This window comes from Lycium barbarum, chromosome 11 (assembly GCF_019175385.1).
Source record: "Lycium barbarum isolate Lr01 chromosome 11, ASM1917538v2, whole genome shotgun sequence".
NCBI classification, from domain to species: Eukaryota; Viridiplantae; Streptophyta; class Magnoliopsida; order Solanales; family Solanaceae; genus Lycium; species Lycium barbarum.
In genome coordinates, this window is record NC_083347.1 from 29462774 (window position 1) to 29534862 (window position 72089).

The 72089-nt window shown below is 36.1% G+C and overlaps 2 protein-coding genes and 3 long non-coding RNA genes across 8 annotated transcripts; 2 read left to right on the forward strand and 3 right to left on the reverse strand.

The window, feature by feature from the left end:
- Window positions 1-19234: 19234 nt before the first annotated feature.
- Window positions 19235-27349, reverse strand: LOC132618982 (uncharacterized). Its single transcript, XR_009574415.1, has 4 exons — window positions 27207-27349; window positions 26969-27081; window positions 19525-25565; window positions 19235-19417 (listed from the first exon to the last, which is right to left on the reverse strand). It is a non-coding gene; the product is annotated as an uncharacterized LOC132618982 (long non-coding RNA).
- LOC132618981 (uncharacterized) lies at window positions 26354-27703 on the forward strand. The gene is made up of 2 exons (XR_009574413.1): window positions 26354-27263; window positions 27343-27703. It is a non-coding gene; the product is annotated as an uncharacterized LOC132618981 (long non-coding RNA).
- Window positions 27704-30539: 2836 nt separating this feature from the next.
- On the reverse strand, window positions 30540-34056 carry LOC132618487 (UDP-glycosyltransferase 71K3-like). Its single transcript, XM_060333525.1, has 2 exons — window positions 32306-34056; window positions 30540-30939 (listed from the first exon to the last, which is right to left on the reverse strand). The coding sequence occupies exons 1-2, from the start codon at window positions 33738-33740 to the stop codon at window positions 30824-30826; spliced, it is 1551 nt and encodes a 516-aa protein (XP_060189508.1). The 5' UTR covers window positions 33741-34056; the 3' UTR covers window positions 30540-30823.
- Window positions 34057-35574: 1518 nt separating this feature from the next.
- On the reverse strand, window positions 35575-37731 carry LOC132617674 (uncharacterized). Of its 4 annotated transcripts, none has more exons than XM_060332734.1 (3): window positions 37209-37731; window positions 36729-36795; window positions 35575-35702 (listed from the first exon to the last, which is right to left on the reverse strand). In XM_060332734.1, the coding sequence occupies exons 1-3, from the start codon at window positions 37590-37592 to the stop codon at window positions 35677-35679; spliced, it is 477 nt and encodes a 158-aa protein (XP_060188717.1). In that variant the 5' UTR covers window positions 37593-37731; the 3' UTR covers window positions 35575-35676. The 4 variants fall into 4 exon arrangements, with proteins under 4 accessions (XP_060188717.1, XP_060188716.1, XP_060188715.1 ...); XM_060332733.1 differs by having other exon boundaries at window positions 35578-35702; window positions 36729-36798; window positions 37209-37729; XM_060332732.1 differs by lacking the exon at window positions 35575-35702 and having other exon boundaries at window positions 36343-36795; window positions 37209-37730.
- Window positions 37732-47920: 10189 nt separating this feature from the next.
- LOC132618058 (uncharacterized) lies at window positions 47921-53626 on the forward strand. Its single transcript, XR_009573934.1, has 3 exons — window positions 47921-49002; window positions 52796-52874; window positions 53375-53626. It is a non-coding gene; the product is annotated as an uncharacterized LOC132618058 (long non-coding RNA).
- The last annotated feature ends 18463 nt before the right edge of the window (window positions 53627-72089 follow it).

The following is a 72089-nucleotide window of genomic DNA, read 5'->3' on the forward strand; positions in this document are numbered from 1 at the left end:
GGCCCACGTGGCCGACAAAATGATATACAAAACATAGGCCAACAAGGCCAAACACATCTACCCACATACACATACATATCTACGAGCCTCTAAGAGTATAACATATCACATTAGCGGGACAGGACCCCGCTATGCCCATAATTATATACACAAAATAATGAGTACCCAAAAGATGTGGCTCCAAAGGAAATGGAGCTCTCTATGTAATCTCCAAATAGGCAGTTATGGATCAAGTCTGTCTCCCTGTGCACCTGCGGGCATGACGCAGCGTCCACAAAAAAAGGACGTCAGTACGAAGAATGTACTGAGTATGTAAAGTGTGATTAACATCAATATAGAAGCATCATAGACAATATATGAAGTGGCACAGGAGGGAAGACAATAATATCATCATCATGGCACTTACCTGCCTTTCATAGGAACTTTCCATTTCTCATGCGTATTTCATAATAGTGCTCGTACCCTACTTGGGCTCATATTCGCATACATGTCCTTATTCGTATTCGTATACATAGTTTTTTCACATTCATATTCATATTATATACATAGCCATACACTTATATACATACATAGCGTGCCCGACCATAAGGTTCGGTGTTTCATACGTACTTAGCCAACCAAGGCTCAATGTTATTTCTACCTGGCCCTACCAAAGCTTTAGGGTTATCCGTACCATCTGCAGAGGTGTGCGTGTGTTACGTAATCGTATACATACTTTATACATAATCATATACATATATCCTACCCGGCGTTATAAGCTCGGGGTATCATTATAGCCCTTCATAGGCACATATAAGTATAATAGCCCGTAGGCACCTTTGGCATCATTATTATTATTATCGTCATCACAATCTTCGTCATTATTAGTACATCCATATCTTAGGCTTACTCGTCATATGAGGGGCGTAGTACAATCGTAGTACATGTTAAGGATCATGAGCTTATGAGCTCGGAGTGTCAATCACTTGAATACAACATACTCATATAGAGGAATTAGAAATTTGTCCAAGAACCATGCCTTATGAAAGAAGGGTTAGCCTTACATATCTTTTCGTCGGACTATTCTACAATTGCACGTTCCCTTCCAATGCTAGCGTCTATACCTTCATTAATATCATAACAATGGCCATTAGTCATTCACATTATCTAGATTTCTCAATTTGCTTCTAATTCTCCCATATTTATGGTCATGACCTCCAACTTCGTCCATTCGTCTAAAGTGTCGAGTTCATGATCTTAGTACCATTTATAATACATTCATATCGTAACACAACAACATTCATAATTCAATTCAAACTATTCCTCAAAATGTCACTATTCACCATTCATGACCTAGTTGACCACATTTCCTACAATCCATGTATTTTAATTCTCCAATACCTTAAACATCATGTAAAAATCATGAATCTTACCTTAGAAGTTGTAGGAACAAGATTTGGTTGATAATACTCCTCTTTGAGCAAAACCCTAGTTTTTCTCCATTTGGATTTCTTGACTTGGATGATCCTTGATGATTCCCTTATCCTTGATTCACTTGTCTTAATGTTATTGATGGCTTATAATCCTTGAAAACTCATATAATAAATGTAGAGAGAAGTTTTAGAGAGAAGTGGTGTAATGTTGTAATGAAATAAAACAAGTGTTGGTTCCTTTATTTAATGAATTGAAAAATCTGTGCTGGGTGAACAGTGGTCGTTCATGGAGGTTTACGGCCCATATTCCACTATACGGCTCGTCCTTCATGGGCGTATTTAACCATTTCCAGAACCAGAAGCTGGGTTGCCTTCATGGTGGTTTACGACCATGGTTTACGGGTCGTAAATCACTTTACGGTCGGTCCACCTGGTCGTGTTTTACCATTTCTTGACTAGGCAGAAAGTTGAAACCTTGCATAGCAGTTTACGACTGCCAGTTTATGGACCGTATTGCAATTTACGGTCCGTATTTTGCGATTTACGACCACTAGGCAGTTGCAATTCTGCAACTGCCCATATTTCTTAGACTTCTCATTTTAATCACCCCCATCCATGCACATGCATTGCTCACCTTGTATCTCATCTTAACTTAGCCAACTTCCTCGTCTCACATCGGATACTTTAGAAATCTCGCCTAAGGTCATCAAACGTCGTTTCTTGCTCATAGACATCGTGCACTCACATTCGTCACTAGTTCATCCACTTGCGTACCAAAGTAAAATTTTCCAAGGTGTAACACCTAGTTTATTTGGAAAGATGAACTAAGGTGTGATTTGAAATAATATAACAAGGACACGGGGCGCTAACCCTCGTTTAATGAACTCGCTTAGGGATAAGATGAGTTCTACTTAACATATTTAATCAATCTTACTTACAACTTTTCTCCATTTGGGAAAATCATGAAAAGAAATACTCTCTAACTATTGGAAAATATTAGAAAGTGCATTAGAGATTAAGTGCATACATAACCCCGACCCATTAGAAATATATCATATTGACACCCATAGCATAACATCTAATCATCGCAGGGACACAACTTTGGTTCTACAAATCTAAACAAATTCCAAACACTTCAAAATAGCGAATACAAACTAAATCTCTTTTCAAAATACTCGGAATAGGATTAAAGCCTTTAAAGACTAGTATCGCATATAATTAGTACCCTTTTCTTTCCATATTCCCTGTGGGATTCGACCCCAACCTTGTTTGGGTTACTATATTTGACAACGTCCGCTTTACGCCATTAATAGGTGTAATTTGAGCATATCAAATTTTGGCGCCGTTGCCGGGGAATACGGTTTAGAAATTACTGATTGTTGTGTACTCTTCTTCAAAACTATTTCTATTCCATCACACCTTGTTTGCTGTTATGGTCAACCAGGTGAGCATGGCAGGAAGACAGAATCGGAATCAAGAAAACCAAGGTGGACTCCTAGTGAACCCACCGGCACCAGAAGAGGATGAGGATGAGAATATATTTGCGGAATTTATCAATGAAGCTGATTATGCTTCTGCTGTGATTCCTCCTAGAACTGGAAATGCTACTTTCAAAATTGATAGTTCTATCTATCAGCTGCTGAAACTTGAAGGTTATTTCCAAAATTCTTCGAAGGATTGTCCACTCCTCCATTTGAAGAACTTCTTGCATGTGTGTGCTCAACAATCCCAAGGTGTTGTTTCTGCTGATGCACTTCGGTTACGGGTCTTTAAATATTCCTTGGCTGGCCAAGCAAGGGAATGGTATGAAAAGCTCCCCAGCAATTCTATTCATACCTGGAGCGAGTTAGCCAATACATTTTTGAAGAAGTGGTTCTCACCAAGCAAAAAGGCTGAGCTTCGGGATAAGATCTTTGAGTTCAAACAACTTTCGGGGGAATAATTATATTCGGCATGGGAGCGTTTAAATTACTATCTAGCTTAATCTCCAACTCATGGGTTTCCGGATGCTATTCTCACCGAGAAGTTCTACAAGGGGTTAGATACAATGAATCAAATTGCTTTCAACACTGCAGCTAGGGGATGCTTCATGGACAAATCATTTGTCAGCATCACCAGGTTGCTCGATAAGCTCACCACCCACAATCAAGCTTGGCACTGAAGTGATAGTGAAATCCTGTCATATGGTAGTCCCTATGCTGCCGCGGTGGCCAAAGAAAATCATGAGCGAGATCATGTTTTTGGTCAATTGCAAACCATCGTGGATTTGTTGTCAAAGAGGCTTACGGATAAAGAAGCTAAAAGTGCAAATGTTGTCGAAGAGATGCCATCTCATGCTCCCGGAATGTACCAAGTCTCGGAAGAAGCTTATCTAGAGAGGCAGCCACAACGTGAGGAGGCTAATTATATCGATCACACACCAGGGGGTTATCAAAAGAAATGGAGACCCCAACAGCAAAGCAATCAATATGGCCGAAATGAATATGGTGGTTCTGACAAGAGGGATTATAACAACAATAATTATGGTAATCGAAACTCCAATTCCTATGTTCCACCAAAGGGCCATACTTCTAACTCTCAAAATTGGCGAGAAGGTCCTTCCAATGATCAAGGGACCTCTCGAATGGAATCTATGCTTGAAAAGATATTGGACAACCAGCATAAGAGTGACAAGAAAATGGAAAATTTAACCGAAGTGGTAGGCTCTCACACCGCTTCGATTCATAAACTTGAGTCACAAATGCGAGATCTTTCTCGTGACCAACATCCACCACAAAGAGGGGGTCTTCCTAGCGACACAATTCCGAACCCAATGGGTAGTGGAGGTGATCACATTGCCTCATGCAAAGCTATTTCTACTAAAAGTGGAAAGATCCTTAATGCGGTAAATCAGAGAGTGGTTGAACCTATCATTGTCAAGCCGATTGTTGATGAGGTTATTGAAGAAGAAGTTGAAAAAGAAATAGAGGCACCAATTGAAGTGCCTATTATTGTTAAGAAAGAGAATGAAGCACGCCCTAGTGTTCTAAAGGGTGACGAGGAGCCAAGTGTTGAAAAAGCTACCGGTGGTAGCACCCAAAAGAGCAAGGTCACGGGGGCAATTGAACCCTTGACTCGAACATATAAATCTCCTCCCCCATTCCCACAAAGATTGATGAAAAGAACGGAGGATGACAAGTGCCAACGCTTCTACGACCAATTGAAAGGGCTGTCAATGAATATCCCATTTCTTGATGCATTCCAAGAAATTCTAGGATTTGCTAAATACTTAAAGATTTTTTGATGAAGAAAAGACCAATAAATAATGATACGGTAGGAGTCACCCACCGTGTGAGCGCTATTATTTCGTCATCAAATGTTGAGAAGAAGGGAGATCCCGGGGCTTTCACTATCCCTTGCACCATCGGTCATCATGATTTTGCTCGTGCTTTATGTGACAATGGGGCTAGTATTAATTTGATGCCACTAGCCATATATAAGCAAGACGGTTTGGGAACACCTAGACCAACGAGCATGCGTCTCTAAATGGCCGATAGAACCATCAAAAGACCTGTAAGGGTTGTTGATGACATCCTTGTTAAAGTTGGGGAATTCTTATTACCGGCAGATTTTGTCATCCTTGATTGTGCGGTTGACAAAGAAGTCCCAATTATCTCGGGAAGGCCATTTCTTGCCACCGGGAGAACTCTAATAGACTCTAAAAAGAATGAAATAAAATTCTGGGTCAATGATGAAGAGGTAACTTTCCAAGCTAGCAAGGGGTTAAAATTGCCTAGTGCTTATAAGAGCATTTAGGTCATTGATTTTTTTGATGTGGTAGACGAAGCGGTGGATCATAAGTTAGAGGAGGAGCACTTTGACGAAACACTTTCGGCTATTTTGCTGAACTTCAAGGCGGATGACATGAAGGGGTATATTGAAACAGTCAATTCTCTCATTGGCCGGAGTTCATACTCTTATGAGCCGAAGAAATTATCTCTTGATCTTGATAAAAGAACCACTCCTCCGGCTAAGACTTCGATTATTGAGCCTCCAAAACTTGAGCTCAAGCTACTTCCCTCTCATTTGAAGTATGCTTTTCTTGACCCAGATAATGTTTTACCGGTTATTCTCTCATCTTTGTTAAATGAGGAACAAACTCAAAAGGTGCTCGAAGTGTTGCGGGCTTATCGAAGATCTATTAGATGGACTATTGCGAATATTAGGGGAATTTCCTCCGGTATTTATGAACATAGAATCGAACTTGAGGAGGATAGTTCATTAAGTGTAGAGCATCAAAGGAGGCTAAACCCTCCTATCCAAGAAGTGATCAAGAAAGAGATAATCAAATGGTTGGATGCGGGTATTGTATACCCAATTGCAAATATTCCATGGGTTAGTCCGGTGCAATCTGTGCCAAAGAAAGGGGGCATCACTGTTGTCCCTAACTCCAAGAATGAGTTGATTCCTACAAGGACAGTCACCAGATGCAGAGTGTGTATGGACTATCGAAAGCTAAACACCGCGACTTGTAAAGACCACTTCCCTATGCCTTTTATTGATCAAATGCTTGATCGGCTAGCCGAAAGAGCTTATTATTGCTTTTTTGATGGGTACTCGGGGTACAACCAAATTAACATTGCATTAGAGGACCAGGAGAAAACCACTCTCACTTATCCTCATGGCACTTTTGGTTTCAGCCGCAAGCCTTTTGGCTTGTGCAATGCCCCGACTACTTTCCAACGGTATATGATGTCTATTTTCTCGGATATGGTGGAAGATTTCTTGGAAGTCTTCATGGATGATTTTTCTGTTGTTGGTGACTCTTTTGACGAAGGTCTAGCCAATCTCGGTAAGGTATTGAAGTGGTGTGAAGAAACCAACCTTGTACTTAATTGGAAGAAATGTCATTTCATGGTGAAAGAAGGGATTGTCCTTGGCCATAGGATTTTCGAGAAGAATATAAAGGTAGACCGAGCAAAAGTTGATGTTATAGCCATGCTCCCTCCACCAATCTCTGTCAAAGGGGTTCGTAGCTTCTTGGGACATGCCGGTTTCTATCAGCGGTTCATCAAATATTTCTCCAAGATCGCCAACTCGATGTGTAAGCTTTTTGAAAAAAAAGCTAAGTTTGCATTTGATGAGAAGTTCCTTAAGGCATTTAATGAGTTGAAGGAAATGCTCACCTCTACTCCAATTATTGTATCTCCGGATTGGTCAATGCCATTTGAGCTCATGTGTGATGCAAGCGAATTTGCTATTGGTGCGGTGCTTGGGCAAAGGCACAACAAAATCATGCACCCAATTTATTATGCTAGCAAGACCCTCAATGGAGCTCAAATGAATTATACCGTCACCGAGCAAGAGCTTCTAGCCATTGTCTACGCGTTTGAGAAGTTCCGAGCCTATATACTTGGATCCAAAGTGGTTGTTCATACGGATCATGCAGCCTTGAGATATTTGATGACAAAGAAAGATACAAAGTCGCGGTTGATTCGTTGGGTATTGTTGTTGCAAGAGTTTGACTTTGAGGTCAAAGATCGAAAAGGTTGTGAAAACCAAGTTGTGGATCATCTATCTAGACTTAAGGAAGCTGCGAGACTGAGTGGAAATCTTGAGTTAAATGATGTTTTCCCCGATGGGAGGCTCTTGGTTGTATCTTGTGAGGTTGCCCCTTGGTATGCAGATATCGCCAACTTCTTGGTGACGGGTCTTATCCCCGACGACATCAAGGCTTATCAAAAGAAGAAATTCTTGAGAGATAGTCGCCAATACTATTGGGATGAGCCCTATTTATTCCGAACTTGTGCCGACAATATCATTCGGAGATGTGTGACCGAATCCGAGGCCATGGAAATCTTGAAAGCTTGTCATGACTCTCCTGTAGGGGGTCATCACAGTGGGAACCGCACTGCAGCTAAAGTGCTTGAATGTGGCTATTATTGGCCCGCCCTTTATCATGATGCAAATTTGATGGTAAAATCTTGTAACCAATGTCAACGCCAAGGGTCAATTGGGAGGAAGCACGAAATGCCAATGAATTTTGTCATGGAGGTTGAGCTATTTGATGTGTGAGGCATCGACTTTATGGGCCCATTTGTGAGTTCTCGTGGTATGCGATACATCCTTGTTGCGGTTGACTATGGGTCCAAGTGGGTTGAAGCCGTAGAATTGCCCAACAATGATGGCAAGAGTGTCACCAAATTTCTCAAAAGAAACATATTCACAAGGTTTGGCACTCCAAGGGCAATCATTAGTGATGGTGGTACTCACTTTTGCAATAAACAATTCGCTAATCTCTTGGAGAAATATGGAGTGCAGCACAGGGTGGCCACTCCCTACCACCCCCAAACTAGTAGGCAAGTCGAAGTCTCCAATCGGGAGATAAAGAGCATCTTAGCCAAGACGGTTAATGCAAACAGAACTGATTGGTCATCTAAGCTTGATGATGCTCTTTGGGCTTATAGAACAGCATTCAAGACACCCATTGGTACTTCTCCTTATCGGTTGTTGTTCGGTAAAGCTTGTTATCTACCTGTTGAACTTGAACACAAAGCTTTGTGGGCATTAAAAAAATTGAATATGAATTGGAACGAAGCAACCAAGCTACGGTTGTTTCAAATTAATAAAATGGATGAGTTTCGATATCATTCCTATGAGAGTGCGAGTTTGTACAAAGAAAGGATGAAGCACTATCATGATGTCAAACTTCTAAAACGAGATTTTCAACCGGGTGATTCAGTGTTGCTGTTCAATTCAAGGTTGAAGCTCTTTCCGAGCAAGTTGAAATCCAAGTGGTCCGGCCCTTTTACTTTGGTAAGTGTGTCACCCAATGGGTCAATGGAGTTAAATTCCGACGATGGGACGCGTACTTTCAGGGTGAATGGCCATATGGTAAAGTACTACCATTGGATGGTTGATGGAGACAAGATTGTTGATGCTCACCGGTTAAAACATGGCACCGGACCTTAGCATCAAAAGTGGTATTACTGTTACACCTCGGAACTTTGGGTTGCTAAGCGATGAAGGGACTAACGTAAATTTTCAGAGAAGTTAAAGGCAAGGGAGAAAAGTCCGTTAAATCAAACTTCACCGCAGTCCTGCGAAAAGGGTGCTCGACGGTCGTCCTTTGTACCGTCGAACAAGTCGACGCCCCGTCGATGGCATCGTAAAACTGAGCTGGAGCGAAGACCACTCGACAAACAGGTCGACGCTCCGTCGATCAGTTCGACGGACCGTCCTTTTCACCGTCGAATGAGAAGAAATGACAGATTGCTCACTGGAAATTTGACAACTTCGACGCCTGGATCGACGCTCCGTCGATCGCACCATACATCTCGGACGGGACTGATTTCATGAATTAATATAAGACCCCTCCTCCATTTTTATTTCATTTCATCTTCCACTCTCTTCTCTCCAAGAACTCTCTAGAACCTTCTCCACCATTCATCCACAAGAAATCAAAGGGAAACCATGGTCAACTACACCAAATCAATGAAATCAAGCTTATGAAACCCATTAAAAGTTCATCTAAGCCAAGGAAACTCAAGAAGAGTGAGTTAGAGTTTTGGTGCAAGAAAAGACGTTCCACTCAAGGTTGTTCATCCATCATCTAAGGTGAGTTTTATGACCCTTTTATATGGTTTGAATGGTTGAAAGTTGAAACACTTGAATTGTGGAAAGACATAGAAATTGGGTCATGAATGTGTGAATAGTGATTGGTGTGAATTATGAATGTTGGTATGATGTGATTGTGAATATGTTATAAGTGACATTTAGATCATGAAATAAGTATTATATATGAGAAAACGCGATAACGAGTTATAATCATAATTGTGGAGAAATCTAAGAGAAATGGTGAATTGTGGTAAATGTAGAGCAACGATGATTGTTGTTGCTATATTGTGGATGTTGTTATTAACGTTGGGAGTTGATATAGAATGTGGGAAAAGTAGTATAAACAAAGGAAGTGCTGCCCGATTCTCCCTAGAAATAGTGAACTGTTCTTATAGACGATTAACTAACGTTAGTGCGAATTCTCTCTTGAAGGAAGAAACGTGATATTGAAGGAGGACAAGCAAGCGATAGCTTAATTAAACGACAAAGGTATGTGAGGCTAGTCCTTTCCTTCTATGGCATGAATCCTATAATATGACCTTCTTTCTTCTCCATGAATCTCTTAAGTTCCGAAATGATACGAGCTGATATCCCTAATTTGCTACACAAGGTAATGAGTTAGAGTATATGAGTTCTATATGTTCATGATATGATGTCATTATTGCTTACACTCACCTCATATGTTATTTCCTTCAAGGTGAGGCAGGATTAATGAGTGCTCCATAATGGAATCGGGGGTCACGACCTTACGTCACCCCGACAAAGCATAATTAACCTTGAGCCTTTATGTATGCATTATGGTGAGTATATTATGATGATGATATAACACCGCGCCTACTTGGCCGGGCAGTCACCGCTAAGGCGAGCAGCTATACACCATGGCCAAAAGGCATGGGCAGACACCAATAGTGGGCGGTAGGAGATGATACCCCGGACGCGGGAGGCCTGGACGCAGGCTAATTATTATCACACCGATCTGATATGGACGGGCAGTTTATATATATTTATGCATATACGATATGATGATGATTATGGGTAAGCCAACATGCATCACTCCTTTTCTATTTGACAGTCAGATACAGATGTCCCTTATTGATGCTTCCATTACTTCTTTCATGTGGTATTATTGTTTATGCCTCTCATGCTCAGTACAATGTTCATACTGACGACCGTTTTCTTTGGACATTGTGTTCATGCCCACAGGTAGACAGGGAGGTGATCCTGCGCCAGACTCGTAGGAGTTGTTAGCTGTTGAGAGCACTCCATTGTTTCGGAGGTGCTTATGGTTATCCTTTTTCTGTACATGTATGTTTTGGGCACGACGGGGTCCTGTCCCGTCCATATGTCTAGTACTCTAATAGAGGCTCGTAGATACGTAGTGTGGGTGGTATGATCTCACGAGGTTGCTACTGCGTGTATATCTATATATATATATATATATATATATATATATATATATATGTATGTATGTATTATTTCAATCACCAAAAGGCTTGTGCATATAAAAATATTTATATCTTCGCAGGAAAGATGATTTTCTTGTAACTTGAGCGTAATATTGATAAAAGCATTAAATGGTAGTGATAAGCAGTAAAACGGAGGGTGCTCGGTGATTAGCCCCGAGTACCCGTCGCGGCCCTGGTCGGGTCGTGACAATTACGTCGTGCCACAACATTAAATTGTGCGCTTCTTGCGAGGCAACCCATATGCATTTTCGAAATATATTTTTTCATTCCGTTGATTTTTGTTGTTGTGTTGTTTTAATGTTTGTTGATGTATTGAGGAACCTAAGTGTTGAGCCCAGAAATTGCCAGGAAAGCAGTTACACGACACATTCGACGGAACGTCGATCTGATCGACGAGACATCGAATGCACCATCGAGTGGATCGCATGAAAGATTGGTCACTGGATATAATGGCAAATCGACGACAGGTTTGACGCTCCGTCGAACTGATCGACGGGCGTTCGTCTCTTTTTTTCATATAAAAAAAAAACTCGACGGAGGGGGGTGTTCACTCTACAGAGCGTCGAATTAATCGACGCTCCGTCCTTTTACCGCTACGGTTCAAAAACGTGGGTTTATAACCCACGTCTTTTGCACTGATTCTTTTTTTTTATAACGTCTCTCTCCCTCCCTCCCTCTCTCTCTCTCTCTCTCTCCACCTCTCCCCCTTTCCATAACTGTTACCCCACCCACTTCCCCCTTTCTTCACCACCCCACAATCGCCACTCCCCCTCTGCCCTACTACTCTGTCCCTCTGTGTGTGTGATACTTCAGGTTTTTTTTTCCTTCCATAAGGGCTGAAATCAAATTTTTTCCATTTTAAGGTATGTGAATTAGTGAATTGTGTGCTCCCTTGTGTTGATTGTTTTTGCATTCCATGGCTTGTTTTGATTATTTTTGCTTGTTTTGATTGTTTTTGCATTATTTTATTATTTCGCCTGGGATGCTCATTTTTTTTGTTGGGGGTGGTTTGTTGGTTTGTTTGTGGTTGTTGGGTCATTGATATTTATCCGAGTCAGAGAGCATTACAACAAACACACCTCATTCATGAGATTGTTGTTATTTTGCCCACTAACTGTTCGATGAAATGCCAAAGTATGGCATTGTGTGGCACGATGGCTTTGAGGGCATTACGACCATCGAGTTGTTTTGCCCGCCAAGTGTTCTCCCTAGTCTAACCCAAGCCAACATGGGGTGAAGTCTTAGTAACCCCAAAATACGTGACGATTGACACCTTGGCCAAAGAAGTGTGTGGGATCTATAGTTTTAACATGCGAAAGCATTCGACGCCCAGTTCGACGGCCTGTCGATTCAATCGACGGACCGTCCTAATCAACGTCGAATGAGCCTTCTCAGAATTTTTAGACAAAACAACATCGACGGTGGATTCGACGGCCCGTCGAATCGATCGACGGGGCGTCTTCCCAATCGTCTTTCAGTTGAAATTTTCAGTGGCTAGCGTGAGATCGACGACGAGATCGACGGGGCATCTTTCCAACCGTCTTTCAGTCAAAATTTCCAATAGCTAACAAGAGATCGACGATGAGATTGACTGCTCATCGATCAATTTGACGACCACTTCGACGCTCCATCGATCTTTTCGATGACTCTTGTAGCACATCGATGGACCGCTGGCAGCTTTAACATTATCGCATGTCTTGCACTTTTGTCTGATTCAGTTATATTTCTATCGTTGTCTTAACAACGAAGGGTGCTCTTTTCTCAGGTATGCCTCCAAAGAATCCAGTCAAGCGGGGTGGTGGTCCCAGAAAAGGTCGAGGTCGGGGTCAAACAACCCTTACTCTTAGGGATGAACCCTCTGACTCTGAACGTCAAGCGGTAGTCCCAACGACTAGATCGAGGACACAGACCACCACTTCCCAAGAAGAATCACCCACTTTACTCTTCTCTCAGTCTGCAGAAGAGACTTTATCCTCCATATCCGCTGATTCTAGCGATACAGCAACAGAACAACCAGCCGCTCCTGCGAAATCCAGATGAGGAGCAAGAGCGGCTGCGGCTGCAAAAGATGGAGATAGCTGCAATTCGCTTCCCTTATGAAGGGTGCCAAAAGTACTATGTAAAAGGGGCCACTACAGTCAGCGGGGGTAATCCGAGGAGAAATATTCAAGAAGAAGAACAAATCAGTATGAGCGGCTTAGAGAGCTACCCTCGGATTACTGATCTCATCCAGCACTATCATCTTGAGGCATTCACACAGCCTCCAGGGGATTATTGCCCGATCATGGTTCAGGAATTCTATGCTACCTACAGAGTAATGCTCGAGCAGCGGCACAAGAACAAGAAAGCTTTGAAAGCCGCCCCTCCATTAGACACGGTGTATGTTCGGGGTGTCCATGTTGACATCTCAGCCCGCACAATCAACAGATTTAATTTTGGTGATGACTTCGTGGCACCGACCACAGTGGAATATGATGATAAGTTTGAAAGAAGGGCTGAGCAATCTGTACGGGAATGGTTTGCGACGGTGATGGCTAGAGGGTCGGCTGACCAGGCCTCATAGGTGAGACACTTGGCTGCCAAAATCCATAAGGAGGATATCAGCTTGGAAGCTAAATTTTGGTGGAATTTCATCATATATCGGGTTCTGCCCACGGGAGCAGATAACATAGTCACGCCAGACAGAGCAGTGGTTGTGGCTGCCATGCTATCCAGGTACCCAATGAACTTGGGTGATATGATCAGAAGAGCCATTCGGGCAAGCGTACCACAGGAGGTGACAGCCTTGATATTCCCGTGCCTTATCACGCAGTTGTGTAGGTTGGCCCAGGTAAGGCACATTGATACATTTGTAGCTACTCTCCCCACAACAAAGGTGTGTGACATCACACAGAGTAGGGGTGAGACCCTCCGTACATCTCAAGCAACAAGTACTTCATTTCTAGATCTCATGGGTGAGCAGGACGAGCATGTCATGGATTCAGTACCTCAGGGCACAGTTGATATAGGCACGGAAGGACTGTCCACAACAGAGGCCTCCACACCATCTGTAGCTGATGCTTCCCCTTCGTCAGAGGCACCACCTCGGCCTGTTGTTCCATCTGTATCTCTTATTCCTCAGTCAGCCGCAACATCAGCTTCCGACGATCTCTTTGTCCTCAACAGAGCCAACTTCAGAGAGTTTGCAATCAAGGCAGAGCGTGCTGATCAGCAGGTGACCCGGATATTACAGTAGTTGGGTAGGTTTGTCCAGAAATAGATTGCACCGAAGTTGGAGCCTCTTCAGGAGGCTATGGAGAGGCATCATGCTAGGGTCAATGCACGACTTGACAGTTTAGATATGCGGATACTCACTATTGAGAAGAAGAGCGAGTCTAGTACTTCGGGAGATTTGAAGACCGAGCTTCACCAGCTCTGAGCTGAGATTGCGGCCCTGCGGACAAGAGAGTAGGTTATTGTGGATGACCCGACACCACTTGCACCAGTTGTCAGCATTTCCGATTTGATCCGAGTAGTTGACTTGGTGACTGAGGATGAGCCTAGGGAAAGTCGCAAAAGAAAGAGGCCTGTCACATTGGCTAATGATGAGGATGAGGAGGAGGATAATGAGGATGAAGACCCCGAGCTTCAGGAGGGTATTCGGCGGTTACGCCTGGACACGAGGTTCACCGGCGCATCTTCCAGCACTAGTGCTATCCCAGCACCCGTCAGGCCGATTACGATAGCTCCTCAGGACCTGCAGCCATAGAGCCAGTCAGCACCACCACCTCAGTCCACTGAGCCAACAGTAGAGAGGGCTCCCATTCACACTGCTGCGGAGGAGACACCTCAGCAGCAACAGCAAGATTAGAGCATTTCAGGTCGGCCCCTCTACCATGGGGTAATGATATGATTTTGTTTATGCATTGGGGACAATACAACCTCTTTTTGCTGGGGGTGGGGTAACCTGATGTACCTTGTAGTATATATTTGTTAAATTTTATTTAAATTAATTGTGACTTTCATGGTTGTTGCATTTTGAACTTTTGGCATGAATTTTGAATGAAAAAGGATATTTGTGAACTTGAAAATGGATTGATTTGAAATTGACCCCTCCGAAAGTAAATTTGAGTATCTCAGGTTGTAATGAATTGACATGTATGGTTCTTTTTGTGACATCATAGATATTAGAGTGTATATGAATTGAGTGCTCAAATCCTTATGCCATTGTGAGTGTGAGAACTTCTTGTGTTCATTGTTAGCATATGTGGATCAGAACTTGCCTGGTAGGTCGTGCTATATCGCTTAGGCTAGTTGGTTGTGAATTGATCATAGGCTTTCCTTCTAAATAGTCACGTCAGCCTTAAAAAGCCCAAAACCTGTTCTATATGAATATCACTAGTTCCCACGTTGAGCCTTTGACTTTTTCTCTTGATTAGCCGTAACAAACCTTGTCCACACTTCATGAATTTATTCCATCTTCGCACCCGTTCCCTCCTTGACACTACTAGACAAAAGAGGCAAATCGCCTAAAGCTGGGGGTGGTATAGGTGTGAAGTAAAGGCCATGAGCCTAAAGCTGGGGGTGTGTGAGTTGCATAGTCGAGAACTGGATGTGATAGCGGATTAAATTTGAGAAAAGTTAAAAAAAATGTGTGTGTGTGTGTGTATATATATATATATATATATATATATATAATAATGTCTCATAAAAAGATTGTAAATTCTAGTAAGAGTAAAATCACATCTTAGTCATGAGTTGAAGAATGAATAGATTGGGCATGAGAAGAAAGGTCAAAATTTGTAGTGTCGAGGAGGATGAGTCACTAATTCCCAAATGAGTATCCTACCCGTCCCCGAGCCTACATTACAACCCAAGAACAAGTCCTATAGTGATCACAACTGAACTATCCGAAAGTGTTAGCCATTGAAATTAAAGGCAAGCATATGGTATCTGCACTTCTAAATCATGAACTTCTTTGTGAGCGCGAGTGCTTTCTATTCTCATCCATCCTTGTCCCGATTCTTATTGTAAAATTGTGTGTGGGACATTCTCTAATCTAAGTGAGGGCGTAATGGGGAATACTCGCACGCATAAATGCTTCTAATAATGTGATGTCATCAATTGAAGCGTCATGGTCAATTCTAATAAGTTTGTTTTGAAAGAACCCTGTTTGGGAATGAGGAAAGAGGGAGTTGATTTGAAAAATGCACATGCCGGTAGCGATGAGCAAGCACCATTGTAGTCACTTTTACTTTATTTTTAACATAGTTGTAATTTTATTTTGTGGTTGTTTTATCTAGCTTGCTTGAGGACAAGCTAAGATCCTAAGTTGAGGGTGTTGATGTGCCGCGGATTTGTGGCACATTCGACGCCTTTTTACTGTGAATTTTGATTGTTTTCAAGTAAGTCAGGTTCTCGTTAATATGTTTTGCTGTGTTTTAGGAAAATAATGGCCCAAAAGCAAAAAGCAAAGAACAAAGGAAAAATTGGCCAGAAATGAAGAATCGACGTTCCGTCGATCAGCCGACGAACCATCCTTTGAAGCGACGATAAGCTCGATTTTCCAGTGATGACAAAGTTGAAGACGACAAAGGACGGAGGCATCGACGAAGCGTCGAACTGATCGACGCTTCGTCGTTTGTATCGTCAAGCAGGATCTCTCAACAAGAAGAGAGAAAGACGGAATACTCGACGGACCGTCAAACTGGACGACGGCACTGTCGAATGGTATACATTGCTGAAGGTACAAAGGACGGAGAAATCGACGGTCCGTCGATCTTGCTATCGGGGGCAATTTTGTCAGTCGCTGCTGTGCATTTTTTGGATCCTACTTAAAGAACATTTTAGGTTTTTTTTTTAGGAGTGAGATATTGTTGGAACCACGTGAACAAAGTTCCATTGGTGGGTGAGCATTGAATACTCCCCTTTTGGAGCTTAGACAAGACAACAAGATTCCATTTTCCATCATCTTTATTACACTTTGTAAGCTTTATGTCTCATTTATTGCTTACTACTTTTGAGACCATAATGTGTGAGTAGTTTCTTTAATCAAAGTTGTGGACGCAAATGATGAGTGCTATGTAATGGGTGTCTAACATTGTATATATAATGGGTTGTGATGTGTTTTATTATTTATCGTATTCATTGTTCATTAGTGGTTGCAAACACTTGTTCATGCACAAACCCTAGTTTATTTGGAAAGATGAACTAGGGTGTGATTTGGAATAATATAACAAGGACTCGGGGCGCTAACCCTCGTTTAATGAACTCGCTTAGGGATAAGATGAGTTCTACTTGGCATATTTAATCAATCTTATTTACAACTTTTCTGCGTTTGGGAAAATCATGAAAAGAAATATTCTCTAACTATTGGAAAATATTAGAAAGTGCATTAGAGATTAAGTGCATACATAACCCCGACCCATTAGAAATATATCATATTGACACTCATAGCATAACATCTAATCATTGCAGGGACACAACTTTGGTTCTCCAAATCCAAACAAATTCCAAACACTTCAAAATAGCGAATACAAACCAAATCTCTTTTCAAAATATTCGGAACAGGATTAAAGCCTTTAAAGACTAGTATCGCATACAATTAATACCTTTTTCTTTCCATATTCCCTGTGGGATTCGACCCCAACCTTGTTTGGGTTACTATATTTGACAACGTCCGCTTACGTCATTAACAGGTATAATTTGAGCGTATCAATTACCAACCAAAGATCCACACAACTAATCACTAAGATAATCTCTAATTAACTAACTAAACAAACTATCACTCATAAGAGGTTTTTCTTTAATAATCAAGCTAAAAACTAATGAAATGACCAAGGAAACTATATATAGTCTTGACTTTTACAACTAAGGCCCAAAAGTGAACTTTTGCAAAATTAGCCACAAGTTGGCCGAAAATAGCCAACATTGACTCTTCTTTGGCAGATTGCACTTTTGGCCACTTTTATGGCTTCCCTTCTTACGCCTTCATCTTCATGGTCCTCTCAAGAAATCAGCCACACATTATACACTCTTGAGAGGTGTTCTTCAAGCGCCTTCAATGCCCCTCTCTTCATGAACATCACTTGCAAGTCTTGGAGCTCCTTGGCTTGGCTACGAGTGAAAGGCCTTGAAGGAGTGGTGCCCATCGGTATCATATCACTAGGCTAAACACATGATTAAAATAATCAACTAAACATATACAAACTACTACAAACAGGCTAATGACTAATTAACACATAGTTATGCTAAATTAAACTATCAAGCACAAAAAATGAACTAGAATTTAAAGAAAATAACTAGAAGGAAGAGTATTTACCTTTTTTGTATGCAGCCTAGGTCGAGATTGGAATTTGGAGATCTTTTTGCTCTTTAGCTCCAAAGCTCAGCCAAAAACAAAAGAAAAAATTATTTTTTTCAACTAAAGAACTCAATTGAGGTTCCAGCAAATTGCTAGATCCCTAGGTATATTGAGTATATTTTTGCTCAGAATGTGAGACTTGTGTATTTTTGTGAATTTTTGTGTGTGTCTAAAATGTGAAGAGTGGGGTTCTTTATTTAAAACCCCAAACCTACAGATTGAAATCCTAATTTTTGATGTGGGATAGTGAAATTGACAACAGCCAATCAAAAACGAGTATTCAAATTCATATACAACAAAACCCATCAAGGATTTCAGTCTTTAGACAGTGAATTGCAAAAAAGATAACAAAAATGCAAAGCTAATACCTTGTTTGGGTTGTGATATGGTGGAAATGGACGAGAAGCATTAAATTCTTGCCCGAATGAGTTGTACAGACACTACAAAAGCAACGTACACCTCTAATTTTGCGTGAAATGGAACGATGATGAGGAGAGAGAAGCGGCAGCGCCTAGGGATTTCACGTAGAAACCCTTGTTCCTACGTTGAGTTTGGTACGTCTGTTTGGCGTATTTGTTTAGGGATAGGGGATTGGGCCGGGTCTCGATCCAATTGGGCTGGACTCGGCCAAATTTCCAAACGGAAAAGGGATGGCCCATCATATGTACATGTATACACGCGTATACATGTATATGTGTGCATATATACATGTATATTTGTGTATATATGTATATATTTGCAAAGGGAGGACATGCGAATTTTAACAAACAGCCAAATTTTAAAACATGACAATTAATTAATCTTTGATTATAGCCAAATTAAAGGTGGAAGCTAGTTAACTCTTCCAATATGACTAAAGGTGTAAAATGACTAATTATTGAAATTACAACCCTAATCGACTTTTAATCATGCGATTGGCTATTTCTAAATTAGCCACAATTAACACAAAAAAAATAATTTACTATTTCAAATATAACCACAATTAATCACATGGCTAATTGTAGTTAATTTGAGCATGCAAATAAAATTATGCAACTTTAAAATTGAGAGGCAAATTGATCATATATTTATTTAATCAATTTTCTTGAATTAATTGAGCAAAATATTTGTCAATATTTCATTTAGTAATTTAAACAATTAATTGAATGATTGTTTTGAGTTATTTTCTGATTAGTCTTGACTAATATTTTGATATTAATAGTAAAATATGTAAATTATTTTTAAATGATTTACAATATATATATATATATATATTTGAATTTATTTTGCCAAATGAAATGGAAAAATATTATCGGAATAATTTTGTAAAATCACTTTGACGTATAAAAATACATATTTAACTTCGTTTGAGATCCAAGAATCTCGGGTAACTAAATAAACTTATTGGAGGGCAAAAATTAGGTATCAACAGGTACAAGTCTTGAAACTTTAATTAAATTCCCAAAAAATTTAGGTACATAAAAAGACTTTTCTAACTCTAAAATGAAACCATTGCTAAGAACTAAAGTGCATGTCCCAATAGCTTCCACACGTGACTGCATCTTGTGTCCAGAATAGATGCTTCGCTCAGCTCCCACTAGCTTCCGCAGGTTTTTTAATCCCTGCAATGAATTCGCAATATGGATTGTAGAAGCACAATCAATCCACCACGTGTTATGATTAACATTAGACATATTAGCTTCATAACATACAAGAGAGATTGAAGTACCTTTCTTGTCAAGCCATTTCTGATACTTGATACAATTATTCTTTATGTGCCCCTTCTTTCTACAGAAGCGACACTTGGATTCTTTCTTGATATCAGGTTCAGGTTCAAGTGGGGCTTTTCCTTTCTACTTCTTATTGGCTTGATAGGTCTTCTTTCCATGAGTAGAAATGAATGCAGTTTCTCCTATTTCCATCAGCAATCAACCCTCCTCTTGAACACTCATGGCCATAAGTTCATTAATAGACCATTTATCTTTATGTTTGTTATAGGATATCTTAAAGGGGCCATACTGTAGAGGAATAGAGTTCAAAATATAGTGCACAAGGAAATTCTTAGACATTTCAACCTCAAGAGTCTTTAGCTGAGCCGCTAAGTCTCGCATTTTCATAATGTGCTCTCGCACACCTCTCACACTGGTAAGCCTCATTGATGAGAATTTCATTATCAGAGTGTTGGCAAGTGCCTTATCTGAAGTCTCAAATTGTTCATCAATAGCCTTCAGTAATGCCTTGACATTATTATACTGTTCGACAGAACCATGAATACCAGCGGAGATTTTGGTCTTAATGAACATAACACTCAAACGGTTCGAGCGCACCAATTGTTCATGAAGAGCAATGTTACACCCCGCACTTTCAGAGCATGAGCATGCCACGTACTTCTCCATAGTAATGGAGTATCGGAGACATCCCATGAAGTTTTGGAAGGTACAAGCCATGGAAAGTATGTAAGAACGTAGTAAAGGACGAATTACGACCTTGTAACTCATAACCGGGAAGGACAATCTTGAAAACACAAATCTTTTGTTATATCCCATAATTTTGCATATTCGGAAAAATCTGAAATAATTGCGACTTGTAAGAGATAAGGCCATATTTTGATTTTATTTAATATATATATATATATATATATATATATATAAATGTTGATGTGGAAATATGGTGGAAGGCCAAGGGCAAAATTGGGAATTTTGGAAATTAGCTTCAGGAATTACAAAATAATTAGCCACAAATAATTGGGCTAAAAAAAATATAGGAAAAGAGGCCCAAAGAGCATAGCGTGGCCGGCCATGGTCAAGACAAAATTGGCCCAAGCCCATATGAATTAAATCATGTGATAAATGAATAAAAAGAGGGGCTTATTATGGTCATCCATTAGAACATTCAAGAAAAACAAAGAAAGAAAACAAGAAGAAGGAGAAAAACATAAGGAGGCCATTCGGCCAAGGCATGGAAGAACAAGGCCATTGAAATCTTGTTCCAAAAATTATTTTCTTCTAGTATTTCTACTAATTCAAGGGCCCTCTTCAACGTGGTATAGTTGTTTGGGTCGATAAGTCACTCGTTTCGTCGTTAGCACACCTTGGTCAAGTGAAGAAGTTAGGGAGAAAAGGTAAGATTTAATCCCTTTTTATATGTTATGAAGGGTTTGTTTATGTTGTAGTATGTAGAAATGGATAGAATTCATGAAAATATGGAAGTTTACATGGTATAGCCGTGTGTATGCATGTGTTGTGTAGGCAAGATTAGTTAATTTTTATGTAGCATTCTAGTTATGGTTGTTGTGGACTCTATATTGGAAATGGAAGTTTGATGATTTTGGTTGAAGTTGTGAATGTTTGGAGGTGGCCGTGTATGTGTGTATATGGTGTGAGAAGTATGAACCAAGTTCTATGTAACAAATTTAGTTGTTATTGATATGTATTCTATGATACAAATGAAAATATGATGATTTTAATGAAGTTGTAATTGTTGGGAAATTGTTGTAGAAGTTAATGTGAATTGAATGTAGCCTTCTTGCATTGATGGAAAATAATGTTACTAGTGTATGGATTGTTGAGGTAATTCGCGAATTTGGAAGATAAAAATATGTTGGTAATGTTTTGTTGGAAATTGAGGAATTTTGGTGGAGATAGTTTTGGGGTGAAGTCGTTTGAATATTGTGTAGGTTGTTCAAAATGTTCTTGAATTATGTTTGGATGATCTTAAATTAATAAATGAATATGTAAGTGTGAATATCAACTTGAACGTACGTAGTTGAGTTGAAGGTTGAGGAATTATGTGCAAAGGAATCACTTATGTTAAAATGCATTTTGAATTGATTGTTGATGTTGTTGGTATTGTTGTTGGTGTTGTTATTGATGTTTTGGCCGAGTTAAATTCTCGGGGATGTCGAATTTATAGGGGAGATGCTGCCCAAATTTCTGTAGAAAAGTGTTACTTTAAGATTCAACTTCTAAAGGCTCTAATTAATGTTTGGTAAATGTGACCAATTGTAGATTTTGGAAAGTTTGGAACTTGAATTTGGAGTAGCGTAAGAAGCGGAAAAGGTATGTAAAGCTTTGCCTTTCTTTCTTTTGGCATGTCTTAGGTATAATAGGTTATGATTCGAGCCTCGAGGATGACTCTACTCCTAAAAATCCGAGCGTAGATTTGACTCTTATTCATTCAATATAATTGAATTAGGTACTCTATGTTTAATTGACAAAAAAATAGCTTGAACATATGAAACTTTCACAAACGGAACCGGAATGCCCCCAAAAACTTTTATGGGTAACTCCATCAAGTCTAATGTTCATAAATTTCCGCACGCCACCTCGATTTGACCCGAGGTGGGCCCACGATTTCCGTGACCTTTTGTATCACTCTTTTGGACTTATTTTCGCACGGCATTCAAAGGAAACTTTTGATCATTGTTCTGTTTATCAAATGATAAGTGTTGTAACTATTCTAATGAGTCTTATAATGTATTTTGATATGTAAAATGATTCCAGAGGCTTTGTTTTGATACAACCTATCGTGCCATCCAAACGGTATATGTATATATACATTATGACTATCGTCTGATTCCTTCGAGCCGATCTGTCGTTTGGATTGCTACATCGAGTCTAGAAAGAGATTTATATGCATATGGTTTCTCATTAATCTGCTCGTGGACACCTCAATATGTCTTTTCACTGAGCCCGGGCCAGGATATGTTATCGTGCGCATTCCACTGCATTGTTCACCGCGTCCCTCGATGTGCGGGTCGGGTTCTGTTTATGTATATGATATGATGGTATGGGGATGGCGGCCAGGATGGCATATGATCTGTCTGTCCACCGCGTCCCGTACTAAGAGGGTCGGGATCTGTTACTGCGTTCCTCGCTGGAGGGCCGGGATCTGTTACTGCGTTCCTCGCTGGAGGGCCGGGATCTGTTACTGCGTTCCTCGCTGGAGGGTCGGGATCTGTTATCTGTTATCTATTTCTGCATATGATCCTGTATGCATGATTAGCGATATAAGAGTAAGTATTTTTTTTATGTTTTGAACGAGGTAAGTATTCCCAGTACTTCCGACTCTGATTATGGTCCTGTCTGTTATGCTTCTGCACTTCCGGTTCCGATTATGGGTTTATTTGCTATATTCCCTGCTTTACATACTCAGTACATATTCCGTACTGACCCCCTGTTCTTCGGGGGCTACGTTACATGCCCGCAGGTACAGACGCTCCTTTTGACACGCCGCCAGCTTAGGATACCCGCTCTGCTGCTTGGAGTGCTCCTTTGTCCTGGAGCCTGCATTTTTGGGTACAGACCTTTTTTTTTGTACATATTTATGTATTTATGACTGTTTAGGGGTACGGCGGGGCCCTGTCCCGTCATCTGATTCTATTATCTCTGTTAGAGGCCTGTAGACATGTATGTGGGTCATGGGTCATTATCGGTCAGGTATGTCTGTGTGATTTGTCGTGTGTGCCGCCCCGTACGTTATAATAGATTTAGCAACTTATGTATATGTTTATGTATGTACATGTCTTCGTGCGATTTGCCTTATATCTGTATAAATCTATGTACGCTAAATCTGATTAGTTATTTGTATGCCAATTCTGGTAGGTGAGTGTATACGATGCCCAGCTCGGGCACTAGTCACGGCCTACGGGGTTAGGTCGTGACATCTTTAAAACACAAGAACATGACTATTATCAAGTATGATAAATGATAAATATCATGTATAGAGAGTTTCGGAAGATTTCGGGATCAAGCAAATCGAAGAAAATAAGTTTGACAAAAATTTGGAAAAAGTTGGCAGGATTTTGGGCATATTTTTAGTCAACTTTGGAGGGGTATATCTCCTAGTATATTAGGAGTTTTAAAGTGTTTCAAAAGCCTTAAAATGAAGTTTGTCGAGTCTAGTTTTCAACACAACAAACTGCCCATCGATACGATGTCGAAGTAGAGAATTATGAATGCTACACGTCAGGCTGACAGAGCAGAAACGCGTGCTACAGTACTGCTACGGTGCTACTACAGTAAAAATGCTACAGTACCCGTCCCGAATTTGAACCTTATAAAAGGACCAAAACCCCTTCAATTTCATCTAAAAATCATATGGTAAGCTTCAAATGTCCCATGATCCCTCTATGTGAATCCATAAATGTTTTCCAAGAATATTCTTATTCTCAAAAGCTAGAGATTCATGATTCATAGAGTTCTTATGATGCTAAAGATAAATATGTTTTATGATGACGATGATCCTATTTCTAGAAACTCCTATGTTATAATTCCTTACATATGTTTCATAACCTCCTTACTTCCAAAGGTTAGAGTTCATGATTCAAAGGCATGACTTCTTTCTTGATAATCCATAAGTGTTTTCCAAAATGTCCCTATTTTCCGAGTCAAAGATTTATGATTCTATAAGCTTTTATGACAAGAACAACGGACATGTTTTTACAATATGAATGACGATGCTAAAGATGAGAATGTTTCTATGAGGATTATGACGATGATGATGATTTCATGTTTAAAAGTATCAAGCTTATGATTTCAATGTGAATATGAGAATGTTGAGTTATTTTCGTGATTTTCTTGATTTTTATTCATTGTTGTTGATCTCGCCTTATAAAAAGTGTTCCTTCAAGGTGAGATAGAGCGATGATGATTATTCCATAATATAATCGGAGGTTACTGACCTTACGTCACTCCGATGTATTTATAGCTTTTATTTGACTTCATGCATGCTTTATATATATGTATGTATTTTCTCACACCGCGCCGCACTATAGTCGGCCGGGCATGGCACGTAGATGTGCACACCACTACAGTGGACATGTTATGATATTGCCCTGGACGCGGGAGGCCCGGACGCGAGCTAATGATGATAACATCGAGCCTTAATGGTCGAGCGTGATACTATATATATGACACCGAGCCTTAATGGTCAGGCATGGTACTATATATATGTATAAATTTTTTTGTTTAAAAAGGCTAAGCATGCATAACACTGCCTTATGAGGCATCCAGATGTACAGGTTATCTCTCTTATTCCATGTTACCTTTCATATCTATATTATGTTGTTATTCATACCTTGCATACTCAGTACATTATTCGTACTAATGTCCCTTCTTGTGGACGCTGCGCTCATGCCCGCAGGTAGGCAGGGAGACGGATCAGACCCGTAGGTGTTCTATCAGCGAATTCTCAGGAGCACTCCACTTACTTCGGAGCTGCAGTGTATTTGGTATTGTCCTTATGATCATTTCGTATTCTATATAGAGGCTCGTAGACGTATGTGTACAGTTAGATGTTTTATAGCTCCACCGGTTCATATTATTACATAATATATTGGTGGCCTTGTCGGCCTTATCTTGAGTCCTTGATACTTTACTGTTAGCCTTGCCGGCTTTATGATGTACGTTATGTTGTGGTGATCTTGTCGGTCCGCATATGTACATATGTGCTGAATGATCGGATATTCCTATGTTGGGCCTTTTCTGCGTGCAGGTGTTCTTTGAGTTATGGTTTATAATGTTCAAACTAACGGATAAGTCAGGTGGTTCCCAGCCTACGGATCGGAGCCCGTCATACTTCTGGTAGGAGTGTGACAAGCAATCTCAGCTTGAGTGTTGATTTCATTAATAGGTGGTTCGTCTTTCCTGATAGCATAATCAATGTCCATGTACCCTACGTGAAGGAGAATTTTCTCCTTCCAGATCTTATAGTTCTCACCATGCAGTTCGGGAATATCACCAATATCAGAGAAATTTGCAGGTTGCATAACTGCAAAAAATATACATACATACATGCTTAATAAATTTGAGGCAAATAATATAAAATTGAATCTGTTGACATAAAAATTACATGTGGGTTAAATTTTTAATTCAATTAGATTCATTCTTTATGATAGAATTATCAATTTACTAGCAGAATATTCCATCTTTTGATAAAACTACTAAATTCTCATTCATAATTCCGGTGGCTAATTATGAAAAGTATTTAATAGTATATCCTAATTAATTATTCAACCCAATAATAAAGGTTCTTGAGTTATTATATCGTGCACAATTAATTACAATTCTAATGTCTAAAATTTCTTTATGTGATCCTTAACTTTAAAATTTTTATTCAATTAAATATGATGTGGCTAATCTTCAATCAAATAAAATTATAGACCGCTTAGCCATTAGTCTTATTAAATGCCTATAATTTCATTATGTGATCGTTAAAAAATATATAATTCAATCAAGCTTGATGTGGCTTAATCTTAATCAAATAAAATTATATGAATCACTAGACATTAAATATGAAAATTTCTTCAATATCTATTGCTAAATACTTTATACAATAAATTTGAGTCTCATGTGCTTAAATAGATTCCAGAACTTGTATGTAAATATAACAAATCACTAGACATTAAATATGAAAATTTATTCAATATCTAATGCTAAATACTTTATACAGTAAATTTGAGTCTCATGTGCTTAAATAGATTGCAGAACTTGTATGTAAATATAACACATGTAATTTACATTTAGCAAGTATAATTAATTAAGCACATAAATAATTACAGGAACCTCTCAAACTTTTCATCACATAATGAAAATGTAAACAGAATCTTTAAGGAACATAACAATTTTCATACACTCAATCTGTGAAACTTTTAAGAAATTAATAAGACAAACAAAGGTAAAAAATAAAGGCATAATGGATATCATATCCACAAAAGTGACCGGCAGCTTTTAATAAAGAAGGTAGTATAACTTTTGAATTAGCCTTATTTTAATTTATTTATTATTAAATAAATAAGAGACCAAAAGTAAGAGGTCTCTGGCGGCGTCACTACATACAGACAGATGCTTCAAGGGTTAAAAAGCAGAGGGTCATCTTCAACCTTAAATCGAGTAAAAGATACCCATTTAACGGACCCAGTTCATTTTCACCATAATAGATCCCGAAAATCAGATATAAAGTCACAAATGTCTTAGAAAATATGTTTTCTTACGATTTCTAACACTAATTTGCAGCAAAAGTTCAAAAATTACAGATTCGAAAATCCGAACACCATTTTTGAACAATTTTTCAAGCTTCGGAAAACAAATTGCTCTGATATAAGTTATTTACACGATCCAAAGCATGTAAATCATCTACGGAGCAAAAGCGCAGGGGAATAATAGATAGCGTACCTCCGGCCATTGTTTCGGAATCACTGTCGGCGTCGTCGGTGATCGTTTCCAACTCCAGTGAGTCTTCTAAGCACTCAGAAGATCCGAAAACCATTTTTGAACAAATTTTCAAGCTTCGGAAAACAAGGCAGAGATTAAAAAAAAAAATCCTCTGATACTAAATATATGTTATTTACATGATCCAAAGCATGTAAATCATCTACGGAGCAAAAGCGCAGCGGAATAATAGATAGCATACCTCCGGCCATTGTTTCAGAATCGTTGTCAACGTCGTCGGTGACTGTTTTCAACTCGGGTGAGTCTTCTGTGCACTTAGAATATCTCACTAGTTGGTGTAGTAATTAAAAGAAGATTTTTCTCTGACACATGTACAGAGCAAAAGCGCAGCAGAATAATAGATAGCATACCTCCGCCTATTGTTTCGGAATTGTTATCGGCGTCGGCGTTCGTCGGTGACTGTTTCCAACTCCGGTCAGAATATCTCACTAGATGGTGTAGTAATTAAGAGAAGATTTTTCTGTGCTTAGGGACCCAATCCATGTTTTCCTTTTATACTACTTGTCCATCAAGAGCAGTTATTGAAAGGTTACCATAGGACAACAGTTTACTAAGTTACGGGCAGTTACCAGACGTGGGAAAAGGTTGAGAGTTTGTCCCTTTATATACGGGACATGACAAAAGTTCAAGTTTTAAACTTTCAACTAACAGTTAGTTTATAATAATCTCTTGGTTCTATTCATATGCCTAACTATTTGTTTTTATCCATAATAAATAGGATCATTTGTGTATATTAATGTCTATGGTTATTCAATATCTTTAATATGTTCTTATGCAGTATAAAGCTGAAAATATAATGCATCTTGAACTTCCTTTTAACTTGCCTTTAGTTGGACTAATACTGCAGACCGCTGATATTAAGGAATCTAATCGGAGGTTGGAGTACTAGAGTCTGAAAAAGAATTAGAGCAAGACTTTTGCAGTTTCAAATTACTTAAATTTGCTATTGAATTGTGAATAGGAATGCAAATTGAAACAGGTTATTGGTGGGTCAAATATACCCTGTTTGCCAAGTTAACTTTCTCGCAAGAGGTGCATGGCACAAAGAGGAAATATGTCAACATTATATTATATTCTAACACTTCGTATTGTAGTTTATGTTAGCCAACGTTCCTTTTAATTCGCCATGGCTTCATGCATGTTAGCCTAAATGGATGATTGGATAGTAATAAGGATGATCTCGTTAGAAAGATCGAGCTTATATGATGTGAAACTCTATGAATATGAAGAAAAAACAAAGGAACTGATTAAGTTAGACATAAATTTTTAGGAAACTTTGCCATCGTAAATATACAAGAAACTATGTGATACTTTAATCTTTTTTGTTTTCTATTTTAATATGTATATTTTTAATAGTAGCTTCAATTTCTTCATATGTATGTCTTATATATTTACTAGATGGCGTATGCCCGTGCGCACACTTTGAATTATAGTGTATCTATGTGTATATAGTTGTATACAATTATAAAGATTTATGCATTGGATAGTGATAGTATATATATTTTACATTACTAATAAACATACATAAGTTTGCACTGTTTTTATGCATACATACATACATATATATATATATATATATATATTTGTCTATTACATTGATGATTGTACTATATGCATATCATTTTAATTTAGTACAGTAAGTAAAGAGAGATTCCAAAGAGATTTGCATTCACAATGAGACAATGTGCTACCTCAAAAGAGAACCAAAAGACGCTAACAACAGTCAATGTAATATAAATTGTAGTAATTAAATGAGTTAATTAAAATTATACAACCATTTAAAGTGACATTAATTGATTATAATAATAAATATTTGAGTATTATTCCACATAAATTTTATGTATAATAAAGCTTTTTTCAATAAAAATGTATAATCTTATTTGCCAAATATAGTGTACAAGTAAAAGTAAATAAAATAATGTATTTTAAGGAGATAAGATAATTATTTTTATTTATATAGATGTATCATATGTTAATTTTCATAATAAAATAATAAAAATGACAGAATTTTTTTTTAAGACATTACTACTATATATAAGAGCAAACTTAGGGACTATTGTAGTTCTCACAAGAATTTTCAATTTTTTTTAAACTTTTTAATTAATTACTTTTAGGTTCTAATCTTATTTATTTAAGTCAATTTTTTATTTTTTTTTTGTTTTTAAGGTCTACTTTTCAAAAGCTATCGAACCTCCTCCTCATTTTTCATGTTCTTTGGTTTTCTGTTCGGTGCTCGATATCCGCATTTGAGCCCAATTAATTCAGATAATTCGCACCATATCGCGCCCATTCGGGGGAAGCGCTCCGTTCAAAGATTTTTTCCATATCCATGTTCGAACCCCTAATCCCTAATTAAGGGAGGAACAGCTCCATCCGCTACACAAGCTAAATTATGTATTTGTCTTAAAAGTTCATTAATTATGTATAGATTATTTATTTAGAACTAAATAACTTCAAAAAATTAGGATACATAACTTATAAATGTCAAATTCTGGCTCCGCATTTGATTTGAAATAAATAATTTCATCAAAATGGAAGTTGAAATATTAAAGGAGTGGAATGAAAGTTTTGCTTTCATATATTGAAAATATACTTATAGGAAATTTAATTATTACTAACGTAATTACCCACTTGTGGGACTACAATGGGTATATGGTTGTTGTTGTACACTTGTACTAACACAAATTATATTTCTTTAATTAAAATATCTACTTTTATATCTTGAGTTTGGGCCCGGGCATAGCACGGGCCTCACATAACTAGTTTCATGAATAGGTGGAAATTATTCATGGAAGAATGGAACAAACAATATATACATTGTTAGTGTAAAGAAGTTTTTCACTATCAAATTTCATTTATTTATTGTGCGTAATCTGCGTTATTTTAATATTATAAATCTCATTTTATATTTTTAAAATGATGTGGATAGGTGAATACCTTTTAAATACTTATTAGTATCTTTTTTATTATTCTATTACAATAACTCTTTTGTATGGTAATTACATGTGCAAATAACAGTTAATTCTAACTTTTCTGTGTACATTTCGTTTCAATAAGACAAAATTGGAAATATCACTTCATTAAAAAATGGAATAGAAATGAGTATAATCAACAATGACACAAAGCATTTAAGAGGAGCACTTGCAGTGGGGGTAACTTGGGGCCACGTGAGATGTCACATCAATTGAGACACACTTGGCATTTAGAAAAAGAGGCTTGGGTTTTTTGTCATAAGGAATTAAATTATTAACTTATATGCCAAGAAATATTATATATGCCAAGAAATATTCTTCTTCCACCTTACTTTGCTATGAAAAAATCTTCGATTCTCTTGATATTGTAAGGATTTGCTATTGTAGTTAAAACTATATAAGAAGATAGAGGTGCATCCTATACGTACGTATAGACATACATATGCAGCAACTTTGGTTTAAAAGGGGGGAAAAAAGAAATATGAGAAGTACACTTTGTTGTTCCCAGCCCGACCAAACCTCTATCACTTAACTTGTAATATCAACTCCTTAATTATGAAGGAACATTAAGAATTTATGTAGACTTTTCCATAGCAACTTGTTAACAGCATGTAATACATATCCAAGTATTGCCACCTAATCAATTTTAATTTCAAGAAAAGATATCAAAACCAAACTGGAAAACAAAGAAAGTAAATAGACATCCTTCCATTAGCTTACATGTAACTAATTGTACATGTGGGTTTGGCCCACTTTATTTATCACCTTTATATATAGCTAAGTTTATTCACTTAAAAACAAATCACAAAGAGGTTTGAATTTTTTGTCATAAGGAATCTATGTCCAAGCCTTGGGGCTTGTAAGCACAAGTGTGCAATGCATGATTTTTTGTGAAATGACTGTGATGCCCGATCATGCCTCCAAACCCATGCTTGCAAAGGCCTGTGCCAACACGGGCACAACAAATTATATTAAGAGTGGTATTAAGCAAGATACCATATTTATGTTTTAATATTATTTTAGATAAGAAGTTTTAAAGCCTGATAATCACATTGTTATTAAAAAAAAAAAAATCCTTTGAAATACAATCTGCATTATAGAATGAAAAACAATAATAAAATAACATATATTCATTTTAGTTAGTTTTGTTTTTCTTACTACTTTTTAAATACATCAAATAATAATAGTACTTATATGGCAAGAATTATTGTTGGAATGAAGTGGTAAACAGGCGTGTGAAATGACTATTAGTGGGACGCACAAAGTTAGAAAAAACTCAAAGTAACAATAATGCAATGCCGGTGGGCCCCATAACTTTTAGCAAGCCTCCAAACCCGTGTTTCTGTATAATAGATATTTCTATATTTTTAACTAGTTATGTGAGGTCCGTGCTAACTTCGGGTTCAAACTCAAGATATAAAAGTAGATATTTTAACTAAAGAAATATAATTTGTGTTAGTATAAGTGTACAACAACAACAACAATCATATACCCATTGTAGTCCCACAAGTGGGTAGTTATATGAAAGTAAAATTTTCATTCCACTCCTTTAATATTTTAACTTCCATTCTGATGAAATTATTTACTTCAAATCAAATGTGGAGCCAGAATTTGACATTTATAACTTATGTATCCTAATTTTCTGAAGTTATTTAGTTCTAAATAAATAATCTATACATAGTTAATGAGTTTTTAAGACAAATACATAATTTAACTTGTGCAGCGGATGGAGCTGCTCCTCTCTTAATTAGGGATTAGGGGTTCGAACATGGATATGAAAAAAATCTTTGGAGGAAGCGCTCCCCTCGAATAGGCGCGATACAGTGCGAATTATCTGGATTAATTGGGCTCAAATGCGGATATCGAGCACCAACCAGAAAACCAAAGAATATGAAAAATGAAGTAGGAGGTTCGATAACTTTTCAAAAGTAGACCTTAAAAACAAAAAAAATTGACTTAAATAAATAAGATTAGGACCTAAAAGTAATTAATTAAAAAGTTTTAAAAAAATTGAAAATTATTGTGAGGACTACAAAAGTCCTCAAGTTCGATAGCTTTTGAAAAATAGACTTTAAAAATAAAAAATAAAAAACTTGACTTAAATAAATAAGATTAGGATCTAAAAGTAATTAATTAAAAAAATTTAAAAAAATTTGAAAATTATTGTGAGGACTACAAGAGTTCCCACATTTGCTCTTATATATAATAGTAATAATAAATTTGTATCTATTTGACATTAATTGAATATATAAAAACATTATTTGCGCGGTAAATGTACTGGTTAACAGATATACATACACTCACACACCTTGGGAACAGCTCTTGGAATCAAGAATAGTTTCAACGAATCGACCTAGAGAACTAGAAGAAGATCCACCCTCCATCAACGCGTTCCTGCAAATCTCTCCCATATCTTTGACTCTCTTCCTCATGGGATTTTCGCAGTCCATTATGCATCTTATAGCTTTCTCCATCTCCTCTGCCTTCACATTTTCACGATGATCACTTTCGCGCATCCTGTAATCTAATGTCAGCTCTACTGCTATCTCAAGATCATTCACCAATTGAAACGCATTGATATGTTGTTCTGCATAAAGGGGCCATGTCACAATTGGAACTCCATGCCATACACTCTCTACAGTCGAATTCCACCCACAATGAGATACGAATGCTCCAGTTGCCCCGTGAGCCAAGATATCGACTTGGGGTGCCCATCCACATACTATGCCTCTGTCTTTTGTCCTCTCCAAGAACCCTTCCGGCAATATCTCCTCAAATTTTGAAAGTTCAGCATCCACAGGACGGCGTATTGACCACAAAAACCTAACCCCACTTCGTTCGAGTGCAATTGCCATCTCGATTAGCTGTGGTGGCTCAAAAAAACCCGCGCTTCCAAAGCACAGAAAAAGAACAGATGAAGGTGGCTGCTGGTCTAGCCATTTCATGATTTCTTCATCTTCAGACTTGGAATTTCCCTTACCTTTTTGTCCCTCAAGGTCATTAAGAAATCCTACCGTGTAAACTGGAGGTAATTCAGGATCAGATGCTAAATTATTTACAGCATGACTTTCGAATTCCGCAACTGTGTTGATGAGAATTCCTTTGGTTTCTTTGAACCTGACACCATGTTCGCGGAATGAGTCGTAACCTTCCTTGCTGGATGCAAAATCAGGCAATACTTTTGAGGGTACTGGATGAGCATAGGATGCTATCTTTAAATCAGCATCGGATCGATTAAATTCTCTCCCAACTTGGTCATGCCAAACAGACAGATAAAACAGGAAACCAAGAAAACCTGCACCAGAAGTGAAGAAAAGATAGGAAGGAATGTTAAGTTCATTTCCTACATCAATCATTGCACTACAAAACATATCAATGACTAGTCCAATTATTTTCGGGTTCGAATCAGGCCACTTGTTGGTGATAATTGCTTCCTTGACGTGGGGTCGATAATTTGCTATTAATAGAGAGAAATACTTCTCAATAGACTTGGCTAGCTCTTCTGCAGGTGGCGGTTCGGCTTGAGGAAGTGTGACATATCTAATTCGACTGCCGTCGGAAGAAGAGGAGCTTCGCTTGATGTAGGCATCTATCCTGTTATCCCATGGTGGAGGTGGCCTTATGAACAGAATTGTTATACATAACCTTTCATCTCTATTTAGCAAATTCTCTGCAAAATTGCATGTCGAAACAAGGTGACCGACGAACGGGCCAGGCACAAATACCAGCTCTAATTTGCTCATCTTTGAAACAAAGCTAATGAGAAGATGAAAATGTTGATGTATAGGAATGCTAATGAGAAGTTGAATGTGTCGATGTTTTTATAGTTGTGGTTCTGCCTTTTTCTTGAAATGCCAAAATGTGGACTTATTTAATTGAAGTACAGCTCAAAAAGGATAGTACTAGACCCAAGTTATAAAATATAAGTTATGATCCTAATTTGATCACAGGTGGGACATATGAAGACCATAATTTGATTTATATGTGGTATAAATAATACGATGATAGGCGTTATCTTTAATAGGAGTCGACCACTTTCTTTGATTGTCATAAGAATAACACTAGCAATTTGTGTTCCCTTGAATACGTGTGAAGAGGTTAGCGATTAATTTTTGTCAGTTTTCTTGTTGAGAGAACATGATACCTATTGATTGTAAAGGTTGGTCTCAAACTTAACCGTTTCCGCTGCCGAGGGTCTTTCGGAAACAATCTCTCTACATCCCCAAAGTAGGGGTAAGGTCTTCTCAAACCCACTCGTGAAATTACACTAGGTATGTTGTTGTTGTTGCTTCTGAATCATGAAGCTAAACAGTATAGATGAAGGCGATGACGGATAAGATTCTATGTTGGATTATATCTAAGTTTTTGTGGTTTCGGTTCTGCCTGTCTCATTGTAATTCATTGTCGTCTTTTTCTTGAGGAAATCAAAATATGTGATGGAAAATGAATATTGCTTCTAATGCAAACTGATACCTGGTCCTGCCGTGCTATATGTTTGTAATGAAGTCAGTGCTTACATAATGAGAAACGTGAAAACTTTTTGCTCTTCTTCTCATTAGTGAAAAATGTACAAAAGACTGCATTCTGATATAGAGGAAAAGAAAAGTACAATTCCTGTATACTGCCGTTATAAGCTAGGCAATGCAATTTGTCGTTTGCCTTTGTATTGTATTCATGAGTAATTAATACTCCCCGTCCCAATTTATGTGTCATCATTTGATCAGGCACATAGTTTAAGAAAGAAAGACTTTTAAAAGTTATTGTTCAAAAACAAACCTTACATAAATGTGTGGCCATCTTATAAAGTTAAATTTTTCTGAATATAGAAAGATAATATTCTTTTTTCTCACACACTAAAAAAGAAAGTGTGTCACATGAATTGAGATAGAGGAGTAATACTTACCAAACACTTGGTAATTTCTTTCTCCACCCACTTTGCTGGCTCAGATTCATTTTCACGTAAAAGAATGTCACTATGCAATATCTTGATTTTTTAAACCATGAAAATTTTTAATAGGTCCCAACTCCCAAATCCGCATCATATTCTCGTGAACTATTCAGAGTTCAGACTGCATCAAGCTAAGTGGGACCTAAATAACTTGAGCGGAGGAGCTTTGAATAGTGATTGCTTAAAAGAATTGGTACAACGAATTATGGAAGTATAAGTATACAAGACCATCACTGCTATCAATGAAGAAGCTTTTCTGGTTGGTGAGGCGTTGGACACGCAAAGGAACCAGCTTAATTAGGTTGCTTGAGAAATCAAGAAGAAAAGTAGAACACATTTTAAAATGGCGGAATATATCCATAGGCCCTAAAATTTTCCACTAAATTTTATTTAACATTTAGAGTTATGACTTGTTTCAATTGAGCACCTTAACACGTGATCAGGGACGGCTCAATAAGATCGGTGGCCTAAATTAACTTTAACAGAAGGACTTATTTTTCTGCTCAATATCTTTTAAAAGAAAAATTAACCTATAAATCTATTATAGATAAAAATTAGGCTTCATTCTTCCTTAAAAATTAGGATAAAAATTAGGCTTCATTCAGAATAAAATTTTTTTGCTACGGAGCACTTCACTCTTTAATCGAATTAATCGGGAAATTTAATATAGATATCGAACACCGGATGAAAATAAATGGGGCCACCAAATTTTAGGGCCTAAAGCCCCCGCTTTAGTTGCTTGGTCCTCTGGCCGGCCCTGCACATGATATAGTATTTCTTTTAGATATTTCTTACTCAATTTTGGAAAAAGCATGTTCTTGAGTGCCTATTACGTAATAAGTTAATTATATAAAATATGTCACCTTATTTAGCACCAATACACGTCAGCTTCAATTGGAACAAGCTTGAGGCTTTACAGCTTATTGAGGTTTTACGGCTTATTGAGGCTAATGCTTATAAGTAAGGGAAGTGACATGTTTCAAGTGGTTCACTTATCTACGTAATAGACATTTGAAAACACGTGTAAAGTGTTTCCAAAATTTGAGGAGAAAAGTCTAATAGAAATACTTTATTATGTGTTCATATGTTCAGATACTCAATCGGAACGTGCTGCAATTCAAATGTCTAAGTTTTATTGGAGCTCCCGCCTTTTAAAAACTTTGATTTTTAAGTACAAGCAATCACCTTCCACCTGAATTATTGTGCTTGTCCTTTTCCACAGAGTGTAGGTAGGTGAATTGGGTGACTAATTCACTACTCTAGTTGCATAATCATTAGACTGTTATCAAAATTCTGAACCCTAGGGGTTAAATATTAACTATGGAAAATATTCACCATCAACATTACCACCATCAACATTTCACTTTTGCTTCAAAATCATCAACAAAACTGTAATCTAGCACAATAAATACTTAACATTTAAGAAATCATACTGTTACAAGGCCGAGCCAGTAAGCTCCATTTTTTACTAGCAATCATAGTAGAATTGCTATTACATTATTTAAACTAACTTCAACAAAGGAATAACACTTGTTTTGCAACAAGTGTACTCTTCAGCAGCACATCTGCTGATTACAGTGGAAACTCAGGTATTACAAACACTAAATTTGTGAAAGATTCAAAGAAACAAGACAAATTCTCTTCCCCCCCCCCCCCCCCCCACCCCCAACCCAAACCAAAAAAAAAACCACCAAAAATCAATTGAAACAGCATACAAACTATGGATATGTAGAACTTCGCAGAAGACTATTATCAGTCAAAGATCTGCAAAAATTAATATCACCTGTGGAATCTTTCTTGTTATTCCTCTTCTTGAAATGCTTGGTAGCAGCTTTCAGTACCTTACCCCACTGCTGCACAGTGCACACAATACTATAGTTAACGGCTAGGAAAAAAAAAAGACTAAAGAAAAATCAGCGGGCAAGAGCTGTGATTCATACTTGTTCAGTTCCAATTTATGTTATATTTTACACTTTTTGAGATTCAAACTATATAAATTTTGAAATGTATTTTCTTATCATATGAAATGAAAAGAATTTGCAACTTATTTACTTTCGGTATAGTTTTTTAACTATCTAAATTTTAATTTTAAAATATTGAGTTGATCTAATATTCTTGAGACACCACTCTATGGGATTACACTGGGTACGTCGTCATTGTTGTTGTTTAGTTGATCTAATCTTATTTAGCTTTAAAGATTAGTCAAATTGCATCTAGGGAAAACGAGAAGTGCCACATAAATTGAAAACGGAGGGAGTACTACCTTTCGTGGGGTTGTAGTAGTGGAGGCGAGTTTAGATGAAGATGGTAAACGAGTGAAATCAAAAGCCTTCTTCTTTCTCTTCTTCAATCTGTGACATTCCCTCAAATTCTCTGTAACAGCATTGGACAACTTCCTCTTGATTTTTGTTGTCACTTTCTTGAAATTAGCTGCTCCAATGCAGCCAACTGAAACATCCTTGTACGACAGCTTTTGCGACAGACCTGAGCTGAGTCTCCGGTAAGACGACAACGGTCGAGGTACCAAAGGAGACCAAATTGAACTCTGTGTATAATCGAAATCGAATGCTGAATTGTCGGGAAATTTGCAAAGCAGATCTTTGGACATGGAACACTGTAAATGCTCAATCACCATATAGGTGCCCATATTTTAGTGACTGAATCCTGGTTTGTCTGAAATTTGGAAGTGTAACAGTGGCTTTGGAGATTGCTCAGATTTGATGTGAAAATAGCGGAGCAATTAAAAGCACAGAATGTAGCCGTTACAACATTCGACTACAAGGATTCCACGTGTCGAGACCAATGTTAATGTTCTGCATCTCAAGATGTAAGTAAACTATTTCTTCTGAAAAAATTTAAAATGTGACTCACACAACTGACATTAGTTGTGTGAGTTTTTTTTTTTTTTTTTGTGAGATAAAAAAGTGAATTCACATCTTACACTTTTGAATCCATAAATTTTGGGTTCATTTTTTTTGTCTCACAAAAAAGAGTCTCACACAACTAATGTCAGTTGTGTGAAGCACATAGTAAAAATTTTGTTTGTTTTTAAGGAAAATTATATTTTACTTCTGAAAATTTCTATTTTACACAATCCATTTTTTTTTATGTGTCTTACCTTTGATTCAATACAACAACAACATATCCAATATAATCCTAATTATTCTACAAGTGGGATGAACGTGATTCAATACGAAATGTTATAAAACTTTATTCGATACGAAATTTTAAAAATATAAAAAAAGAAATTTGATATCTTATCATCTTATATTTTAGGACCCATTGATATGAATATGTGTTCTTTTTTTTTTCTTTTTTTCAAACAAATATTTGGTTACACACTAAATTATCGTTAGTTTTCAAATACTATTATGTCTCAAATATCATTCAATTCATATCCAAACATGAAACGCCTACTTAGTTTTGTAATATATTATAAATATTCTTTTAGTTATATGACTCTTCTATCACGAGATCAGTAAAAATAACACATGAGATTTTATCATTTTCTTCTACTCAAATTAAAAATGCTCATCAAAGATTATATTTTCTCTTAAACTAAAAATGTGTAACAAACCAGCAATTCCTTCAGATTTTGTGATCTTAAACATATCATGTTATTTATATAAGAAAATATCACTAAGTGAAAATGAGAATGTTCGAAATTAGAAACTTACTAAATAAAAAGTAACATTCTACTAAATAGAAAACTAGAAAAGTGGAAATATAATTAATCCCTCTGTCCCAATTAATGTGATATACTTTACTTTTTTGTCTATTCCAAAAAGAATGATACATTTCTATATTTACAAATAATTTAACTTAAAACTTCTCATTTTACTATACACTTAGGGTGTGTTCGGTATGAAGGAAAATGTTTTCCAAGGAAAATATTTTCCTGAAAAATGTGTTTTTAGAAAATAAGTGAATTTCTACTTATTTTCTCATGTTCGTTTGGGCAGCGGAAAATAAGTGAATTTCTTACTTATTTTTCCATGTTCGTTTGGTTGGTAGAAAACATTTTCAGAAAAATACTCACCCAAGCCTCACAACTCCACCCCAACCCCAACCCCAATTTTTTTTTTTTTGAAGTATTTAATTTTTTTCTGAATTTTCTAAACCATCACATCCCCTCCCCCCCCCCCCCCAGTGTGGACCCATACCACACCAACCCCCACAACCACCCACCCCCCACACTCAATTTTTTATTTGGAGGGGGTGGAGCAAAAAACCAAAAAAAATAAAAAAAAATTCAAATTTGTTTTTCAAAACAAAATTAATTTTTTTTTTTGGAGGGTGTGGGGGTGGGGGTAGGGTGAGGTGGTTCAAAAAAGCAAAAAAAAATTCAAATTTTTTTTTCAAAACAATATTAATTTTTTTTTAGAGGGGGGTAGAGGTGGGGGGGGGGGGGGGGGACAGGGGTGGGGGTAGGGTGGGTGGGGTGGTGCAAAAAATCCAAAAAAAAAAAAATTCAAATCAAAATTAATTTTGGGGCCGGGAGCAAGCGTGGGGTGGAGTGGTGCAAAAAACAAAAAAAAAATTGTTTTTTCAAAACAAAATTATTATTTTTTTAGGAGGGGTGGGGTGGAGTGGGGGTGGTGCAAAAAACAACCAAAAACAAATTCAAAACTTTTTTTCCAAAACAAAATTAATTTTTTTTTGGGGCGGGGGGGGGGGGGGGGGGGGAGGGGGGGTGCAAAAAACAAAAAAAAAAAATCAAAACTTTTTTTTCAAAACAATTTTTTTTTTTTGGGTGGGGGTGGGGTGCGCTGGCGGCAGGGGTGGGTGGGGTAGGGGTGGGGTAGGAGTGGGGTGGGGTGATGCAAAAAACAAAAAACAAAAAAAAAATTCAAAACTTTTTTTCAAAACAAAATTAATTTTTTTTGGGAGGGAGTTGGGGGTGGGGCAGGGGTGGTCCAAAACAAAATTAATTTTTTTTGGGAGGGGGTTTGGGGGGTGGGGTAGGGTTGGGTGGGGTGGTCCAAAAAAAAATCAAAACTTTTTCTTCAAAACAAAATTAATTTTTTTTTTGCCAGAGGGTGGGGAAGGAGTGGGTGGGTGGGGTAGGTGTAGAGGTGGGGTGGGGGAAGGGGTGGGTTGGTGGGAGTGGTTGGGGGTGGGTTGGGTGACTGGTGGAATGCACTTATAGACTTGTTTACCCTACTTTTATTAGGGAAGTCATTTTCCTCATTTTTGAGGAACTTGTTTTCCTAAAGAAAATATTTTTCGAATTTTTTTTGACCAAACGAACATGAAAAATTGGAAAACATTTTCCGGAATGATTTCCTCCATACCGAAGACCCTTAATGAAATGATTTGCAGTGCACAAATATTTATGACTTATTTTCTTTAAGAAAATATGTTTTCCTCCATACCGAACACCTTTAATGAAATGATTTGCAGTGCACAAATATTTATGGCTTATTTTAGATCATAAATTTAAAAAAAAATTCTTTCTTTCTTAAACTTCATGTCTAGTCATACTATATCACACAAATTGAAATAGACGGAGTATGGGGGAATACTTGAAAATCTAAGAAATGAAAGAAGAATTAATTGTGATATATGGTCTTTGTGGCTATCACATGGTGTAGTCTTAAGTAGAATTAAGACAATGGACATGGGCCACACAAATATTGACGTGAGCATTGTGATGGGATCTTGGAATACTTTATAAGATGGGATATGCACATATATCCATTGTTAATAACTGCTACTCCCTCCGTTCTAAAACAATTATCTTTCTTTTCTTTTTAATCTGTCTCAAAAAGATTGATATTTTTTTATATTTAGAAATAATTTAATTTTATGAGATAATTTACGATCACACAAATATCTAAGGCTTGTTTTAGACCACACTTTTCAAAAATCTTCTTTTATTTCTTAAATATTATGTCAAGTCAAACTAAGATAATCTTTTTGGGACGGAAGGAGTATATGATTTTGGGTAAAGAATACTTAGTAATTATAGTGCTAAAAAACGGCACCAGATAGTCAAATTCTTATTTTAGAAATGCTGCACGATAAACTCACTCTCCACCAACTAGACTGAATCATTTGATCCTCCATTGTTTCATTACCTCCGAAATCAGTGAAGTTCACCGTTGCTATGAAAAAGGTTCTCTTAGTTAACAAAATTTCAATTTTAAAATCGCAACTAAACTCGGATCTAAAATATTTTTGATTTGAGTAAGTGCTTTTGGGATTCGCCGGAAGCACCTAGATGAGGCTATATACAGAAAATTGGAGGCGATTTAGCTCAAATTCAGATCTGGAATCCATCACTAGGGAAATGCGTATATCATGTATATCACCATATATCATACATATATTCTTGTGGATATAGATAGATATACATGATATACAAGAGATAAACGGATGTATAGTGTCATATACTCTAATATACATGGTGATACACATAGATATACAATGCGAAGTACACAGATGAAGACTTTGTCTACCTCGATTTTAGAATTTGAAATTCATCTCAAATCTGCCTCATCTCAAAACACCTAGAAAATTGATACTCAAGCTTCTTAAGATGTTTCAACAAAATCCAATCTCACCCAATCAAAATAAATCACAATTACACAGATAAAAAAAATTGAACCAAGCTTCAATGGAGAAAACTTTTTATCTTATATTCGAAACTTTACTTCTCTAAAGGTATCATGGAAGGGTTATAGGGGAGTAAGGGATTATGGCATGTTGGTTATCAAAGGAAAAACATTTTTTTTTTTTTTTTATGAAAGCAAAATGGGAGAGAGTGGAACGAGTAGTTAACTTTGGTGTAGGATTATTTTAGGTGAGCTAATCAAAGGTTGGGTAAAAAAGTGTAGATAAAAGAATGGGTACAAAAAATTACAGAGAAGGGAGGGGTGAGAAAGAAGCGTTAAGGAAGAAGTATTTTAGAGTTGGCTATAATTTGCTAATCTTTTTGCCAAATTGAACTGAACCTTGCTAATAACAGGAAGTTGAATCATTTTTTGTCAACTTTTTATCCGACTAGTACACAGTACATTTATTTTAATTCTGATGTAGATTAAAGTGACGCTACTTCAAGAAGGCATTTCACAAGGAGTCAAGCTAAGGACTTTCAAACATTATAAGCTTTATGGGTGAAGATGAAACCTTTGGAAGGCTCTAAAATGGAACACTAGAAGATATTTCAAATATTAAGTGTTCTACCAATTTAAATTGCTTGTAACTTTAATGAAGGGCAATTATATTGAGTCTTTCTTTACTACTTTTAGCCATTAGTATAAATAGTAGAGTATCAGGGTTTCATAACTAGTTTTTGACATATGATGAATTGTGCCTCTTGTGAGAGCTTGAAAACCCTTGGTTGAATTTCAACTTTTTGTCCTAGGATTTGCAAGAAAGATTACTACTTTCTTGAGGATTCTAATAGATTAGGTGCTCTTAATTCCCAATTAAGTGGTGTTTTCGTTAGTTTCTAAAAGAAGGCACAGATTTGGGAAATTTTCTCCTTGTATTTCTGAATCTGTAAACTTGTATATATACATGTATCCTAGTTGTGAATTTAAAAATGAAAAATAAATTGTTCCTATACACTTGTCTATCTATTATTTGTACACTTAGCTAACCAAAATAACAAACTTATATTCCTTCACATGACTAGCACGTGAAGGAAGCTTCCTAGCAGCTTCATTTTGTGTCCAGCTGGTTTCAATCAAACGGTTGAGATTGCATTTGATAATTCATGATCTGTGGCTGTGGTTTCTGCTAGTGGCTTATGGACAAGTCTTCCATTAACTTAGATTCATTCCATTAACTTAGATTCAGTCAACCATTTCTTCTTCTTGTCTGAACCATTTCTCCATCTTCTCCATCTTGATTTCTTTCTTCTTTATCTCGATCTGCATCCATGGTCTGTTCACCTAAGCAAGAAATGGTTGGATCTTCAATATCCCCCTTCAAATAGGAGGGTAGGGAAACAACCCCCAATTTGTTCAACAGAAATCGATGGGAAACCCCAGATAAGGGTTTGGTGAACAGATCTGCGATTTGTTGCTTTGAACGAACGAAAGATAAGGTGATTAGACCGGATACAAACTGCTGTCGCACAAAGTGACAATCCAACTCCACATGCTTCGTTCTTTTGTGGAAGATGGGGTTTTTCGCGATGTGGATAGCCGTTTGGCTATCGGAGTGCACAGTAACCGGCAAGACAGGGGAACTGAAAGATCTTCAAGAACCCTAACTAGCCAGGTAATCTCTGCTGTTACTCTTCGCATTGAACGATACTCTGCTTCTGTAGATGATAATGAGACTGACGGTTGTTTCTTGGATTTCTAGGAAATAGGTGCTCCTCCCAGTGTGATGAAGAAACCACTGACTGATCGACGAGTATCACTGCAAGATACCCAATCAGCATCGCAGAAAGCAAGCAAATCAAAGGATGAATCAGAGGAAAGAAGAATTCCTTGGTCTGGATCATTCCTAAGGTATTTCAAAACTCGAATAGCTGCTAAAAGATGTGATTCCCGTGGTTGTTGCATGTATTGACAAAGAATTAGGACTGTAAAACATAGATCAGGCCTAGTATGAGTTAAATAGTTGAGCTTTCCCACCAAGTGTCTATACAATGTGGGATTAGGTAATAATGGACCATCGTGTGCATTGAGCTTAGAATAAGGATCAAGGGGAGAAGAAACCTTAGCACCTGAGCAATCAAATTCCTGTAAAAGATCTAAGGTGAATTTCCTTTGGTTTATGATAAATCCCTGTTTTTCCCGCATTATTTCCATGCCTAGAAAATAGTGAATATCACCCAAATGCTTGACTCTGAATTCTGTGATGTGTTGAATCTCATCAAGATCATTTCCTGTAATTAGAATGTCATCCACATAGACAGCTATGATGGAAATTAGAGTGCCATTTTGTTTGAAAAACAATGAGTAGTCATTGAGAGAACTAGTATACCCTTTGAAAGTTAGAGCACCAGCCAACTTAGCATACCATTGTCTGGATGCCTGCTTCAATCCATACAATGATTTCCTTAATAAGCAGACCAGTTTAGAATCAGGACAATCCATACCTGCAGGAAACTTCATGTAGACTTCTTCCTGCAGGTCCCCATGTAGAAAAACATTACTCACATCAAGTTGATGTACTGCCCATCCTTTCTTGATAGCAATAGTTAAAAGACATCTAATTGTGGTCATCTTGACCATTGGTGAGAATGTCTCTGTGTAGTCCACTCCTTCCTGTTGAATATCCCTTACCACCAATCTTGTCTTTAGTCTTTCTATTGTGCCATCTGATTTATGTTTGACTTTATAAACCCATTTGAAAGGTAGAGGTTTCTTTCCTGGGGGTAATGGCACAACATCCCAAGTATGATTAATCTCAAGATCATGCAACTCTTCCTGCATAGCTTTGGTCCATCCTGGATGTTTAGAGGCTTGAGCAAAAGAGTTAGGTTCAGTTATAGATGAGATTGAAAGAAATACATGTTGGTTTTGCAGGGATAGGGAACCAAAAGAAAAGGCTGTAGGAGGGTTAGGATGAACAAAACAAGCACTAGTAAGGTCAGTTAGAATGACATGATTGCAGATATAATCATTCAGGTATCCAGGCCTTTTAACAATTCTGCCTGATGTACTGTTCCTGATGGGGTTGGGTACAGGTGGATCAGAGACAGGAATATCAGGAATAGAAAGTGGTGAAGGTGATATTGGGGAAAGATTGGTTGTTGTGTTGTCTAAGGTAGGCATAGGTTGTATAGGCTGAGTAGGAGAAGGAGAAGAAGATTCCCCAGTATGTATGATAGGTGAGGAATTGGTAGGTGTATCTGTGGGATGTGTAAAAAGGTTAGAAGGTAAATTAGGGAGATGATAGACTGATTCTGATGTAGTATGTTGTGGTACAGAGAAAATGGTAGAAGGAGAGTTTAGACTAGAGGCAAATGGAAACTGTTGCTCAAAAAACTGAACATCTCTGGAAATAAAAATTCTCTTTGTGCTCAAATCCATTAATTTATAACCTTTCTGTCCTTGAGGATAACCTAAGAAAACACAAGCCATTCCTCTAGGCTCAAACTTTGTCCTGTGTTGTGCCAAGGTTGAAGCATAGCACAAACACCCAAAACACCTCAAATTGTCATATTTTGGTTTGTTGCCAAAGAGAATCTCATAAGGAGTTTTTCCTTTTAGTACTCTGGAAGGAAACCTATTAATGAGATGTGTTGCTGTCAATACACATTCCCCCCAAAATGAACTGGGCAAGTGAGATTGAAACATTAGACCCCTAGCAATCTCTAGGAGATGTCTATGCTTTCTTTCCACTACACCATTCTGTTGTGGTGTTCCTACACATGATGTTTGATGTATTATTCCTTGAGACTTTAGAAAGAGAGCCTCTTGTGTCCCTTTTCCCAATTCTAGAGCATTATCAGACCTGATAACCTTTACTTTATTATTGAACTGCCTCTCAACCATGATAAAAAAATCCTTTAGAACAGGAAAAGTATTGCATTTAGAACTTAGCAGAAAAGTCCAAATCCCTCTACTGAAATCATCCACTATGGTAAGAAAATACTTATATCCATTATAAGTGCAAGTTTTATATGGACCCTATGTGTCAATATGAATTAGATCAAAGTTTCTTTTGGATTGAATTTGACTTAGAGGAAATGGCAACCTGGTCTGCCTAGCTTTGGGACAGACATCACAAACATGTTGAAAATTTGAAGGAAAATGAATGAAAGGAAACTTTTTCATTACTGAATAAGGAACATGTCCCAATCTTACATGCCATAGAGCTATACTAGGAATTACATTTGCTGAAACTGGAAAAGAAACTGTTTGTGACTCAGAAATGGAATTTCTTCCTTCTTGACATGAAACTACATTTTCCTTGAAAGTGGTCTTAGACTTAGAACTAGGCTGCAACAAGTAGAGTCCTTCTCTTGCTTCACTAAAAGCTTGAGTGTTCCTCATTAAAGGGTCCTGTAATATGCATCCACTAAGAGTAAATAACACATCACACTTAAACTGATTGCATAACTTATGAACCGATATTAAGTTATATTTGAAATCTGGAACATGAAGGACATTTTTCAGAGTTATTTTAGGTAGAATAGAGACACTTCCTGCATGAGTCACAATGATCCTGAAAGAATTAGGCAAAGTGATGCTGATAGGAACAGGAAGAGGAGACAAAGACATAAAAGATTTAGAATCAAAACACATGTGCTCTGAGGCACCTGAATCAATGATCCAGGTGCAAGTGTTAAAAACTGATAAACAAGTGCCTGAATACTTTAGAATTGTACCAGCAATTGCTCCTGCATTGAAACCACTATTTGGACTGTTTGAACTTCCTGCTTGTCCCATCTTTTCTTCCTTAATAACTTGTTGCACCAATTCTGCATATTGATCCTTGCTCATGTATGGAACATGGTTATGTTGATTGCTGTATGGAGTATGGTTGTTCTGATTGTTGTTGCATGCTTCCACTTTTCTGTTGTTAGCAAACTCAAATTCTTCCTCAGCAACTGCTCTATTTGCTTTCCCTTGATAGGATTTGGCTTTTGTAAACTCAAAGTCTTCAGGAAAACCATGAAGTCTGTAACAATCATCCTCTACATGACCTATTTTCCCACAATATGTGCAGCTCACATTTGGGTTGTATTTTGCCTTTCTATGCTTGTATTTTGAAAAGCCTTTGTTGTTCCTCTGTGTGTTGTTTCTAAGTTTATGATGTGTTTGATTTGGTGTTTTAAAAACTTGATTTCCATTCCTCTGATAGCCCTGCCTTGTGAAGTCACCATAAAAGAGGCAGGTTCAGTAGTATGATTAGCATTGGTATACATTTCTCTCTAATTTTCATCTTGCAAAAGTAAAGAGTATGCAAGATCCATGCTGGGTAAAGGGTTCATCATAAGAATGTTTCCTCTTGCTTGTGTATATATGTCATTTAATCCCATCAAAAATTGTATCAACCTCTGGTCCTCTAAGGATTTCATCAGGTTGGCCTTCCCTTCACACACACACGCACATGAATAAGAAATAACAACATTCAGTGCATCTAATTCATCCCTTAGTCTTTTTAGTTTGGTAAAATACCTAGCAATGTCACTATTTCCTTGAACCAGACTTGATAATTCCTTTTGTAAATGATAGAGTTTAGCACCATTTGATTTGCCAAACCTCTATTCTAGGCTGTCATAAAGTTCTTTTGCTGTTTTGTAGCTCATTACACTATCTGCAATCTCTTTTGATAGTGCATTTGAAATCCAACAAATGACCATATCATTCACACAGCTCCATTGTTCGTATTCTGCAGATTTCAGATCTGGAGCTTTACAAGCTCCATTGATGAAACCAAGTTTCCTTTTGGCTGATAATGCTAGTAGGACAGATCTTCTCCAACCTGAGTATCCTCTACCATTAAACACAGTGTTGACTAGAGCCATACCAGGTGAATCAGAGTTATTAAGATGATATGGGTGGCTGTGATCATAGGTGATTGCCTTGTCCACATTGCTTGACTGTACAATTGGTGTTGTATCACCCATTTGGATTTACTGGGAGATTGAAGAAGATGATTTTGATGAAGGTCTGGATCGAGCTTTCAATTCTGCTCTGATACTATAAAAGAAGACACAGATTTGGGAAATTTTCTCCTTGTATTTCTGAATCTGTAAACTTGTATATATACATGTATCCTAGTTGTGAATTTAAAAATGAAAAATAAATTGTTCCTATACACTTGTCTATCTATTATTTGTACACTTAGCTAACCAAAATAACAAACTTATATTCCTTTCACATGACTAGCACGTGAAGGAAGCTTCCTAGCAGCTTCATTTTGTGTCCAGCTGGTTTCAATCAAACGGTTGAGATTGCATTTGATAATTCATGATATGTGGCTGTGGTTTCTGCTAGTGGCTTATGGACAAGTCTTCCATTAACTTAGATTCATTTCATTAACTTAGATTCAGTCAACCATTTCTTCTTCTTGTCCGAACCATTTCTCCATCTTCTCCATCTTGATTTCTTTCTTCTTTATCTCGATCTGCATCCATGGTCTGTTCACCTAAGCAAGAAATGGTTGGATCTTCAATAGTTTCTCCAATATATCTTTTAATTGTTTGAATTTAATTGTGTCTATCTCTCTTTAATTTCTACCTTTCAATTTTTATCTTGTTCGTATTTTCTTGTTTCAGTTCAAATTCCTTTATAAAATCACTAACCAACCTTTGCTTGGTCATTGACTCATTTCAAAGTGGAGATATGCAGTACAGCAGATGCCACCAAATTTTGTCAACATAGTGATTCATAAAGTGATTTAATATTTCCTTAATGTGCTCTTACGCCAAAATATCAATTTCTGAGAGACTTCCTTTAAATTTTTAATTCTGTGGTCATTTTCGTTGTGGATAAAATAGCAGGGTCGTTCACTGCTTCTCGTAACGTGTAGCAGCGATGCTTGAAGGAAGATTATGGAGATTAAAATGGTGTTTAATTCAGTAATGTTTTACGAATCGACAGTGCAATACCTAGCTCTATTCCAAGAAATTTTGAAGTCCTATAAATATAATGGAGATTTTAAAGAATGGTTTTCAAAAGTTAATTCCTCTGTCCAATCTTCATTTATTGTGTGTGTGTAATGTGTATATATAGAATATGACTTGAAGTAGAAATCATGGTTTGATTGAATTGTTGGATGAACCCTAGATATGAATCTTGTGAATGAGATTGAGTAGTTGGTGGAGATGATGAATAATGACTTGAGGATGAAAATTGAGTTATATGGTAATATTATTAGTCTTAATGAAGTGTTAAGCATCAGGAACCAGATTAATGAAGTCGAATTACTATGGAATGCGAACTTGACGACTCATAATAATTAGGTTAAGCCCTCAATGAGGTTTTGATGAGTTAAAATGGGCAAGTATTGATATGAACTGATAATATATATATATATATATATATTGGATGTAATGGGACATTTGGAGCATACATTGACGATGTTGGGACGTCAGAAAGAAATTTGGAGCTTACGTTCGGTATTGGAGTAAAACCAAGGTAAGAAGCTTACTCATCTTGGGTCGTTTTGTGTAAATGTGTAGAGATGCAAATCATATATAAATGTGTGAGTGTCGTTGTGGGAACAAGCCAGTGTGGTTTTACCATGTATTAGATATTGTGATGCATATGAAGTGCTATTTCATTTTATAAATCACATTTCAAAATGAACACACTACAACATTAGTCATCTATAGCTACGAATTCTTAGCTATGAATTTGAAAATCGTGGCTAATACCTAGCAATAGCCACGAAAACTAAAATTTCATGGCTATTTACAATTTTGTAAAATTTCTTAGCTACAAAACTCACATGGCAAAGCTAATTCCTCATTTTTGCTATAGTTGTCAACTATTGTGGCAATAATAACCCAAGTAGCTACGAATTTATTGCTACAATAAAACGTCGTAGCTAAATCACATGTTTTTTGCTACGCGTTTGAAGTTACTGTAGCAATAGTAACCTTATAGCCACAAAAAATTACTTGAAACAAAATATTATAGCTAAATAGATATGTTTGCTTCAAGTTATAAAAATCCGTAGCAATAATTACCTAAATAGCCACAAATTTATTGCTTCAATAAAACGTCGTAGCTAAATCGTATGTTTTTGCCACGCGTTTGAAGTTATTGTAGCAATAGTAATCTTATAACCACAAAAATTATTTGAAAAAAATATATTATAGCTAAAGAGATATATTTTTGCTTCAAGTTTAAAAATATGTGGCAATAACTATCCTAATAGCTACAAACTTAATGCTACAATAAATTTCATAGCAAATAGTAATATGTTTTTGCCACATATTTGAAGTTACTGTACCAACATTGATCTTTTTAGCCGCAAAAATTTACTTGAAATAAAATAATGTAGTTAAACCGATATTTTTGCTTCAAGTTGGAAAAAGCAGTGGCAATAATTAGCTTAATAGCTACAAACTTGTTGATAAAATTTTATAGATAAATATAAGTTTTGTTACGCATTTCAAGTTATTATAGCTAAATATTTTACGTCATGTTATAAAAAAATAGCAATAGTTGGATAACAGCTGGAATTTTTTTTATGACAAAATGATATATTCGCAAAATCAGAAAGACAATAAATTTTCATGGCAAGTTATTAACTTTTCTTCATGCACTTGAAGATACTATCATATCATATTATAAATATTTTTCTTTGGTTAAAAATCATGACAACAATTGATCCAAAAAAAACAGAGAAATTATTTAGAGTTTTCTTATATCTAAATGCTTATTTTTATGAAAGTACTCACATTATGAAAACTTTAATAGTAATTTGTTGATAGATTTTTGTATGTGTGGTCCTTAGTTACTTTAAATAAGTATTTAGAGTAATTTAATATAGCTAAACACTTATATTTAAATAAATACACATATACAAAAGAATTTTGTGGTATGCGTTTAGTTTTGACAAATGATCACAAATTCAGAATACTTAGAGGAACACGCTAACACTACAAAAAGAAAAATAAATAGATTTACTAATATATGACATTTTGTATATCTAGATAAAATTCTAATTTTGACACTAATAGAAAAAAAGTGCATATATATATATATAATAGTTATGAATTTTCGACAAAAAATGAAATTTATCGCCAATTTTGGCGCTAACATTTAACATGAAATCTCCTTTCTAACAATATAATAATATTTCAATTTTTTTTTTAAATTATGTTTTTCTAATTATGTAGAATATAAGAATATATTTTTTCTTATATCTAGTTGCACTAAGAATTAAGAATTTAACACGGTTAATATTTAAGTCCATAACAAAAAAACCCACTATGTTGTAATTTTTATTAAGTTACCTATGAGTTAAGACCACAATTAGAAAACAATTGAATTATGTCTAATTAATGTGTAAATAACTAATTATATAAAATTTAAACACCTATAAGCTTGTGTTTGATTACATTGTATAATTAGTTATATTTATTTAATATCGACAAATAAAAAAAATTACCTTGGTGTGGTCCTTTTCAAATTTAATAATTTATTCATTATCATAAAACAAATCGCTCATCTATTAGATCATAACTATTACATCATAGTTTATATAAAATTGACTATTACTTGTAAGATTCTACATAATTAAGTAACTATTTAATTAAATTTAAATATCTTATTATATCACATTTAAAAATTATGTGCTTGTATCTTATTATATTCAATTTAAATAAGCAAAACAAGTTATTGATGTTAATCATAATTTTAATAAATTGATACAACAACAACAACATACCTAGTGTAGTTTTAGAGGTGGGGTTTGGAAAGGGTAAAACATATGCAGACCTTACCCCTACCTTGGTTGGTACAGAGCTTGGATCCAATAGACCCTCGTCTCAGAGAAAGCATATCAATTTGAATAATTTGATAATTATGATAAATGTAAGAGAATATTAAAAATAATAAATATAGGAGCATATGACCCAACAAACAATATCACAATTCAGTATAAAAAATATTACATGTTAGTTTTAATATTAATTAATTTAAATAATAATGTAACTATCATTTCTAAATTAACGAATTTAATCTTTTTTGATATTTTAATTATTTTTTATTTTCTTTTTATATATTGGATTATCCGATAGTTGAAAGATATATTTTTGAATGTCATTTTTCATGAAAAGAGCTAATTTGTTCTATTATATTTATTGTAACTTATATTTTTACAATTATCTTTTGGGATAATTACATTAAACATTCCGATAATATGATTCAGTTTCGGTTACATTCCTTCTATTTTAAATCAAACACTTATACCTCTTATATTATATAAATACTACAGTTACACTCCCAATGAGGTATATACGAAACTAAATATTTGAATACAATTATTAAAAATTAAATTAAATTTACAATAAGAAGTATTTATGTATTTATTCTTAAGAAATTTAATGGACAAGATAAGCCTTTTTTTAATATCTTCAAGCATTGGATTAAATTAGAAAACACATATATGTTCTGGAACACATATCGTTCGAAACTTATTACTAAGAAAAGGACACTGATTACTTAATAAGATATTTCAACTAATCATAATAATTTTCCTACACTTTAAACATGTATTTTATTTTCATTTAGTTTAATCATAATATTTTATCATATAAGAATTTCTCATTTTTATTTTAGTTTAATATTTATTCTTCCACTTTAAAATATCTTAAAATTACATAAAAACAACTTTTGATTTATAATTCTAATTAGTATTTGAATAATTATATTTTATTATACTTAATTTTGGATAAACCTCGTGAGGGTGTAAGCGTAGAATTTCAGTGATATCGAGAGTTTAAGTGTTTTATTTTAAAATACAGGAGGGATATTATATTACATTAGTGTTTAGTGTAATTAACACTTCTTCTTTTTTATAGGAAATTTTTTTGACTATTATTGTTACTACATTTATTTTCGTTTATGGTAGTTGTATACAAAAAGTTTTAAAAAATAGTATAGTATAAAACAAGAATAGGATGCGTCCAATATCCCTAATTCCTAGCCCATATTGACACCTCTATCCCTAAACCTAAGCCCTTAAGATTCTTTTCATACCCAGCCACCGCCACACCCCTCACCCGCTTTCCCCTTTGCTTCGTCAATCAAAATCAAGTTTGCACTTTTTCACAAGTTTTTTTTTTTTTTTTGAATTTTCTTTTCTCCCCACTTGTTGTTCAAAAATATTTTTACATTCTTCTTTAAGTTGCGATAATTGTAGACATTGAAGCAATTGTCTTTTTTATTTTTTATTTATTTTTATTTATGTATGTAGATTGGTTCTCATCGATTTAAGGCGAGCAATGGTGATTTCATGTATATTGAGAGTGAAGTTATGTGAAGTCGACGACAAGGTAAGTTAGGCTTTTGGCTTTTGGATGTTGTGACAAAGTTGATCTTTTTTGTTATACATATCAATCACAGAGGCTAAGTTAGTCTACGGTTGTGTCGTATAAATATTTATGTTTCAGAAATTGTTCAATAGTCATAATGTAGTTAAAATCAAATGCTTATTATTATTGTAAATGATAATATCGGTTCAACAGGTTTTCTTGTATCTATAATTCTTCCATGAAGGATAATGAAGTGTTGTAGATATGCTTGTTCCTTGATTAAAACACGCTTAGAAAAAACTTTTAGTGCAAAAGATTGAATTGCTTGGAACTTGCGATCCATTTTAAGATTATTGAGTTTCATTATCTTACAAAAACTGTTCATATAAGAATTTTAAGGAAATTTTAGTAAAGATAATGCTTTTCTATAAAATATATGATCATATGTACCTGTTAAAGTTATATACATGATACAATTATTTTTGCTTTTTGGTATTAATTTACTTTGTTGAAATTGATAGGCAAATTTGTTGAATTATTGGAGCAACAATTCAAACTATGTTACAATTGGAGATAATGGCGGAAGAAAAAGGAGAAGACTATCCGGCGTTGTATCTTAAGCAAGACACTATTATTGTAATTGTTGTCATAGAAAAATTATTTGTGAGTATTTTGAAATTTAACTATGTAATTATGTGTAAGTTGAAATCAATTTTGGAATCTAAAATTTTAATTTTTCGCTACGTTATAGAAATTCTTGAATTAACAATGCTTATGGCGTATTCTTCAATTTGTAGCAATGGAATTTTTGTAATCATGACTAAACCTATGTATAATTGGCAAAAATATGGTTATACATATTTACCCTTCGTAGCAAAATTTAAAAAATAATTAACCATAATTTTACATATTTTGTGGCAAAAAGAATGAATTTTTAGCTACGTACAAAAATATTTGTGGAAAATACTATAATTCATACCTATGGATTTCGAACTCGTAGCTAAATACAAATACTATTGCCACCAGACTAGAATATAAAATAGCCACAAAGTTTGAATTTTCATAGCAAACAAATCAAGTCTTTTGCCACAAAATAATATATTGTGGCTACAATATAAAATTGCTACAGATTTTATTCGTCGTGGCAATAGAGTAAAATTATTTTGCTACAAGTATATATTTCGTGGCAAGAATTTTTTTACTGTCATAACTACAACACAAACAAGATTCGTAGCAATAAGTATTAGGTCATAGGCACGGACCATGTAAAGTTTGTAGCTAACTTTTAGCTACGAATTTTTTTTTTATAGCTAAAGTGTTTAGCCACGAAAATTTTCATATTTAGCTACAATGTATTTCGTAGCTATATGTACTCTGTGTTGTAGTGACATCTTATTTTTGAAACTTCTTGATTAAATGGAACATGAAAACTTATGGGGAAAAGAATGGGCGCGCCCCCTCAAACCAAAATAATTACTCACCCATTATCCCTTTTACTTTTGTACCCCCAGAAAATATCAAAACTATTTATCTGAGATGCCCTCCAAATTATGATATCACCATGGTATATAAATATACTGAGATGGTATCATTGAAGACTGTTCAGTTCTTCTCTTAGTCCTATATATACCATCATGGTATATAAATATACTGAGACACTTATATAAATATTTAAAAAGACACTTTTCTCAAAAAAAAAAAAAAAAAAAAAAAAAACTCGGTGATACCATCATCTTATATACATATATTGTAATGGTATCATAGAGGTGTGCTTCAGTCCTTCCTCCTCAAGACCATGGTTATCATCATGGTATATAAATATACTGAGATGCTATCATGGAGGACTAAGAGAAGGACTTCTTCGTCCTCCATGATACCATCAAGATACATAAATATACGACGATGATATCATGGAGGAAGGGTTTTGGACGAGGGGATACGTCAGGTAAATAGTTTTGGGTGAGGGGGTACGTCGGGTAATTAGTTTAGGAGGGGCATGGGGCGGGTAATTATTTTGTATTTTAGGGGTATTTGGGTTAGTTTTCCAAAACTTATTGATAAAATGGAACTTGAAATGAAATATTATAAGTTAATACAAACTTTATAAATTTATGTTGGATGCTAAAATAATGAAACATGAGTTGAATAAGATTCTGAATTTGTTTAGGTCAAATATAACATTGAAGTGCTATTGGAATAAAAAAAAATATATTAATGATTTGAAATAGCATTTATTAAAGACTTTGAGTTTTAAGCTCTCGTTTGATAAAGCTTTGATATATTTGAGAAATGATTTTACATTTATAAATGTGTCTACGGTTGGAAAGAGGCTATGAAAGTCACAGTTTGAAAAGATAAATATTAAAAGCACAAGTGTGTTATGAAATCTATTTTGGGTCATTTGCACGATTATCCTTCAAAGGCACTGATCTTTAATTTTTGTCCCTCAAATTGGTGGTCTTTAATTTTTACCATTCGCCTAACATCATGAGGTTTGGGTTCGAACCCCGGTTCAGTCAAGAAAAAATTGCAAGGTAAAGTTTCGTAGCAAAGTTAAGCCTATTCGGGCCAAAGTTGGGTCCAAACTCTACCTTAAGGTGCAAAACTCTACCTTGCGAATTTTTTTTTTTTTTTTTTTTTACTGAGCTGGGGTTCGAATCCAGAACCTTAGGGTGTTAGGCAAAGGCAAAAATTAAAGATCACCAATTTGAACAGTGCCTTTGAAGGGAAATCCGCACAAAAAAATTATATATTTTGGCTGCAAAAATGTTATGGAGTTACTAGTAGAGGCAGCCGAGAGCGGTAGTTGAGTGGTAATTGCTCATCCTAGAAAACATGTGCCGGTGTAGGGGGACATATTCAATGATTAAGTCGAGGTATGCGTGTTAAATTCTCCATCGAGAGGGCAATCACTTGCTCTAATCGTGGCAAGGTTAAGTCGACTCATACGACACGACACCACGGGAGACTGCTCAAGCAAGTAGGATCAAATACTTGCAGCTATACTAGTGTACACCTAGTGTTTATCTTGTATCAGAGTCAGTATAGTCCTCCCAGTGATTTAATAATTCATTTAATTCATGTTCGACCATAAACTTGTGCATTCATTGTTGAAAGTTTATTAGCAAATATTGATTGGAAATGGATTAAACTTGAAGTTTCATTTCAAACACTGAAATTGTGATTTGATATAAACATTTTATGTTTTATATCAGATGTTGCTTGCCTTGTTTTCTTGTTAATGTCTTGTCCCGACTTTAAGTTAGAGAGAGTTAATGATACTTATTAAATATTGTGATGATGTATTCAACCATCCACTTTTCTTATTTTCAAGATGAGGTGTGACGCATGACGAGCAAACAAGAACAAGGATGACATTCTTTCTCGGAATATTTGGTGAGACACCACTTCATGTTCGTGGCGGCTTGTTATATTTTCTTGTAATCAGTCGGGGTTAATTGTTGTCCTTCTTACTCCATACGTGTAGAGGCTTCGTAGATAGTAGAGTTGGGTTGTAATTATTATGGTACATGCAAGACATGCAGGAAAGGCTAATATACTCTGGATGAGGTTTAATATATGGGTTTAGTTCGCTCGGTGTGGATAGAGTGTCGTGTGTTGGTTACATCAGTTCATGAATTTTGAGGAGTGACAAAACTAGTATCTGATTTCATTTACTACAAATATTTCTGCCATATAGTATACCATAAATGGTATATCAGTGTAACAAAAGAATATACAAGTGTTTAATTTCATTACTACAATTGTGTTTGACATATAGTATTACTTAAAAGGTATATCAATATAATAAAACAGTATACTAGTGCTCAATTACATTACAACAAATATTTTTGGCATATAGTAGACCAAAAGGGTATATCAGTATAACCAAATGGTATACTAGAGTTTTATTACATTACAACAAATGTTTCTGGCATATAGTATAATAAATGGTATGCCAGTATAAAAAACGGGTACACTAGTGTTAAATTTCAGGATTGCAAAATGTTTGTCATACTAAATATCAAACGGTATATCAATATGTCAAATGGAGTAAGTATATTTTACTATTTTATATCTATTTTTTCTCGGGGAATTGACATAAATATACAACTCTTAAATAAAATTGGCATGTTTTTAACCAAATGTTTTATTTAGCAAATGAAACCTAAAAGAAATGGCATTGAGTAGTCATTTGTCTTATGCCGGCTCAAAAATAGGGGAAGGAATATTTCCCCCCTAATCTCAGGCTGTTCACCCCAAAAATAGGGTAATGGATGTCTTTCTATATATTTGATTAAAAACTCCTATCAATAGTAAAAATAATTTAAAAAAAAATGCAACTGAAGATAAGATGTCACAAATGGATACCAATTTCAGATATTAATTAGATTTTTTACCCAATTATTATATACTTAAAAAGTGGAGAGTTGTTAGTAAAGGGTATTCAAATAAAGATAATTCCTTATTTCAAATTATTGTATCCTTAAAATTAGGGATACAATTTTTCCCTTTATTTTGTTACGTGATATCCCTAAAATTAGAGATCCAGAAACCCAAAAAATAGAAAATTCCAGTAAAGAAATCTCTTTAATATTTCTCTTTCTTATTTCTTTCATCTCTCCATTACTGTGTATATCTCATTAATTTTTTCACTCTCTTTTCTTCCATGTTATTAAATTTCTCTGATCAAAATCGAAAATCTATCATGACATATTATAAAGTACCATATATATATATATATATATATATATATATATTGTGAAGTACCATGTATACATATTGATGTATACTATGAAGTATCATGTATACATTATGATATATATTGTGAAGTAACATGAATTTTATTACAGAGAATAGTTTACGTATACATTTGATGTACAAAATAAAAAATAAGTTGTTTTCCTTTTCAAGAATAATTTATGTATACATGTAGTCGTCTGAATAGAATACTTGATGTATACATTTAATTGATGTATTCTTATATAATTTAGCAAAACGAGTTCAATTTGTTATGTGCACAACCATATGTATCCAAATCAGAAGGTGTATACAATATGTCTATGCAAACCCAACTAAAATCAAACAATAAACCAACTGTATTCAACAAACAAGCACGTGTATACAATAGATGTATACAAGCATATGCAATAAAACCTGGCATGTGTATACATTTCGTTTATATAACCAAAAGGTGCATACTATAACAACCTGAAGAAAAAAAAAACTAGAAGGTGTATAAAATATATGTATACAAAATAGTGATGCAATAAAAAAATAAGAACCCAAACATTTGTATACATTAGGTGTATACAACTCAAAATTGCATTCATCATCCAATGCACGAATTCTATCAAACAGACTCAGAATCAGAATTATCTATATCAGAATCTTTGAAATCAGAATCTTCAGATTCAGAATTATTCATTAGAATTTTTGAAATTGGAATGTTCAAAATCATAAACAGAAGCCCGACTCTTGAACTCCACTAAATCCATTTTTTTTTAAAACAAGATTCTTGTAGTGAAAGTTCTAATTTTAATGGGAGTTCTAATTGAATGATTTTAGGAGAAGAAAGTGGTGGGTTTAGGAGAAGAAAGTGGTGGGGGGAATTTTGGAGAGAGAATGAGAAACTAAGAAAATAAAGTGGACAAAAGAAATGGAGAAACCAACGTATAAAGAGAACAAAGTAGAGACAGAATGAGAAGATGGGAGCTATTTTTTCTCAAAAGGTTATGGGTCATGTTGTGCTAAAATATTTGACCCAAAACATATATATTGGCCTTTTTATGCCAACTTATTAAAGATTGGCTAATATATGCCAAATTAGTCTAACACTTGGCACACCGTGCCAATTTCCCTTTTTTCACCTACTTTAGGCGTAGCATGTTTTAATGAAGAATATCTCCATGGAATGAGTATTCAGTTGGAAAAAATCTATAGAAAAAAAATTACAGTGTAGTTGGAAAATGAAAACAAGAAGTGGGTGGTGAATTGCGTAATAATAAAATTATAATGCACTATAACTTTGTCCAGTTGAACATGCATATATTCTTCTTACAAACAGAAATCGTTAGATAGCACAAATCAATAAAAGATTACGTATAGTAAAGAGAAGATACATAAAATGCACCCCAAACTTGTCGCGTAACTCAGTTTAACACTGAAACTTTACGGGCATTTTCGTACTAGTGCACTCACCTTCTTAGAAGCGTATGAGAAGAGAGAAAAAACCAAAAAAAAGTTTGAAGTGACAAACTGTACACATGTCATTTTTTATTAGTTGTCACGACCCAATTTAGAATTGCGTAGGCACCCAAGGGGGACCCACATTAGGGTGTCGTCCGACACCCCTTAGTCGGGAAATTTTAAAATTTATATGTAAATAATCTGAAATAAAACTGAATATTCTTCATATAACAGGGATGACATTGCTTAGCAAAAAGGCTTCTGTGGCTGGCTGGCTAAGTGCCTTGCCATTTTATCATTTACCCAAGTTTGAACCTCCTCTACAACAATTGATCCCTTTTTATTTTTAGGAAAACTAAGCGCCTAACCTTATCGACACTACTTACGAAAAATCCTGCGTAGGCCACTGCGGGCATCTATCATTTTTACCTCAGTAGGCGAACCCTCAACCAAAACAAAACATTTGCAAGTAAAGAACGAGATTCATTAACCTTCAAGATATAATATAACCGAAAAATAGAAGTCAAACCAATATATTCAAATAATTTAGCGGAAGTGTTTACAACAAATTAATAAATACAGTGACTCAGTTTTCCCCATGACCTGATCTAGACTAGTACAAGAGCGACTAATGTTGAACCGGAATACAATAATAAATCTATGACCCAACCTCCATTTCGGAATAAAAAGGATGGAGGCCTTCAAGATAGACACCGTGCATCTTCCGAAAAACTCCAATGATCAATTTCCTGAAAAACTCTACACCCTAGAAGGGATGTAGCAAGAGTAGTATCAGTAAACATATAACTAATATTCTTTTCCTGATATATTAATATATATTTTTATGCAAATTTTCTTATTTTGAGACAAATGAAATTTGCAGGTCCCACCTTTTATATATATATAAAAAAAAATCCTTCTCCTTATTTCATACATCACATTACTGGTGTCAAAACCATTCTGAAAACCGACCGAACCGATTTTTAGGTCTTTTTGGAAAAACCGAAGAGTTCTAGTATAAACTAAAATCGTACCGAATAATCAGGTAGATTTTTTATTTCATAAAAAAATACCAAACCGAACCGAACTGAATATATATATGTCAATTTAAAATTATAAAACATTAAAAACTTCACCTTGGGCCATGAGCTTTGGGTGAATCATAAGTCATATCTATCAAAATTTACCCTACCACTGTTAAGTAATGGAGTTACGCGGGATTACTGCTTAAAGTCTAGAATTCAGCATTGCTTCTCAACTTACTTTATATCAATGATACTTGTTCAAGAAAAAAGCAATTGGACGAAGATATGTTTTGAGACTTCCTCTTCTTCTTTTTTTACCCCTCGAAATTTTGTTAATTCAAAAGATTAATAGTAGTAGTCAAACATATTCAACTGTTAAAAAAGTTTAAGGATTGATATCTGAGGCGAAAGTTATTTCTATTGTATATGAATCTTCAAGTATGGTTTCGAAAAGTCTCATTTTGGTTATATTTGTAAATTAACCGAAAAAATGATATGGTATAATTTTTAAAAAACAACCGACCGAACCAAACCATTGACACCCCTACATCACATCTCATTGATTTTCTAGTAAGCAAAGGAAATGGCGTGAAGGGTCTTTTCCAAATGGGTCTCGAAATCGTTCCTAAAAAATTCATTCAACCCCATGACGAAAGACTAAATTTTACCCTTATAGTGTCCTCAAAATCCATAACCATAATTGATTTCTCAAATTTCAATCACCCAAAAGTTGAAGAATTGATTTGTGATGCAACAAAAAAATGGGTTTTTCCAAATCATCAATCATGGAATTCCAGTTGAAGTTCTTGAGAATGTAATTGAAGCTAGGCATAAGTTCTTTGAGTTGTCTGGGATGGACGAAGCTGGGCATATTTCTCAATGGAAGATGTTTACGAGATACAAAATATAGCGGAAAACCAAGTTTTTATATGCTGCAAAAAAAAAAAAAAACCTAAACCTTTATGTTGTGCATTCTAGAATCTTGAACATTATATGCCATCGACCTACTACTTTCACCAACAACAAAGTTATGAAATCTATCAAAGCTACTATCAGTTTCTCCATGACTAGTCCACATTTTATAATTTTCTCTGAACCGCATTAATCTCATAAAGCTTAACTATCTCTGATGTTAAGTAATTCCTACATTGCATATCTTACAAGGACACTTAATCAAGATATCAAGTAAAAAAGTTTCAACTGCCACTACATGGTTAACACAACTAGCGACACATTCTACAAAAAGTAACTATTTTTTCTTTTTTCTTCTTTACCATTCTTCAATATCCAAAATCTAATGCTGATCTTAATTCAAGATATAAAACCTAATTACTGAATACTAATCTTAAATTCAAGGTTCAATTTATTTTAGTTCAAGATTCACTTATTATTTAAAGCTGAGTTTAATGTTCAATTAGAAGACCCCATTCAAGACTCAAAGTTCAAAGTTCGATTCAAAGTTCTACAACAACAATGTAACTAATCAAGATTTTTTTATTTTTTATTTTTTATTTTATTTTTAACAAGACTTCAACTTTACCAATCCAATAGAGAATCAAAGTAAAGATACAATCTTTTTCCAACAAGCATAACTCAAATAGCACACAGTATTTAACTCAACCGTTAAATGTCTCTCTCTAAAGAGCTAATTCTCTGCCTTCTCTCTAGAAAATCAAAATCTTTTTACCTTGAACATTGAAGAAAATAACAATACTAACTCTGACCAATCACATTAACCTATTCCGCCAAAGCCTCCTGACAAATCAATAAATACCACGGCCAATACCGAGAGAAACTCTACAGAATCTAGTTTCAAAAGTAAGCTTCTTTCTAGTGAACCGATAATCGACATCACTATGAATATTGATGAGCAAAACCCAGTTCCTTTAAATGCAGCTGATATGGACACCCAAGGAAGTGGAATGGACACAATAATTAATGGTATAAAGACCATTCATCTGTCCCATCAAAGATAAAATCCGGCTCTACTCTCCTTGGAAATACTCGTTGATTGTCAAACTTATTGGCAAAAGAATCATCCACCACTACTTAAAAGGGGCAGAATTGCCCTTCTTTTGGGGTGGTCTTTAAATTTTGCCCCTCATATTTGAAATCTTTAAATTTTGTCTTTCGCTAAATCTCATGTGTTTCAGGTTCGAACCCCCACACAGTCAAAATTTTAAAAAAAATTCGCAAGACAGAGTTTAAATTTCGCTGTGCCCCCATCGGTATACACTTGTGAAGGAATTAGCAAAGTTATGTCGGACCCGGCATACTTATGCCTTATGGGCAGACTTGGCATAAGTATGCCGGTTCCGGCATAACTTTGATAATTCCTTCACAAGTGTATGCCGGATCCGGCATAAAAGTTTGCCCATTAAAAGTATGCCCCCATCGGCATAAACTTGTTAAGGAATTACCAAACTTACGCCGATGTGGGCATACTTATGCCTTATTGGCAAACTTTGCCTTGAAGCATATATATGTATATTTTTTTTAACTTTTCAAAGTAAACCTTTAGTAATGACTTAACTAAAAGTGTGCCGATAAAACATAACTAAAAGTATGCCTCATAAGGCGTAAGTTTTCCTTAAGGCATAACTAAAAGTTTGCCTTATAAGATAAAGTTTAAATTTTGTATGCCCCCTCCGGCAGACTTCTAGTTATGTTTAACTAAAAGTCTGCCGGAGGGGCATACTTTGCCTTGAGGGGCAGACTTTTAGTTATGCCGGATCCGGCATAACTTTAACTTTTTCTTAAAGATTGTATGCTGGATCCGGCATACAATCCCCCAGTCCTGCCTTGCGAAATTATTTTTTTATTTTATGCCTGAGCGGGGGTTCGAACCCAGAACTTCACGTATTCGCCCATTTTTCTAAGCAAAGGGCAAAATTTAAAGACCACAAATATGAAGGGCAAAATTTAAAGACCACAAATTTGAGGGGCAAAATTTAAAGACCACCCCAAACGAAGGGCAATCCGCGCAAAAAAATGACTTAAAAGCAAAGAGCCAAGAGATGTGGAAACCAACTGAAAATTTCCCCTTGATTAATCTGGGTTTTGATTATTTCATAGTCAAATTTTCCAAAGAGGAAAATATGATAAATGTTCTTCAAAATGGCCCTTGGTTTGTTAACGGCCACTTTCTTTCCATTAAGAAGTGGGAACCAAATTTTGTGGCGAGTGAAGCTAAGCAAAATTATTCGGCAGTTTGGGTTCGTCTTCCCCAACTGCCGACAGAGTTCTATGATGCCCCACTACTCCAACAAATAGGCAACAATATCGGAAAATTACTTAAGGTTGATGCTTTCACCAGTTCCACTCTTCGAGGCCGATATGCACGATTGTGTATTCAAGTACCATTAGAAACGCCAGTGGTGACCCGAATTGGAATTGGCTCTCTTATTCAAAGTATTTTTTTTTATGAGTGTGAGGGCTTTCTTTGCAAAAATTGTGGTCGATTAGGACACACTCAAGTTAAATGATCTTATCCAACAACGACCACCAAGATGAATACAGAGCAACAAACTCAAGCTACAACCAAACCAACAAACGTTGCTACAAATTCAAAAGACGGAGATTGGCAGACAGTATCCTTTGCATCGTGATCAGGGATCTCCCAAACCTCGTTCACAAGGATCATCCACTAAACAAGATTCTTGTAATCTTAATTCAGTTACAACACGTAACCCAGGTAGTATCAATGTTAAAATTTTCTCTGCAGATTCGGGTAAGTTTTTGTCTAATAAAAAATTATCCTTTAAGTCTATTAATTCTTCTCCTTCGGTGAAAGTTTTTAATTCTTTATCCCCAGCTAAATTTGTTAATTCCCTACCCTCTTCTAGTGCCCTTCCATCAGTCCACAAAACTAATTTGCCCTCTAATAATAACAAAAATTCCCCTCTAAAGAGATTTTCCAAAAAAAACTGGCGGGGCCACCAATAAAAACCAAACCCAAAATAATTCCCCTTGTACTCCCCATCACGCGGACAACAGTAAAAAGAGGAAAGGGGAGAATAACCAAATTCACTATAATAATAAATTCTCTATCCTTCCAAGCTTGGATGAAAAAAATGCCTGATGCAACTTTTACTACTGATACACACCAAAGAGGAACAGATACCAACAAACCCTTTACCCCTTCCAATTCTCCTTCAATAAAACCAAAGCAATCCCCCAATAATGATGTGCCACGTGGACTTGATATGTCCCACTCTACATCCAATGAAATTTTATACAATAATAAACATGGACACGTATTACACTCTAGGGCCGATGTGGAACATTCTAATTCCTTGCTCCCCACTTCTTCTTCACAAATGGCAAGCTCTACTGGACAAATGTCCGACCTCGATGGCCAAGTGGCCATGCAAGTCGAGTTCCAAAATCCTACAGAATATTTTTTGAGCAACACCACTTCTTTAAATTCACGCCATACAATGCAACAAGTTACGAGAATCAAGATTTGCAATCATTAGTTCTACTCCCACACTCTTCCTCTTCCCTATATTCCCCTTTTGTAGTTGCAAATGTTAAGACCTGTACATCCTTTAGATAGGAGAAATTCACCAGCCCTCTTCACACAACAAATCCGACCACCTCTCCTAGCCATGAACAACAACAATCTCCACCAACCTCCACCATTAGTAGCACATCACCCACTGATATTTGCAACCCAACCAGTCCATCATGTCCACCAACCCCAGTCATGGATCGAGCAGGCCTTACAGGGCCAGGCAGTCTTCTTCACTCTGGACATCAATGGAGTAAACACGATGATCATTATCCAGAATTAGAACTTCCTAGCCCAACTAATTACGGAGGGAATGCACTTGGCCATGGAAAATTACATGAATCATCAATGGATGGAAAATATTTTAGAACCTCTGGCACCAGCAATGGCTCCATCTTTCTACCAACAACTTCACCCACACTGGAACCTACCACAGCCCTTCAATCAACCGGTGAACATGAATCCCATACTTCAACTCCTATTCTACACTCCACAGAAAGTTATCAAAGTCAATCCCCTCTTTTTTCCATGGCAGCCAGTACCAATAACACCCCATGCACCACCTCTCCAATTTCATATACCACCACCTGTGCTGATTCAATTTCCACCACCATCACAAATCCCAATCCAGATTCCATTAGCCAATTTGAATCCTCCTCCAATAGCACCTCCTCAATCACCAGTGGAAATTTCCCCCCCTCCACAAGAACAAATGGAAATCCCACTGGACCTACTTTCCATTAGAAATACCACCACCGCCCCCCAGATCAAGTTTAGAATGTGGAGGACCTACCATGGGGGTCCTTCACCGAGATATCGACCCTCCGTCAAGTCTCTCTAATGATCTTTCCGAAGAACGACGACAAGAAGTATATCCACAAGTGTCCAGTGGCCCTAATGAAATATGCGTTCGATCTTTGGCCAGCAATGAACAGAGCAATAGCAAAATACGCGGTGGTACTGACACCAACCTTAAGAACGAGTTCATTTGCTCCAATGGAAAATACAGTGACTCCCAACCCCCAGTTCACCCATACCCTAATGACTAATCCCACTAGTTTTATCGTTTGGAACATGTTGGGGGGGGGGGGGGGGTAGGGAATAACCCAAACTTCAAAAGAAATTTTAGGGAACTGATTCAGCATCGCAGGCCCTGCATGGTAGCATTATTGGAAACCCGAATGACTAGTCATGTTAACCTTAGGGATGAATTTACCTTTGATGATTTCTGAGAGGTGCCAGCACAAGGAGCTTCTGGTGCAATAGTTTTGCTCTAGAACACTAGCATGGTAACAGTCAATCAACTTACGCAATCTGACCAAGAATTACATGCAATGATTCAGGTATGTACAAACCACAAACCTTGGGTTTTTAGTATAAATACGTTAGCACTAAGAGTATTCAAAGGAACTTGTTATGGCAAAGCCTTGAAGCTGTTTCTGCGAATGTTAATGATTTGTAGTTTGTCGCAGGTGATTTTAATGAAATCTTAACCCAACAGGATAATTTTTTTTTTTTTTTGGGGGGGGGGGGGGGGGGGGGGGGGGAGCAGGCTTATCAATACCACTAGAAGTTCCAAGGTTTGGTCTTGTATAAATCACTGCAAATTGATTGATTTAGGTTTTAAAGGAAATAGATTCACTTGGTCTAATCACAGAAAAAAAAACAACGTGGTTTAATTCTAGAAAGACTCGACCATTGTTTTGCCAATGACAAATGGGTGAACTCATATCCAAATGCTTCCGTTACTCACCTGCCTAAGACATACTCAGACCATAATCCTATTTTAGTTAAACTAAGTAACCAACATAGTTCTAGTGGACCAAAACCTTTTAAAGTAGAGCGATTTTGGTTTGACCATCCTGAATTTAAAACAATTGTGCAAGAGAGTTGGTTGAATAGAGACCTAATAGATGCTACAAATTTTTTCACTACCAGAGCCTCTGATTGGAATTCCTCTACTTTTGGTAACATTTTTCTTCAAAAGAGACGTCTAATAGCCAGAATAGGAGGAATACAACAATCTCCTGCTTCCATGCATAGTAGTTTCCTTTAAAACCTCGAAAAAGAGCTTGTTATGGAATATAATAATATTCTCAAGGCTGAGGAGGATTTTTGAAAAATTAGGTCTCGTACCCACTGGCTTAACGATGGCGATGCAAATACGAAATTTTATCATTTATCGGTCATTAACCGAAGGAGGAAAAATATGATTTGCTATTTCAAAGATGACCAAGACAACTGGGTCACAAATCCTGATCAAATCAAAGCCCATGTTTTCTCCTTTTATAAAGTCATATATACAACCTCCCATCAAGCTACTAGACTACATGATACTATTTCTTCTCCTACTAGTTTCCATAATATCGACCTCTCTCCCTTAGACAAACCCTTACATGATCAGGAAGTCATTCAAGCAATTCTTTCATTCCAACCCTTCAAAGCCCCCCGCCCCGATGGTATTCACCCATTCTTTTACTAAAAACATTGGTCCATTGTTGGAAATTCTGTGTTAAAATTTTGTCATGAAATTTTCTCCTCTCAACAGATTCTCATACATCTAAATCATATTTTGCTTTTCTTAATTCCTAAATTCAAGAATGCTAATCATCTTAAAATTTTTAGGCCAATCGGGTTATGCAATACCATTTATAAGGTCATAACCAAGATCAGTGCTAATCGTATTAAACCCTTTCTAGCTGATTTAATTGGTCCTCACCAATCGAGTTTTTTAAAAGGCCGTAGCGCTTGCGACAATGCCATTCTAGTACAAGAGCGTTTAAATTATGCCAAGAATAGCAAAAGCAAACATGAGAATCTTATGCTAAAAAGACCTTGAAAAAGCTTTTGACCGCATAGAATGGTCCTTTGTTTATCGTACACTCCTTTTTTTCAAATTTCCTCCAAAAATTACTAGATTTAAATGCATTGTATTAGCTCTAGCAACATTGCTGGTCTTGTTAATGGCACCAAAACTAGTTATTTCTCACCCTCGAGGGGTATACGACAAGGCGATCCCATGTCACCTTACATATTCATTCTTTGCATGGAGTTTTTATCTACATATATCTCTTCCCAAGTTGATATCCTTAATTGGGATCCTATTTTTCTTAGCCGAAATGGTCCTCCCTTCTCCCATCTTTTCTTTGCGGATGATTTAACATTGGTAGCTAGGGCCACTCCGAAGTCTATTTATACTATTCACCATGTTTTATCATCTTTTTGTCAACTTTCAGGGCAAAAAATAAATGCAACGAAGTCCAAAGTTATTTTTTCCAGCCAATGTGATGATCATATTCGTAATCTTGTTCTCCAACTGTTGAACATCACTAGTACCGATCACTTTGGTCGATACTAGGGTTTTTCGATCCTCAATAAAAAACCCAAACCTTCAGATTTTAAATTCATTCTAGACAATATGAAGCTTAGGTTAGCAAATTGGAAGCTAAATTTCCTTAGTCCTGAAGGATGACTCACCCTCATCAAGTCCACATTAAACTCTATCCCAGCCCATGCTATGCAGTATTTTCTCCTACCCAAAAAAGTGTGTAAAGCAATTGACAAGATCCAACGAGACTTTTTATGTTAAATGGGATACTGTTACTAACACTTACATAAAGGGTGGATTAAGTCTTTGTAAGTCCCATGACAAAAACCTCTCTCTTTTAGCTGGTTTAGCATGGCACCTTTACACTAATAAAAAGACTTTATGGGCTCATACTCTCATTAAAAAATATGGTATGAAATCCTACTAACGTCCACCTCCTTTATCTGGGATAATATTCGTAAGGGTGGTAGTGTGTGCTCTAAGGCAGTGGCCTGGTTCCCAGGAAATGGGACCACCATCAACCTTTGGGAACATAGTTGGATACCTCTATCCCCTCCTCTTAGAGCAGTACTGTCTGGTTCCCTTAGGTACCATGAATTCAAGTTGTCTCTTGCTCACTTTTGGAACGACACTGGATGGAAATGAGACGCTCTTTCTTTTGATGTGCCCCATTACTTAAAGACTGCTGCTTCTACCATTTCCCTGCAAATGCGAGAGGAAGATACCCCTTACCGGTCAATTGAACCTAACAGATTTTTCACTACCAAATCTGCTCGTAAAATAATTACCTACGATACTGATACTATGTATTCCTTTAATTGGATTTGGTCACTCCATACCTTACCAAAAATAAAAAAAATTCTTTGGCTTGTCTTGCACAACAGACTTCCTACCAGATCCCATCTTCATTACATAGGATTAACTACTGACGCATCGTATCCTTTCTGCCCTCCCACTGAGGAAAGTATAACTTACATTCTATTAGACTGTCGTATTGCTAGGAAGTTTTGGTTAGACTTAGGTTTTAATATGAATAATATCCTGAACACTCCCACGCACTGATTACAAAATCTTCATGAATTAGCAGCCCCTATTTCTAATGGTGTTTCCTTGACATGGTTGGAATTTTACCCCTTTGCATTATGGTACATTTGGCTAAACCGTAATCATAACGTTTTTAACCAGGACTCGACACCCATTAACACTCAACTTATTCTCATGCGAGCTACTGAATACAAATATTGTACCACTGCCTCCCCCTCTTCTCCCCTCAAAAAGAGATCCACATTAAGCGGCATCCTCCCTCTCCGGGCTATATAATACTCAACTTTGATGGAGCTTTTACCAATCGCACAAACAAAGGGGGCATTGGTGGGGTTTTCAGAGACTCAAATGGCAATTGGATCATAGGCTACTATACTATTATGCACAGTCTAAACCCCACTATGGTAGAATTACAAGCTCTGCTGAATGGGCTTCAACTTGCTCTTGATAAACAACTCTTCCCACTAGAAATTGAAACTGATTCTGTAGAAGTAATCCAGCTTTTGGAAAAACCGCAATCTATTTATCATAATCTTCTTACTTCTTGCAGGTTACTATTGAGGAGGTTGAAGAGTCCAGTAATACGACATAATCTCAGACAGGGCAACAAGTTAGCAGATGTTTTGTCAAAGATGGGCAACAAGTTTGGAACACCCAATCACCTTCACCTTTTGTCAACCCCTCCACCAAGTATCAATGCTATTTTAGCAGCGGATAAAGCAGGAGTAGTATCTACTAAGTTAGTATCTATAAATGTGTGTAATAATCTAGCTAAGTTTGGTAACTTAAACACTCTAGCTATCCATGATAGCCACTATGTATCTGGTTCCTCTACTATAACTGTTTAGTACTAAATAAAATGTCCGTTTAATAAAAAATAAAATAAAATAGCACACACTATAAACACACCATTTATATATGAATCAAAAGCACAAGTAAGTACAAGAACATACCTTTGGTCTCTTATCAATGGAGAACTTCACAAGAATCTCAAAACCAACTTTCACAGAATCCCAATCTTCCTTATCACAAAACCCAACTAAAATCCCCAAACACTTAACAAAAGCCCTCACAGTAGAAGTTCCCACAACTCAACTGACAATCTAATTAATCAATTCGAGGTTCAATTCCAATTCTAAGTTAAAAGTTCAAGTAAAGGTTGTACAACAATAATTTTCACCTTATATATACCTCAGACCTGGTGTACCAAATCACGAACCTACATGATACTATATCTTGTAATAGCACAGGTTCCCTTTCATATTCTATTGCAAGTATTAGAAAAACTAAGTTACCATCCCATATCGGTTAAACGATAACTGAACCATTAGATCGCTAACAAATTAACTGAATCGATAATATTTAAAACTGACCGATAAGTAGTCCTAGTGCACAACCTACGTCATTTGCAACCTCTTCCCTGTAAATCTAAATCTTACTTGAGCAATGGATGTATACAAACTCTTGTACTAGTAAAATGTCTACTCAATGAATATATAGTACTTCATATTTTATGTGCTATATGAAAGCTTTTTTATTATTATACATAACAAATGAGAAATTCTTATAATAGTGAGACTCCTGCATGACGTTCTTAATTAAAGTATCAAAAATTTACTGAACAATACCAATATTGACGAAAATTCAAAATAATTGAGACGGTTCCTAAAACTATAATTTTTGTCATATATAATTTAGTAATAGAAAGATTATTTATAAAATATATTTCTTAAAATAACAGATCGAATCAAACCATTGACATTTTAGGTATAGAAGTCCAATACAGTTTGAATTCTTTTTAGTAGTAGTAACAACTTGCACTAAAAAAATCCTAAATATATGTGCATCTTTTTAGATTAAAAACAAATATACATATGCATCGTTTTATGCCATTTGATGTGGCGGGGACATCAAGAATCAAAGTAATCACATGTGATCATTGATTAGCCATAATTGTGTCTGGGAATTTTAGAGTACAACAGTAACTTCATCCCGTGATTGTACGAAATCCTAGGGATAGAATCCTGCACTTCTTTTAGTAATGACTAATACTTTATACTCTAGATAATAAAAGTTGCAAGTTGAGATAAAAATATTAGCATCTTCTTGGCTTCTTCTTCCGGAAAGATCAGCTGAATCTGTTTCCGTGACTCTACCCTTATTTTCACAAAACTTTAATTGGATGAGTCATTGTAATAAGAATATTTAACTTTTAATAGTTTAAGATCTAAGTTGTTCGGGTTGTGTAAAAAAATGGATGCATGCTTGTTGGACCTTCAAAAGTTATACATTTTTTAAGAATTCAATTCAAGTGTGATGACAGTTTAGAGGATATGCTCAATATATAGGTCAAGACCGATAAAAATGTATCTGCATCGGATGTTTAACCAAATCAATAGATTTACTGTATTTAGTTACCAATGGTATGAAAGACTCAAAATTCGTGTTATTTCAAGAAAGGAAACCGTGATTTGAAATGTTAATTTCTTACGTTAAGTCCATATTTGGCAGAACCTGCTATGACCGGTGAAAACAGTAGTGTATACGGTAAAAATCCGACTTATGCTAGACCGGTGAGACCGGGAATCGAGGGAAGAAAGAAACAAGCACGAGCATGAAGACTTTCTTTCGGACCGGAGGTATCGCACTAGAAGTGGTTGATCAGAAGAAAGCGAAGGAAATCGTTTGCTCCGGTTTCTCCATAGCCGAGTTGATCGTGGCCGTTAGTCCGGTTGATCGTGGCCGTTGGTCAGGGTGATCGTGGCCGTTGGTCCGGGTGATCAGTTACACAATTGCCACGCGTCAAGACCGTTCTGCCACATTGTACTGCCAATCGTACGGGTGTCAAACCGTACGACCCAACCTTATCCTTTTAGGGTTTTCTTTATTCAAAAGGGCTTTATGTTGTATAAGACTCATAAGGCAAAACTATAAATAGGAGACATTTCCCTACTTTTAAGGGTTAACTTTTTCAGATCTAGAACATTGTAACAGCAAAATATATAAAATCTCTCCCTCTCTCTCTCTCTCTGATATTGGTCCGGATTTGTGTGTTCTTTAGCTTTATTTATTCATCCAATACTTAAATACTATTTAATACATATATTTAGTGTAAATCACCTATTTCGATTCACTTG

What these genes read in the sequence shown, in the direction of transcription:
- LOC132617674 (XM_060332731.1), bottom strand. Translation starts at nt 37,592, where the DNA reads ATGGGCACCTATATGGTGATTGAGCATTTACAGTGTTCCATGTCCAAA. An exon ending in CTACTACAACCCCACGAAAG is followed by an intron (nt 36,799 to 37,208) that starts GTAGTACTCCCT and finishes TGCACTGTGCAG; the next exon opens with CAGTGGGGTAAGGTACTGAA.
- LOC132618487 (XM_060333525.1), bottom strand. Translation starts at nt 33,740, where the DNA reads ATGAGCAAATTAGAGCTGGTATTTGTGCCTGGCCCGTTCGTCGGTCAC. An exon ending in TTCCAAGAGCTGTTCCCAAG is followed by an intron (nt 30,940 to 32,305) that starts GTGTGTGAGTGT and finishes GTGTTGGCACAG; the next exon opens with GCCTTTGCAAGCATGGGTTT.